Source organism: Centropristis striata, chromosome 11 (genome assembly GCF_030273125.1).
Source record: "Centropristis striata isolate RG_2023a ecotype Rhode Island chromosome 11, C.striata_1.0, whole genome shotgun sequence".
In the NCBI taxonomy this organism is placed as follows: Eukaryota; Metazoa; Chordata; class Actinopteri; order Perciformes; family Serranidae; genus Centropristis; species Centropristis striata.
Genome location: NC_081527.1, coordinates 34090383 through 34159699, shown reverse-complemented (window position 1 = coordinate 34159699; position 69317 = coordinate 34090383). Strand labels below are relative to the sequence as shown.

Sequence of the window (69317 nt, the reverse complement as noted above, 5' to 3'; positions counted from 1 at the left end):
CCGCACCCCCTCAAAAAAAACATACACAACATATACAACACACATATAGGCTATTTATGGCCGCAAAGGGGGCCCCGCACGTTTGCGTTACGGTAGTGTATACATACATACATGCATACATACATACATACTGAAGAACAGTATTCATTAGCTTCAGTTACTTTGAATGTAACTGTGGTAAAGAAGATACTCACTCCTGCAGGATTTTGCTGTCGGTGGTCTGAGGATAGCCAAAGTCCATCAGCTCGTCCATCAGTTCATATATGATGACAAAGTTATCTCTAATACTCTCCTCCTCCAGTTCTTTGAAGTACTCTGAAAAAACCTGGATAACACAAATACTGTTTTATTTACCAGAAAATAGCTTTGTTGGTGGTTTTATTGTCGTTGAACTGCTTTAGAAGACACTCATAAAGCATTTAATCTTACCTGGACAATTTTGTACAAGAAGGAAAAGACCAGAGAGACGCTGGCGTTTTTCTTGGATGTTGCAACCACTGATGGAATGTGAATTAAGGATTTTTGCAACTAGAGCACAAAAATATATATAATATCAAGTGTTGACAGGTTTCCTGGTTACAAATACCATGCAGTAAGCAATAAGGATACAGTAGAGGTTATTGTGTTTTATCCACATGAAACGAACTCCCCCATGTGCCAGGATTGGAGAGAGGGTCCCCTCCTCCTCTTTGTCCATCAAAAGGGTCATGAAGTGCTCGATCTCTGACATGTCCACATCTCCCCGGTAATTTCGGCACACCAGGACCTGAAAGGAACAGATAGGTATATTTGTCAAGCTTACAATAATTCATTTTGCTGAATGCTAGCAACATCTGCAGGACTGCTGCAGTAGTGCTTATGATTATTGTCACTTTATCATTTAAACCATGTCACTTTCCCCTATATAGTTTAACTTAACTGTTTACACCTCTGTATATTTTACCTTTTTTTTTTATGCATAAACATTTACTACATTCCTGTTTACATTCGATTACATTCAGTTTATTTATTTGCAATACTATCTACACAAATACAAATTACTTTTTACTCTATTTGTATATATTTAAGCCCATATTTAACTTGCACTTTTTGTTTTTCTTAGATTGAGACTTGCTTTTATTTGAGGAATTTTGTTATCATAGTTTTTTAATGAGAATTCGGCCTAAGATTTTCCATTGCTAACTTCTGGCCTTGTAATCTTTAAATGAATGGTAAGAATAAAATTGCCTGTAATGCTGAAAATCTAAGCACTGCCATGTATATAAAGTCATGAAATTGATTCATATTCATATGGATTCATTAATTTGCACCTTCTTAATTCTTTAATCATCCATCGTAAGATATATTTTGCCCTGATAAGTAAAAACAATATGGACGTTTGATGGAAAAATTTGACACTTATATTCTGGCTACAGGCAAACACCTTTACTAAGTCCACTATTCAATTTGGCATACAACAAGTAGCTATGTTGTTTAGGATACATGTCACTTAACATGTTTTATATTCCACTAAAACAGAGCTATATGTGGCAGCAACAAAAATATGTTTATCGATGCATCTTGGTTTATTAACCTTAAGCCAAATTTAGCAGAAGACGCTTACAGTTCATCACCCTGTTAAAATAATCGCCAAACTCATTATTTCCAAGTTTTGCAGGAAACACAAAAAACTTCACCAAAAGTGTAACATATGACATTAATTGATCATCTCACTCAAAAAGAATGTAACAAAGGATGGCTATGGACATAGTAATACCACTGTGTGTAAATTATGTAACTTAAGAGGGAGAAATAAATGACTTAAGCAATTTTTTTGAACATGCCTTTGTGACTTAAGCACTTTATTTTGAAGGTGTCTGCATAAGAGTCACACAAGCCTGTCAGAAACATGACATGACAAGTATGATGAGCATTAATGTTACTTCAAAGTGTCATTAATGTTCATGACACATCCCATGCCATGTTTATGACACGCTCATGTCACTTTTATGTAGACACCTTAGAGTAAAGTGTTACCAATATTAGTGAAACAATAAAACACTAATAAACTAAACTGATAACTAAACAATCTCCCTCTAGCTCTTCTTTGATGGGTTCTTATCTGATGCCTATGAATGTGACAAATTGTCAAAGAAGTGATGATCTTAAAGGGGTAAAGTCACATGATCTGATCAACTGAGGATATAAGAGATTTCACCATAGGTGGCCGGTGTCATGAGGAGACGATTTAGGCACAAAAAACAACAATTGAAACAAAAATGATTTAGGCGATTATTTTAACAGTGTGACGACATGTGTTGCAGGTTTGTCATCCAATGCATATGAGCAGGGAACGTTAAAGGTTGCATCGTGAAGGGAGTTTCGGTAACGTTTTGACATTGCATGCAGTTGCTAACAGCTGGTCACCTGTTTGTTTTCTCGTTACGTGGCCTAATTTTTTTCTCCAGCCAACCCATCATAATGACCTGATCTCATTCTTTAGGTGCACTTTACTGGACAAACGCTAAAGGCCCAAACATTGAAGCATCATATGCCAGAGCATTAGCTGCCTCGCTGCAGATTAAGCCACATCATAATCTGTCAACGAAGAATGTGTTAGCATGGCTACAAGCTAGGCTAACGTCAGGCTAGCATCGCAGCGGGCTTCTCTGTTATCTTACCTTTCCTTTTAAATCCAAGACATACACCGCACTCGCAGACATCTTGAACTAATTTATATGAGCTTAGTTCGGCTCCTTGTCAGCAGCTTATTGATTATGTTCAATAATAAGTTCTTCAAGGATAAAATCAAAGAACAGACTTTCATTCATAACAGTGAAAAGAGGAAAGCCACCCTTCCCCTTTGCGGCTCACCATCAATGTACATAACGAGCGCCCCCTGTGGGACGGGAGGATGTAGTGGCCAGAATGAGGTATGACAAATAAACTGATTTAATTCAAAGACTTCTTCTGGTAATTGTGTGATATTTTGATAATAGGCATAGTATCAGACAAGAAAAAAGAAAAAGTCTTGTTGACCTTGCATAAAAGTTAAAATGATTTCTGCCCTGTGTGGTAAATCCAAGTATTTTCTGCTCATAAACCTGAGTAACATGGTCATTGTTGAATGCAACATGGTATCTGTTGTCCTGCTTATTCAGACAAAAGCCCAGAAACAGTCTTCAAATGTTTTAGTCTCGTCCCAGACACAAAATTAGATTACTGAAGGAAGTATCAATGTCACATGGATGATATATTGCTGCTAACAGTATTATTTTCTCTTAAAATGTCCTCTTTCAGATATTTGTAATAAGTCATCTGTTGAGTTTTAGAACTCACTGTGCAGATCAGAAATAGATTGACATGTCTAAAGACAACTATAGATATGACGTATGTTTGCATTTTTCCATCCAAACACACAAAAGTCAAACAATGTATAAATTTTTCATGATTTCTGAGTTGTGTCACACTAACCTGCTTGTTTTCACCATTTAGCTCCCTCTACTGGATGAAAAATAAATCTGCACATGACAACTTTTATAGTTTACAGTTTTTAGGTAAAACTGCTCTTCTTGCCACCTGGTGATCACAATATGAATGCACCATTTTCGACTGCAACGTGAACTGTTTTTACAAAGATAGAAGCACACTCATATATTATTTGATGTTGTTGCACTGTGATTTTAATTGGATCCAAACAGCATAGCCCAGGTTACAAAACAGCCCCAGACAACAAAAACACCCTAGTCTTTCTCACAAATTTTCTGAAAATAATTCAGACACTCGTGTCAGAGGAGGAGATATTTGGTACATTGTTTGTGGAAGTGATTTATGGATAAAGACAGACCATATTATCTATGTTTCAATACCTCTCTGCTGACGTCTTTGTATCTTGGGTCTCTTTCCTGATGATATGAAACTAAAAATGCTCGGTCTTTGTGTCCAACAGGCAAAATATTTTATTGCTCTTTAATGGAAAGAATCTGAAGCTTCGACTATTAATCAATAACAGAATAGCGTCTCATGCAGCCTGCCCATGGAAAAACTGACGCATGCTGCTAAGACCATGAAAATAAGTTCTAAAAATTCCCCAAAATACTTAATGCACTAACTGGAAAATCAATATTCCCAACCATCTCTGTACTTTTTGATGTGAAAAAAGTACAGTATACTGCAAGAAATGAAATAAAATGTTTTGCTGTTGTTTTTCTTAATGTTTTGTGTGTGTGTGTGCATTTTATATGTTTTTTATTTTATGTTTGTGTTCTTATTTCTTGTGAAAAAATGTGATAACCAAGAAATCTTGTATTAAGTTATATTATATTATATTATATTAATTTAACTAGTTCTTATTTCTATTTTATTACTTAAACGGGGCAGATGCATGTATATGTATCGGGCTTTATATACTGTATGTGTGTAAATGTTTATATGTTTATGTACATCTGTTTAATGGTGTCTATGTGAGTATGTGTATGAATATGTATATGCATCTAGCCTACGCTGTTGTAGTCTATGTTGTTTTTTTTTTTTTTCGGTTCGAAAAGAAGAATTAATAAAATGAAAATGAAATTAATCTTTTCAAAGAGTACACAACAGCAAATTGACAAGCATGTCCATATACTTTTGGCCATCTGAAGTAGCTTGTTGGGTGGAGATTCTTTCATAATTTGCCTCTCATTATGCATTTTCTATTGCTATGGTTCAAATCTGTGTGTCATATTTGTATCAATGCACTGAGTTTGTGCAATCATGCAAGTCATAAGTGCTGATGTGATCGCCGTCCTAACTTTATACTGAGACATAATAAACTTCATCATCTTGCCAACTATAACTGTTGATGTGCAAATCTTAAATGGCAGCCAAGCAACAAACACTGACTTCATTAGAGGTGAAAAAGTCTCCTGAAACATAAGTAGAAGCATCACTGCTTCATATATCTAAAAATATACCACTTATTAATATGTCAGTGTATTAAATCACACAAAGCTACTGGAGTAATTATTGAGATAATACAGGCTTAACATTAAAATAACTTTGGTTTAAGGGCTTGCTCAAGTGCGACCCAAACAGCTGGTACTTTTCACCTTAGTGTGTGAGTGAGAGATGAGAGGGGATAACAAAGGGATACAACAGATCAAGTGTGTGAATGAACAGCTGGGTCATTTTGGTGGATACACAGCATGAAAACTCTGCACTGACATTGATTTAAATTAAATATGGAGGCAATTAAAGCAAGGACAGAAAAATATGACTACCATGCAAGTTTTTTTTCTCCACGAATACCACCACCGCCTCTTGGCGTGAAAAGCCTTTCAGCACTGGGCTTGAGAGAGACAACTGTTCCTCATCAGAATGACAGACCTCTGATCCCTTGGCTGGTAAGACGGAGTGTAGACATTGTCAGAAGTCATAGATACAACTGTACTGAGTTACAGAGCCAAATATAACAGATTTCCACTTCCCTCAGCCACTTCCAAACACTATGCAGTGTTAGTGTTTGGGGCTGTAGGTGGGGATCACTGGATGCAGTTGCGTAGTTCGTGGACATGTTTGCACAGGGAACAGGGCTGACGTGTTTACTTTTGTTGCAGAATAGGCTTGTCTAGGTACACTATGAGTCAGTGCATCACGCAGGTGTGACATAGTTTTACAGGTGTTGCCACAGCAAACTTTAGAGATATTAGTTGTTCATAATTGTCCCCTTAGACTGTAATAAATATGTTCTCAGTGTGTAAAATTGATCACACAGTAGCAGCATTTAACACACAACTGTAACATCGGTGTCCACATATCCGTTGCATGACATCAAGCACTTTAGGCTGCTAAAACCAAACTAGTTTGTATTCTTCATGGCAGCGTTCATACACACTCTAATCTGTTCCACCATTCCCATGGCTTTGTGATTTATACTTAGCAGGACTTTGACTCTACTCCCAAGGCGATCCTGTGGCTTTTGGGGGAGTTTTTACCATACAAGGAGAAGAGGAGTTTAGCTTGGTTTCCTGTGGGAGGGTTCCGATTTCTCTCACTCTGCATCTGATTCACTCTGGCTCTATTTCTCTCTCCCTTACCTCCTCTCTCTGTTCTTCCTCTCCTGGTTCGGCTCCAGACCTCCTTTCTGCTCACTGTACATCCTGAGGAGAATTTTATTAAAAGAAAACATCACAAAAACACTTCCAAAATCAACATTTCTTACATTCAATTGTCAGTATTGTATCTGAGCAATCTTTAATCATAACATTTGGTGCAGCCAGCATCCTGGCAGACCAGAAAAAGGCAAACAGTCACAATGTCATGATGTAAGTTTGTGTTAACTTCAGGGCTGTAAAGCTATCAAACTGCCCCCACACTTTCATAAACGTAGGCCAAAAAAAGCTGCACTTTCCCTCCCCTGACAGAAAGAATCATTATAGTAACAGTCCTGTAACTCTCAAAGAGTGGATCTATGCATAGGTGGATTTTTGGGGGCACAGGACAGGTTCCCTTCTCAATAATTACAACATGCACATTTGTCCCTCCACAATAAAAGCATGACAGAGGCAGATTGCTTTTCTTTAGAATGTGACTCATAGTTGCACATGATGCAGGATGTAACATGCAAAATTTGTTTTTTGTACAGCAGCTTATTACAACTCAAATTTACGGGTGGGAGAGGTGGTAGATGGGTCAAACAAACATAGGACACTCACCCATGGGACCAGTGTTCATACACTCCTATGGGTCATATTAGAGGGAAGAAACAAACAAACCATGTGGTCGTATGGGTTGGGGGCCTTTTGCATATCCACAATAAATTGATGCAGAAAATGTGTTTGGTGCTCATTGTTTTAAAACTTTTAAAACAAATTTTTATAATGCCTAACCAGGAGCTTTTTTAGCCCTAACCTAATAAAAGTAGATTTGAAGTGTAAACTGAATGAAACCACATCCTTTTTCAAGGCCTAAACTTGATGAAACTGAAAATGAAAGATAATTAATCAGAAAGCTGTCATTGAATGGGCTAATAACAAAGTATCGTACGTACTAGAAGGCAGAGTAGGCCCCTTATTGCCTATTCTTATAGGATGATAAGCGCTGATAAAAGTCCATTCAACAGTGTGATAAAGTTCAGATCAGGTGGACTTTAGTTACACACTGTGTAACACACCTTTCTTTACCTAAAGATGTGATGTGAGGCAGAACTGACCTTGACCTCACACCAAATGATCTGAGCCAATCTATCCTGTGAAAACCATTGTGGCAACATTTCATAAACTACAAAAAAAGGTTGTTTTTTATGCATTTTTATGCAAATGTATGCATTTTAAATGGTTTACTTAAAAAGTAGACAAACATTCTCGCCACATAAAATAAGACAGGTGGATTTCACTGGAAAACAACAATATATTACTCAAAACACGAGGTACCTACAGAAAACACTCTTTTATGTCCACAAGACCAAAGCACTGCGAGGACAATGTCTTTATAAGAAATAACATTTAAAAAAATATGGATACAAACTGCAACAGTAGCAATGCAACATGAAAAACAAGAAATGCATGCACCCGAGTTTGTCTTAAGATGTAACTTAAATGGTCACTGTGCTCCTCACTGTTCTCTGACTTTCCTTGTAATCTTTATTTTTAGCCGGGGCAGCTGGCACAGAAGAGTTGAAAACAAGCAGACAGGTCCCTTAGTGCTGATGTCATTAACACATACACACTCACATGCAACTCCAGCTCACAATAACAGTTTTAAATTTATCATAGTCTGCACCAAGATTAATCAGAAATTGCAAAAAATATCAACATCTCTTCTTCTTGTTTTACATTTGCATTTCTTGTAATATCATTATATCTGATATAACCTTTACTCTGCAAATAAAGGGTAAACACATGCAAGTCCCAAATATCTCATATAGGTGCATACAATGAATTTCCTGGAAACCATGTCAGTACCTCAAGTTGTAACCTCCATGTCAACAATGTTTTTTATGTTGTGCGCCTTAAAAATTACCCAAAAAACAGATCTAAATAAAGGTCTGTCAGACCAATAGTAATTAAGAGGACCTTAATTGCAGTAGACTTTTGGTTTATGTCTGTGTAACTCGACTGTAACGCTCCGGCTGCCTGGTGTAGATCACATGCAGACTGCTCTTTCTCCAAATTTTCTTTGGCTGGATCATTTTCCAACAGCCCTTTTTCATTCAGCGGTAGAATGAAAACTATGTCCTTTCTAACCAACTCTGGTATTAACATCAATTTGAACATTCCTAAGTAAGAACACAGGCATATAGATACACAGACCAAAGGGGGGGAAAATGAACCTCCAGTAACTCATATTACTAATGTGAACAATGTCCTTTTGATGTCTGAGTCCTGGATCATTCTCCTGCTGCTTATCTGCTATTTCTCTCCTGCACTGTTCAAAACAAAGAGGCCATGATCCAAATAAGGAGATAGGAGATCTACACCATGTTGTTGCTACAAAGAGCCTTCAAGAGAGGTGAAGTAAAGATTAGGGAGGGGGGCACAGTTGTAGAGTAGCCAACGTGGGGAGTGGCGGAAGGGGTAAACGGTGGGAAAGGGCTGTCACTAGAGACTGGGGCTGTCTCCGAACCTCCAGTCAAGTTTAAATCACATAGAGCTCCACCGACTCTCAGTTTGCATCCTCCTCTTCTCTCCTCTCCTCTCCTCTCCTCTCTGCTCACTCGCTCTGTCTCTCTCCTCCTCTCTGCATCTGCTGGTTGCTCTCCCCTTGTCAACCCAGTGAAAGCTCTGCTGAGGCGCCTTCCTCCGAACATCTGCAACAACTTTTCATCTCAAGAAACATTTTTCCTTTTTTGAAGCCTGCGGGAAACTGAGACGCAACTGTCACCATGGAGGCCATCAAGAAGAAGATGCAGATGCTGAAGTTGGACAAGGAGAACGCCATCGACAGGGCAGAACAGGCTGAGTCCGACCAGAAGGCAGCGGAGGATAAATGCAAGCTGGTGAGACAAGTCTGATGGGTTTAATGGGAACAATGGTGGAAGTGATGGACTGTACCATCCTACTCAATCTAGAGTTAGCTGGGCAATAATTCAATAATATTGTAGATTCATTTTCATGCATATAAGAAAAGATAAACTTTATAGATCCCACACAGGAAAACTGAAGAAAGGAGTGCAAGAACAGTACAGAACAATACAAAAGTATTACATTTCAAATTCATTAATCTAAGCAAACTTTAATGAAATAGTAACAAAAATAGTTAATAAAGTTTCAGGATACTTCTTTATGTGGTTTTGTGCATATTTTCCACATCATGGTGTATACCGATATCAAGAACTAATCTTAAAGGGGTAGTTAAAATTTTTTGAAGTAGGGTTGTATGAAGTACTTATCCATAGTCAGTGTGTATTATCTACAGTAGATGGTGGTTGGCACTTGCACAGTCTGGAGAAACAGGCAGCAATACTGGCATGAAAGCCAAGTAATGTACTGCTGTAGATGGGGGCAGCAGCAAAATGTATGTTAACCACCTATAAAAAGGCACCTTGAAAAATTAAATATCAGTTTAAGAAAATTTTCACTGTTTTACCTTGCCATCACAGAGTGCTGTTTATGTCAACGCAGGAGGAAGTGAAGCTCTTTTATGCTCCTGTCAAAGCCACCAGACTCCATTAACAAAAACAATCATTTTAACTCAAAGAGAACAGGAGTTGCTGGCCTCTGTGAGGTAAAATTACTGGCATTGAAGAGAACATCGATCACAACCTCAGTTGGAAATGTTGTAAATGTAGCGTAAACTGAAACTTATATTGATGTTTTAGGTGGCTAAAATACATTTAGCTGCTGCCCCCATTCACAGTAGTACATTGTTAAGCTTCTGTGTCAGTACTCCTGGCTGCTCCGCCAAACTTGGCACCCACCGACCGCCATACACTGAGTATGGATAAGTACCTCATATCACACCACTTAAATACATCTAAATTACCTCTTTAAAAATGTTGGAATATTGATTTCAACCACATCATACAGTCTTATCTAGAGTTATTGTGACATGTAGTTGCTCTCTCTTAAGATCAAGGTTTAAAATAGTTTCTGTTCATGAATATTGAAATCATGATTTTTAGTCTCTTTCATCTCACTGACAAACCAGATTTAAGTAAGAGGTTAAATTTGCCCTTCACAAATATGTATTGATGTTTCTTTTAATTCCAATGATAATCTGGTATGAAATAAATTAATTAATAAATTCCACAACACTTGTGCAGACTGCAGAGGGGCTCAACATGAAATGTCAAGTATTTCCCAAAGCACCAAATGCTGAATTACAGAGAGCAGCTGATACCGAGCCCTTGGGTCTTGTGTTCTGGTGGGCAGGAGAAGGTGGAGGCTGTCTATAGGGACGCACAAACAGAACAGCAGAGTGACGACTGCTCGACATATTATCCACAGTGAACCAGAGGGGATTACTTGAAGCTACCAGTACTTTTAAACAGAGTTTAAACAGCCCATCTATAGCAGCTATTGCTCTGACTTAAGCAGGAGAGTGCTGCATTGCCCAGCATCTTCATCTGAATTCATGTCTGGAACATATCAACAAAAAACCTCACGTCCATATTAGGTGCTGCAGCGCCTGAGCCTTAGACAGTTTGATATTTTCGAGGGCTTACTAAATGATAGCGTATTTGTACCACTTGATACAAGCAAAATAGAATCTTGAGATGTAATGTGATATTTGAGGCTTCTAAATGGAGGTAATTATTGCACGGTGGGAGGTGGTGTCGTCATCATGGGGCTAGAGAGGAACGCTAGAGAGCAGGGAGTTGGAGACAAAGCCAGGATCTACACTGAAGCAAGTGGAAAGAATCTTCTCTCTGGTTTCTGATGGCCTCATCGTGTCCTCAGAGGGCACAAGGAGTGACAGTTGTCACTGGCACTGAGCATATGGAGCCCCAGCATGTCTTCAGCATCAGGGAGCAGTCAGCATGAAATCCTAGGAGATTATGCAGAGCTCTTTAGTTTGTTTGGATGGCACTGATTCAAGCAGTGCTAAGAGATGCTTTCTTTGCTATTCTTGGCATGATGGGGCGAACATCAGAGTGCAGTCTGACTGATGGAGGAAAAAATAATTAATGCTGAATCTTCGTAGACATCACAGACAACCGTCTCCAGCAGCAATTAAAAGATCAGCTGGCCAAAATTACTAAAGAATTTTAAAAATTCAGCCGCAATGCGTCTTTTCAGAAGCAATGTCCCGGAATACTCTTGATAATACACAGACTTCACCAGGAAGGCTTTACATTGGAACTACTTACTATTGAAGAAAAAGCGCTGATGAAAACTTCTGACAGCAAGTTCTGTAGATTACAGAAACACTTTGGGCTAGAGGGAAATATTAAAACAACTGTCAGAAGGATTTTTCCTTCATGGTTCTCAGTGGATGAATCCTAATGACACTGGTGATCACCTAATGTTTCCTCCAGTGTTACCATGAGGTAAAATTAAATATCTTTTGGATGGATCCATGCCATGCCACTTGATCCAGACATTCATGCCCTTTGAGATTGAATTGTGAAAACTTTTGGTCGTCTGACTTTTCATCTAGCACCATCATCAGGTCAAAACTTTTAGTTTGTCCAATAGTTTGGTTTATGATTAAATACCTAAACACAGACATTTCCATCAGCCTCAGCAACCATGACATCTCCTATTGTACTATCATTGTGAAGCCTCGAGTTTGGCATTTTGGCCATCCCCATCTTGGAGCCAGAAATGACCATATTTGGATGACAGGGTGGAGTTAAGTCATCAAACCCTTGAAGTGGCTTTTTAAAGACATTTTAGGGGACCAAAATGTTCCAATTAACTGTCATAAATTGAAGGTTTTGAAATGGAAACACAGAAATGCACCATGATAGCCACTCCCTAAAGCATATTTAGCTTTATTGTCTATTTCACTCTAAATGGGACCATAATGTACAAAATGAACATCATGCTGTATTGAAGAAGACTGGAAATCATTGATTGAACATCTACCTCAGTGAAAATAGAAAATGTTCACTGAGGTAATAAATTAAATGAGAAGTAGAGTCATTTTCTCATAGAGTTCTTTTAAAATATGCCTTATTTTTGCAACAATTGGTGTTGCCCCTGCTGGCCATTAAAAACAATTAAGTTTTACAGCCACACAAAGCCAATGGCATGGCTGAATGCATCTTACTTAGATTGTTATCAGTCATGCCCCTTTTATCTGAGTGCTTATGGGTATTGACCAAGTCTACTTAAGTGGTTTTAATCTACTGTCTACTGTTCACGTTTGAGCTTTCCTTCTCCCAGAATTGTATCAAACTAACCCATGCAGCATTGCAGTCACTTGGTTCAGTTTTCCTGAATCCTTCCTGACTCTGTCACGTTTGCCTTCTCCCAGCTGGAGGACGAGCTGCTCGCTCTGCAGAAGAAGCTGAAGGGAACAGAGGATGAGCTGGACAAGTACTCGGAGGCCCTGAAGGATGCTCAGGAGAAACTGGAACTGTCGGAGAAGAAGGCCACAGATGTGAGTTAACCACAAGGACTCCATCTGAAACACATTATCCACATTACAGTGGAACACCACAACTTCTAACTTTCAGTTTAGGAACGTATTGATTACCACTCTTTCAGATGTACTAAATAATAAGACCAGTGATGCAGACAGCTTCAGATTTTGCAGACAGATGTTGTTTTCCACCAAATCATTGATTTAAGTTCCTCATTCACTCAGTCTAAGTGTCTCTTCTGTTGTTTACGCTTCCAGAAAAGGCCATGCCTAGACTCGCCTTCATAGTTCAGTATGAGGGTGTTTAGATTGATGAAAGATATGTTTTCAATGAATGAAGACAGTTAAAAAGCCCCTCATGTCAAAGGTTTACCAAGAAACTGGATTTCAAAACCCACTTTAGTATATTAAACACAGACTGGGACAGCCCAGTATATATATGTGGAAACAATCTACAATCTACACTAAACTCCTACTTTCAATCCGTCACCCAGGACTTACTCATCGACAAAAACGTAGCAGACAACCCTGACATTTATCCTGAAATGACTAACTCGTATCTTCTGACCCACATAGTGCAGAGAATCACTGAGTTATTAGTGTCTTTGTGAGGTCTGTATGGGAGCCAGGTCTCAAGCACAGAAAAAAACTTGGCCGGCCTGTAGCCGACCAGGAATCCCAGGAATGCAGCTTAGGCAAACAGAAAACCCCATACTGCAGTTTTCTAATGAAATCAATGCTCTGGCCTTTTTTGGGGGGGTTTTACACTCTACTCTGTCTGGACTTACAGTACATACCTTATCAACAACAATAGTGAATGACCGCTGACCTTTAAAGAACTTCAACCTCATTTATGATCTTTGTTTTCCAAAAACATCTCAGTTACCTGAAAAAGGTGATATCTGATTCAGTGTTATCTTTAATCTAAAGCAAAAAAAATCAGCAAAAAAAGACTGGACTTCGATTTTCTCATGACCAATTTTTTATTATTTTTTTCCCCAGAAATACTTTTTTAATGTTAATTGCATTATCTGGGAGTACATAATTATAATCCAATATCCATTAATCTGCTGGGTATTTTTTAGATGATTATTATCTCAGTTAATCATTTGGTCTATAAAAAGTAAAAAAAATAGTGAAAAATAATTTCCACAATCATACAAGTCATTTCCTAAAACCCAATCTGGCGTCTTTTGTCTTGCCAGCAGTCCAAAACCCCAAAATATTATATACTAATAATATAATACTATTACATAAAATAAATTTACAATTTAAAAAAGAGAGAAAAAAACAACAAATCTTCACAACTGAGAATCCAGAACTAGTGAACATTTGGAATTTTGTTGAAAAAATAGTTAAAACACAGTAGTTGATGAATATTTGAATAATCAATTTATATTTCGGTAAAACTAAAATTAAATTGAATGAGGAGTATCAAATGAAAGCTGCCTCTACAATGTATGTTTAAAGCAGGTGAGATAAGATCCGAAAGGTCAAAGATCAGATTACAGAAGCTTTCTGTCTCTGATGTCCAACTATGTCTACAGATCTGCTTTCTGTTGGTCTGTCCACTTTCACACTGCTTATGAGCAGTGGTGGAACGTAACAACGTTTACTCAAGTACTGTACTTAACTACAAATTCAAGGTATTTGTACTTTACTTGAGTATTTCCATGTTGTGCAGCTTAAATACTTCTACTCCACTAAATTTTCCTGACAGCTTTAGTTACATTTCTGATTACAGTTCTTCATCCCTTCCCAGTCAAAGCCATATATCTCCATGTGTTGATTTTGATTATTTTTTAATTGAGTAATGTCTTACTTTTTGATTGATAAAATTCTGCCACTTTTTAAGTTATGAGTTGGAAAATACTTCGTCCCAAAGCTAAACTGCTGTTTTTCTGACACCATGATAAGTTTACTTCCAATAGTTACCTGATTCTTATAGGACAGCAATGCTACAAACTTTTCATAACTTTTGATTTTTACAGAATATAATGTATTGATATAGATTAAACTACACAAAAATTTGCATTAACTTATGTACAATATGTACATTAATGTAGCAGCAATATTATTCAAAAATCATCATAATAGTAAAACACAGTGAAACAGAAAACATTTTACTGCACAATAAGTAGTTTTCCCTTTAAAACTTTAAGTACATATACCCAATAATACTTATATACTTTTACTAAAGTAAGGTTTTGAATGCAGAATTTGTAGGCGCCTCGTAAAAGTACATTCACAATGTGATAGGATCTTTTTCCACCACTGCTTATGAGGAATGCAAACAGTGCTGGTAAAAGTATTCAGAACCCCCACTTTAGTAAAAGTCCTGCATTCATAACTTACTTAAGTAAAAGTACAAAAGCATCAGCATCAAAATATACTTTAAGTATCAAAAGTTATGCAAACTGGGCCCACTAAGAGTGTTATATATATTCCAAATTTATTATTAAATGATTTGTATTGATGCATTTATGTAAGCAGCATTTTAATTTTCTCAAGGTAGGGCTCATTTTAACTACCTTATATACTGGTATGAGGTTTGATTAAAAAAAAAGAAAGAAGGCATAACCATTTTAAATTGATTGTGTTTTTCATGTTAAGTGTTGACCTGAAAATCAGAATCAGAATCAGCTTTATTGGCCAGGTATGTGTGCACATTCTAGGGATTTGACTCCAGTTTTACTCTCTCTTGTACAAAAATACAAATATTAAATATTAAAAATAGGGGGAAAATTAGAAAAAATATGTATACGGTCAGGACGGTGAAAAAAAAATGTAGTGGAGTAGAAGTATAAAGTTATATAAAATGGGAATACAAGTAGAGTACACATCAAAATTCTACAAAAGTACATTGCTTGAGTAAATACACTTAGTTACATACCATCACTGGAAGCTGATGATATACAGTACAGGCCAAAAGTTTGGACACACCTTCTCATTCAATGCGTTTTTCTTTATTTTCATGACTATTTACATTGTAGATTCTCACTGAAGGCATCAAAACTATGAATGAACACATATGGAATTATGTACTTAACAAAAAAAGTGTGAAATAACTGAAAACATGTCTTGTATTTTAGATTCCTCAAAGTAACCACCCTTTGCTTACTAGAATATAAGACATGTTTTCAGTTATTTCACACTTTTTTGTTAAGTACATAATTCCACGTGTTCATTAATAGTTTTGATGAATTTACAATGTCAATAGTCATGAAAATAAAGGAAAAACATTGAATGAGAAGGTGTGTCCAAACTTTTGGCCTGTACTGTATATAAATGTGATACAAGGACAGACAGAGGGGGGAAAAAATCCAGGCCTTGCTCTGACAAAGTGAGGAGGGGGAGAGGAGGATGAAGAGGAGGAGGAGGAGGAGGAGGAGGAGGCATAAGGGGGCGCTTGCAGGAATGTGTCGCCACCCGATGGCTGCGGGTCATGTCTGCAACCAAATCAATTTACATTCCAGGCCGATGCAGGTCAACAACCCCTGTTGAAGAGGATTATTACTGCCCCACCCCACCCTCTACCCTCCCTCCTCCCCCTTTTACAAGTAAATCTTTTGATTTTTACACATTTCACAACTAACTTCCCTTCTCTTTCCCCCACCTCACTCAACCAAATCCGATCATAAAACATGATTCACATTATGATTGTGTGAATCAGAGCTCAGATGAGGTAACTCTTCCTGTCCTGATCTGTCTGCCCTCCTCCTTCTAATCGGAGCAGAAAAATGCAGCCTAAGCAACACCTTACATTTGCCATATAAGTCCACAATAGAAAGACTCACACACTGACTTTACACACCTCTTTTGTGGAGGAAAAGAGCAGTGCCTTCCCCTCCTAAATCCTGTGATGTCATCCGAGAAGGCTTCTTCACAGGATTGGAGGATCTCGCCATAAATTTCCTGAAAACTCCCTGCCCTTTTTTCCCCCATCCCAGCCCTGCACGTCCCTGACTTCCTGCCCGAGAAAAAAAGTTTTCCTCGGAGCAACTTCCTCGCAAATCAATAACTTTTTAAAAAGGATAGTCGGTCTCCACCGCTACATTCTCTCGCGCTGCTTCTTTGCCTTTTTTGAGGAAACAAAGTAATCGAGAATATGGAGGTGGTGAAGAAGAAAATCCAAACCCTCCAGCAACAAGTTGATGAGGCAGAAGATCGTGCACTGGCGGTACAAAGGGAGTTGGACATTGAACGGGAACTACGCGAAAAAGTGAGATAATGAATAATTTATCCAACATTTTTACCTTAATCTGTACGGCCCACATACCTTTTGAGCATCTTTATTGCGGATTGTAAAGGTTTTACACACATACTGTCACTACAGGTAGCGATAGAGACAAGACAGAGAATTACAAGAATTTCAAACTTTTCCTGCGTATCCTGTTTGAAAAATGGCTACTTTTATGTTGTACTGTGTCCGCGTGGTTGTGTTAGAGCTTTATGGGAAATTGGGGCATCATTGTAGCGACATTCCTGCTCATACTTTTGTTCGGCTGTGTTATCTAACCTAAACCCGCCCTAGATCTTCTCATACAGCAAATGCAACGAGAACCTTCAGTGTTACATTAACCGTCCGCGTTGTTGTAACTATTAAGGTGTGGCAGCAGGCTTATAATGTTGTAAAAGCTTAGTTTTAATCCAAATGTATGTCAAACACACATGGAAACTGGTCCCAGTGATCTTTGCCCGGCCTTTGAGTTTTTTATCTGAATAACATTTGACACATATCTGAAATTAGAAGCTGTAACGTTTCCTCCTCCTTCTTTAAGCTTCTACACAGGAAGAAGAGAGCAGACGTGGTTATCTGTGATATCAGTCCCACAGGAAACAGGCCCAGAAGAAGTAATCTGTCATCCCCCAAACACTGTTTTAGTTTACGTTACTAAAGTCAGGCCAGCTGTGCTGCTGTAGATATGTCAGGGTTAAGTGTGCCGCTCTGTTACCCTGCATCAGCAGTTTTCAAATTATCTGGTCAAGCTGCAAAGTCCAGAACTCCTCATGGTTGTTGAGAGTGAAATTGATTACACAGAAGAAACTTGACTTCTTGCACAGGAGGGGAAAGGAAAACAGGAATATATGCATAACGACTAATAACCAGCTCATTATAACCTGGCCACATGAGTGTACAAAAGCTGATTACACATTTTTCTTTAACTAAAGCAATGAGACCTTGCACTCAAAACCAATGCAGCTAGTTTCCTGTGTGCAGCTTTGGCCCTCCTCAACAGTATCCTTCCTCTGGTGGCAGCAGCTTGTTTCCTGGCTGACCTCTGACCCGTGACCTCTCTCTTTCTCTCCCTGTGTGTGTGTGTGTGTTGCTGTAGGCGGAGGGCGATGTGGCATCCCTTAACCGCAGGATCCAGCTGGTGGAGGAGGAGCTGGACCGCGCTCAGGAGAGACTGGCCACGGCCCTGCAGAAACTGGAGGAGGCTGAGAAGGCTGCGGATGAGAGCGAAAGGTGAGGATGACGAAAGTCAGAATGTATTAAACGCAAATGGTAGAGACACAGTCAGATACAGGATTGGAGAATGGTCATCTAAGGCCTTGAGGGTCTTAAAGGTGCCTGTGTTTTGATTGGTTGGGAGCCGTAAAGAAGAGCCTCATTGGATGAGTAGGCCAGACACATTTTTAGTTACAGTACAGGCCAAAAGTTTGGACACACCTTCTCATTCAATGAGTTTCCTTTATTTTCATGACTATGACATTGTAAATTCATCAAAACTATTAATGAACACATGTGGAATTATGTACTTCACAAAAAAGTGTGAAATAACTGAAAACATGTCTTATATTCTAGTAAGCAAAGGGTGGTTACTTTGAGGAATCTAAAATACAAGACATGGTTTCAGTTATTTCACACTTTTTTTGTTAAGTACATAATTCCATATGTGTTCATTCATAGTTTTGATGCCTTCAGTGAGAATCTACAATGTAAATAGTCATGAAAATAAAGAAAAATGCATTGAATGAGATGGGTGTGTCCAAACTTTTGGCCTGTACTGTATATGAAGTTGAAATGTAATCTTAAATTTTCCTTCAGGACATCCCCCTCCTCTGCTCTCTCAGATCAAATAGATGCAATAAAATAAAGTATAATCCCCAGGATGAAAATTAGGTGTTAACTGCACAAGAAACAGTCCAGGTAATGATATGAAAATGATTTAATTGGAGCAAAGGAAATAAAGAAACTATTAATCATATAAAGATACAGGATAAGTACCTGATTGTATGAGATGGAAGAAGAAATTCCAAATACTTTAAGGTTATTTAATGAGGTATGTTATAAATGTTTCAATGTTGTTGTTTTCTTGGTTTTCCATCAAGACCTCTTTTGTCAGGGATACAGTAGGATGAGTGCCGGAAAAAGGTGCATAAACAGAGCTTGAGAATATGCATAATGTTGTTAATTGAAACCCTTAAAAATAAACCTAAATTCAGAAACCATCTGAAACAACTTGTGGTGTTGTTGATCTAAAGGCTGTCTGTCTTTCTGACCATCAGAGGCATGAAGGTGATTGAGAACCGAGCCATGAAAGACGAGGAGAAGATGGAGATCCAGGAGATGCAACTCAAAGAAGCCAAACACATCGCTGAGGAGGCCGACCGCAAATACGAGGAGGTACGGGCTCAGTGATTGTATTTCAGCTGACTCCGTGTTCAGACGTCATTTCTGTTTTGGTTCAGCTGTGATTTTAAATTTTTTATATCAGGTTGCCCGTAAACTGGTCATCCTTGAGGGCGAGCTGGAGAGAGCAGAAGAGAGGGCAGAGATTGCAGAAACGTAAGCAGAAAATCAAGAAGTTATATCATAATGTCAAACATTTCAGAAAATGTTAATGCATTTCCTCTATTCCTACAGTAAGTGTACTGACCTGGAAGAAGAGCTGAAGAACGTCACCAACAATCTTAAGTCGCTAGAGGCTCAGTCTGACAAGGTGAGTGTTTTAAATCTCTCCTGGAGGAGCAGTTTCATCTTTATCAGCTGCTGTTTGACCTTAAATCCACATCACATATTCACACTCAACAGAGTTTCCCAGTAAAACCACCGAGCTGTTGTCTGGAGCATCAGAGCATCCTACACATCCCTATTCTGTCCAGAATTAGTTTAAAATTACTGTAGAACTCTGGGGCTTACCTAGTCATTTCATGATCAATTAATCTAGCAGTTATTTTCTTCATTAATCATTTGGATTATAAAATGTCAGAAAATAGAAAAATAATGTCCATCCCAGTTGCTCAAAGTCAGAGGTTATGTCTGGTTATTCTACTTAATATAACATAAAAAATAAAACCCCCACAAAGTATCCATATTTGAGAGGCTGGAAACATTATTTCCTGCAGTTTTGTATGTAAAATACCATTAACTATCAAAACAGTTATTTTTCTTTAAATTGACCAATTGTTGATGCTCTGCCCCTTATTTTCCTAAAAAAATGAGATAAATATAATGTAACATGTGTATTAATATGGTTTACAACATGCATATTCTGCATGAAAAGGTGGAATAACTAAATTTCATTTATTGTTTGGGCAATTAAATTATTTTATTTTTTCTGTCCCTTTAGTACTCTGAGAAGGAAGACAAATACGAGGAGGAGATTAAAGTCCTGAACGACCGACTCAAGGAGGTAAGTTCATGTCTGCTCCTGCTGTGTTCTCTGGGGAGGAAGTTATGTCATGATGACTCATATTTTCATTGTCTTTTCAAAGGCGGAAACTCGTGCAGAATTCGCAGAGAGGACAGTGGCTAAACTGGAAAAGACCATAGACGACTTAGAAGGTACACTTCATTTTAATCCCGCTTTTCAATCCTTCAGTGATCTTCACTGTTTCTTTACTCAACCTTTGTTCAATTTTCTTAACTTTCATCTGATTTCTCTCTTTTTTTTCCTCCTGCTTCCCACCTGCTCTCGCTCTCTCTGCCCTCTGCCCTTCAGACGAACTGTACACTCAGAAGCTGAGATACAAGGCTATCAGCGAGGAGCTGGATCATGCCCTCAATGATATGAACACCTTGTAAACTTTGCATTTAGCTCTTGATGTTTCCACTTTTTCTTTGTCTCTCTTTCCCTGATTGGAAGCACTTTGTTTTATCTTTTCTCCCTTTGCTCTCACAGCCCCTCACTCCTTTTGCTAAAGCTCAATAAAGATATTTTTCTCTTTTACTCTGTCTTCTGTCATTTGAATTCAACCTTTTCTTACCACTCTGCAGCTGAATAGTTTTCTATATTTATTGGCCAATATAAAAACGGTCAAATTTGTAGGTTCACATATTGTACACACCTGTGTTTCGTTTACTATGTCTACTCTTGTATTTTACATCTGATGTTGCTTTTTATTGCAGAGAACCTATCAAAAGAAAAAGAGCAGAACGTAGGAATGCACAAAGTCCTGGACCAAACACTGCAGGAGCTCAATAGCTTGTAAAATGCCAAGAAGAACAACAACAAATAAAAACAAACAAAAAATTGTTTTGTAAAAGATATTTTCTACATTCCATCCATTCTCTGTAATTTCCCTCTTATTCCTGGCTGTTAAAACACATGTACCCCTTTTATATATTTATGGTTCTTTTCTTTCTTTTCCTTTTTAAAAAAAAAAAAAAAAGGTTTTGGGTCCAAATGATCAGTTTTGGTGCTGGAAATAGTTTTGCAGACTTTTGAGCACAAATAAAAACTGATGAAGTGAATTTTATGTGTTATGATGCATGTCTGCACAGTTTTGCATGTGTTTGTGTGTGTCCTTCAGGAATTTTCAACATCATCATAGACTGTAAAAGCAGGAAGCACACCCTTAAGTTTACATGTGGTAACATGCACAGTGTTTTCTGTGTGCTCTGCTAAGACTGTGAAATCATCAAACACAAAACTGGAGTCATGTCTTATATCTGCTATATATACCAAATGCTATGTATGTAACAGTATTGTTGTTAAGGGGGATGACAGATTACTTCTTCTGGGCCTGTTTTTTTTTCTTCTTTTTTCCCCCAGTAAAGATCTTCAGTAAAAGCTAAGAATACACAGTTTTTAATGTACAAGTACTGAAATGGCCTTATGGTGTAATTGTGTCATTGGATTTGTAATAACTCAACTAATCGTTATTCACATAGCACCTTTTATACAAATATGCGGTCAATATTATTCACACCATGAAATAGATACAATACGGACCAAAAAATGATAATTTAAACTAAACATTACTAAAATAAAATGTAAAAAAACCTTAAACAGGTTATACAATTCTCCAATAAAAAGGATACTGTGAGAGCTTTTTCTTTCTTTCTTTCTTTCTTTTTTATGGATCTTGACAGATTATTTTTTCCCATGACAAATGCATGGAAAACATGCTATAAGTGTATTACTTATTTAATTTAATTATTATAATTGTATATTAGTGTATTATGAACACCAGACCTGTTTCCCCTCCCATCGAAAAAAATAAGTAGGAAAAGGAGCAATCCACAGAGGTCAATATTTAAAAGAAAAAAATATCCTTGCTATTCTAATATAGTAATGTGTAGCATATTGCATAATAGTGTAGACAGCATTTCAAGCTTGTCATCCATCCTGTTTTTGAAGAAGAATACACATTTGGCAAGTTATTATATTAACTACTAACCATGACCTGGGTGAATGAGAATCTTCACTTTTTGAAGAAGAAAACACATTTTGCAAGTTATTATATTAACTACTAACCATGACCTGGGTGAATGAGAATCTTCACTTTTTGAAGAAGAAAACACATTTTGCAAGTTATTATATTAACTACTAACCATGACCTGGGTGAATGAGAATCTTCACAGACATACTAACTGCTGCATATATATGTATATGATATATTATAAAATGTAAATATATATATTTACATTTTTATAATTTTATAGTACTTGTACTAATTTTGTATATATATATATATATCTCGTCACCCTGTTAAAATTATATATATATATAACCTGTCCAGGGTGTACCCCGCCTCTCGCCCAATGACAGCTGGGATAGGCTCCAGCCCCCCACGACCCGATTGCGGATAAGGTATATATATATATATATATATATATATATAATATATATATATATATATATTGTCACCCTGTTAAAATAATCTCCTAACTAATTTTTTCAAGTTTTGCAGGAAACACAAAAAACTTCACCAAAAAGTGTAACATATGACATTTATTTATGATTTCACCCAAAAAGGATGTAACAAAGGATGGCTATTGGCATAGTAATACCACTGTGTGTAAATTATGTAACTTAAGAGAAATAAATGACTTAGGCAATTTTTTGAACATGCCTTTGTGACTTAAGCAAGATATGGTCACACTTTTTTTTGAAGGTGTCTACATAAGAGTGACACAAGCCTGTCAGAAACATGACATGACAAGTATGATGAGCATTAATGCTACTTCAAAGTGTCATTAATGTTCACGACACATCCCATGTCATGTTTATGACACGCTCATGTCACTCCTTAGAGTAAAGTGCCAATAATTACCAATATTAGTGTCAACTATAAAACACTGACAAACTAAACTGATAACTAAACAATCTCCCTCTAGCTTTTCTTTGCTCGGTTCTTATCTGATGCCTATGAATGTGGCAAATTGTCAAAGAAGTGATGATCATATATATATGTATATATATATATATATATATTGTTCAGTAGACCAAGGTTATTATAGTTAACGAAAACTAACGAAATAACGAAAACTAGAATTGAAAAAACATTTTCGTTAACTGAAATAAAAATAAAAACTAGAGTTTTTAAAAAAAACGATAACTAACTGAAACTGTATTGCGTGGTTACAAAACTAACTAAAACTAACTAAAATTAAAGTGAAAATGTCCTTAGTTTTCGTTTTTGTCAACTTTGTTCATTCATAATTCAGTGTTTCTATTTGAACATGCAACACATGGTGAATATGTTTACTGAGACTGGGATGTCGACACTAGAACCAAAATTCAAAACAGTTAATAACCTTATTGGGGCTGAGATGGATAAACCAAAGGAAATAAAGGCAAAATGTATTATGACCACTTTGAATCTGGCACCCAACACATAGCTCATTACAAAAAAACTAAAACTAACACTAAAACTAATAAAAACTAAACTAAAACTAAGCATTTTCAAAAAATAAAAACTAAACTAAAACTAGAAAACTCACTCTAAAAACTAACTAAAACTAACTGAATTTGAAAACAAAAATTCACAACGAAATTAAAACTAAAACTAATGAAAAATCCAAAACTATTATAACCTTGCAGTAGACTAGGCCACTTGAGTAAGTAGGTGAAGAGAGTAAAGGCCCACAGGTCGCCGTTAGATGGGTTTATACATTATATCTTTATATGGGCCTACAGTCTATCTGGTTCCGGGCCAGCAGGGGGCGTCATCATCTCTGTCATTTCTGTACCGTCACATCGCTGCTTCGCCGGGCGGGATTTCCGCAATAATATCAAGTATGGCGAAGACATACGACTATTTGTTTAAATTACTGTTGATCGGCGACTCCGGTGTGGGGAAGACCTGTGTCCTCTTCAGGTTTTCAGAAGACGCCTTCAACTCAACGTTTATCTCAACTATAGGTTTGTTTTCTGCTGGTCTAAACTGTGTGTTTCTGTCTGTTTACAGTACGCCAATGGTCTGTCTCCGTCTACTTGCTGGAATGCTAGCTATGCTACGCTAGGAAGTAGTTTCTCTTTGTCATTAATAAAGACTGTTAGTATTTTTTTAATGTCCTAAATATACATAACGGGTCAACGATGGGTGGCGGGGGCAGCAGTGTTACCCGTGGGGTATGTAGGAGGTAAATGTATGAGTATTAACGCTAGTGTTATCTTTTAAATGTATGCCGGGTGGCTCCCCTATTTGCGGTTAGCGAAGTGGCTCTAGCGTTAGCCGTTAGGTGTCGACTACATCCTGGTAAGACACCGGAAAACCTGCTATGCAGCGCGCTGTAGCTGATTAATATAAGCAAAAAATGCGCGGTTTTTCTTTTATGCACATATTTGCTACCATATGCCGTTACAAGAAGCCGAGTGGCCGTTTATTCTCAGTCCACAAGTGTAATTTTTTCAATCATGTCGACCAGTGTTTGACAGGTAGCTACACTAAGCTAGCAAGCTAACGTTATGATTGACATTCATGATCCTTCTTTATCCCTCCAGGCATTGATTTCAAGATTAGGACAATAGAGCTTGACGGCAAGAAGATAAAGCTGCAGATATGGTAAGCTTATTAATAATTGAATTCCTTTCTTGCAGGATGTGTGACACGCTGGCAGGGTGTTTGTCAATATTTGGGAAATAAAGTGAGGATGATAAACACATTGTACCTCACATGTGGTTGCCTACAGGTCATAAACACTCATAAATTGTGAATTATCTGCCGTTAAAGTTATATATTTGTTGTAATATGTAATGCACACGTTGTCTGTGGTAATTTAGGCTGAAATGATTTAACTATGTGATCTGTAACATGTCTTTAGTTACAACATCACTGGTTTTATTGCCTAAATATTCATCAACCTAATGTCCACGTAGACCTGTAATGTACCAAAGATTTATACATGATATATTTATACATCATACATTTACACCCTGCTACACTAACATGTTGGTAAAAGTCCACATACCTCCTTAATACACAGCAGGCGTACTTAACTGCAGTGAGATAGTGATGAAATCTTAAAGGTGTTTCATATTTATTCATAAACTTTCTTGTAAGTGACAATTCTGGTGTTTTTCAGGGATACAGCTGGTCAGGAGCGCTTCCGAACAATCACAACAGCCTATTACAGAGGAGCAATGGTGAGTGTCTTCACATGTTGTCAGGAAATTGGAACATAAATCCATTTTTTTTCCCTCGGAGGCCACAGCTCCTGAGCTCTGTTAATCTGAACACATTTGATTTCCTTTTCTTTTCAGGGCATCATGCTTGTCTACGACATCACCAATGAGAAGTCTTTTGAAAATATCAAGAACTGGATAAGGAACATAGAGGAGGTTAGTTGCTTAAATAGATCCTCTTTTACATGATTGCTACTTGAATTATCAAAATGAAATTAAATGTAGAGTGGTGTTTTTATGAAGTTAATTAAGTTTTCTTCTCTTGATCCAGCATGCATCATCTGATGTTGAAAAGATGGTCCTTGGCAACAAGTGTGACATCAACGACAAGCGACAAGTGTCCAAAGACAGGGGGGAGAAGGTGAGAAGTTTGAAGTTAAAATAACACATTGACAGGTTATATTTATAGTATATAATAACACTGGTACGCTAATGTAATAAAAGAAAATATCAGGAGACTGGGTCAACTATAATGTTGTGTATTTTGTTTCCATTTTCCCTCAGCTCGCATTAGAGTATGGAATAAAGTTCATGGAGACCAGTGCAAAGTCCAACATCAATGTGGAAAATGTAAGTAGCCATTCATCCTTGAGTTATAATATGTTTAATGAGGGGTTAAATTGTTTTCAAATTGAAACTGATAAACTGCGACACATTGTCCATGGATATTGTCAGAGGCTGTTTTTTTAATGTGTTTTTTTTTTTTTTTTTGTTCACAGGCATTTCTGACACTCGCCAGAGACATCAAATCAAAAATGGACACAAAATTGGTGAGAGATCTGTGATAATACAACTTAGTTTTAAACAATGTGAGAAATTGTCAAATGTAATAATGATCTTTTCCAGCAGAACTTACATCATTTAAGTTTGTTATATATGTTTTTCAAGTTCCACATTTTTCACTATCCATTACAGTGTGCCTGTGGTTATGATATAATATATGAGTGTTTCTGTAAAGAACCATTTGAGAGTAGCCGCTGAGCAAACAATGACCGGTTTATTTTGCAGGAGGGCAACACGCCGCAGGGGAGCAGTCATGGAGTGAAGATCTCAGAGCCTCAGAAAAAGACCAGCTTCTTCCGCTGCAGCCTCCTCTGAGGACTGAGGCCTTCCATACTGGCTGCCAGCTGGCTGGACATAAATGGACTGTGCTTGCTCTTAGCACTTCCTTCCCCTTCCTTTCTTTCTACCCATCCATGGCCTGTCCTCCCAGTCCGCACAAACCATTATATTCCCAGTAAGCGGAGGACTTTCCCTCCTCTCTTCCTCTTCTGAAAGCTTCCAGTGGTGCATCTCTTCCATTTTAAGGATCTATTGTCTTCATGGGTCGGAGTGCTTGATTGGTCGAAGACTCAACCAGGAGCATTGAGCGCATGTTGCTTATCACACAAATGACAGGCTCTTACTTCTGATGTTAGTCTCTTTGTACCACACACTCATATTCCACGCAGCCAGTAGCACAACAGAGGATGAGAAATTGTTAAATGTCAAGGTTTTGGGATTTCAGACACAAATGTGATATTTAGATCTATTTTTATTAGTGCCCTCTAACTTTTTAAGTGATAAATATCAACTAGAGACTGACAGGCTTGAACTCTCGTGAAACAGAGTTGCTTTTCTTTTCATTTCACCACTTGAGAATCATATCGCGCATCAGGCAGTCAAGGATCAGAGAGGAATCTGATTTAAACCTTTTCCATTTGAGTCCTGCTCTTTGCTTTCAGTCCTTGACAATCATTTGATGTGACATAAAATGTGTCTTGCATCTCGCCCTGATCATAAAGCACTGCCTCCAACTGCTTTTACCTTTCTGCAATAGCTTTCAGCGGCTGGAAGCCAGCTTGGCAACACAAAACCTAAAAATATAATCCAGAGCTCAGTAGACAAAATTCTGTTGTCAAATTATCGGCAGAGCATGGTGAGGTGCTTCTGTGTAGGCTTTCTCTGGTGTCGTAACCAGCAGGAAGTGAAAATGTGCTTACACTGCAATGTTACCCATATGTAAGAACAATATTTAGGAAAATATCAGGATGCGCACGCTGTATATTCTAAATAATCCTGTAAAAAGGAGTGTAATAAGACCCCATTCACAATTATTATAGATTATTCTGCCACTTATTTTCTTGATTAATCTATAATTCTTTCGTCTATGAAACGTCAGAAAATGGTAAAATATGCCATTTAAAGTTCCCTTAAGCCTAAAGTGAGGTCTTCAAATCTAAAAAAAACTTCTTTACTACCACATAAGACAAAGAAAAGCATTAAATCCTCACATTTGAGAAGCTGGATCTAGCGAATGTTTGGTATTTTTTTCTTTAAAATTGACTAAAAAAAGCTGGCAATTTCTGTCCTGACTGATTGTTGCCTTTAATTAGTTTTGGAAGGTGTCGTAGCAGCTCTGATTCACAGTCAAGCTAAATGACGTCTCCGGTTATTTGATCAGCAATTAAACTCAGTCTTGAAGTTTCGCACTGTAAGCCCCTTCTCCCCCTGCTATCCATGCAGCTCTCCTTGCACTTTACCAGTAATTCGTGTTTTGTGTGTAGTCTGTGCCAAGTGATAGTTTTGCAATACAACTATACAGTTACGTCGTTAAAAACGTTTCGAGTCTCGGTAATATAATGGGCATAAATCCTAAAAAAAACTTTTTTTACTTCACCTACTTATAAATGACTTGATCTCCTTTGCTATTTCACTGCTAGTGATCCACTGTCCAGGTATTCACTGCAAAATATTACCCTAATGTACTTATATATATTTATAAAAAGGAAAAAGAATTAGCCAGGCTGTTTCTATGCTACTGCCCTGCCAAATTATACTTTAAAAGTGATTTTCTTTTTTGGCTTATTACATAAACGCTGGCTTGAAAGATGGTTAGTATTATTGTTCACTTTCTTGTGTTTGTGTTTTATTGTGGACAGCTAGGTGGCACTAGAGGCACAGTATGCACTATAGGAGACCACCTGAACTCAAATTATAATCAGTATTTTATTAAGAGCGTGAGCCACAGTGAACTTGTGCGATCCAAACATGTACCCGCTATTTAACATTGATGTTGAGTCTCATTTTTTCCCCCCGTTGTTCCTCATGTTTCCTTCCTACATTTGTTACATTTGTCTGAAAATCAAACTCCTATATGCACAATATCAAGGGAGGATCTGCTTTTGCTTGCCTGCACCTTTTTCTTATTTTTCTTTTTTTAAATATCAAATAATTTGGGACCTCATGACTACCATGGCCATTTGTCTTAACCGCTAATACTCAGTTCTGTCATCGGTGAGCTATGCATTGTGAATCTTGGACCTGTGCATATTTATGTAAAGTAATTTTCAGACATAATTGTAGACCTGTACAGTTGAATGTATGGGCTTTTTTTTGTTTGTTTCGTTTTGTGTCATTCACTGAGCCAAAAACAGGACTCTGTTTGCAGAAATGGCATTGCGAGTGGGATTGAGCATGATGGAGGATGAAACAGAAAGTGTCTGGATGTTGACATGTGGAGATAGTGCTGTTGTCTCATTGAAGTGATACTGTAGCTTTAAGTCATGAACAGAAACGGGGAGCAGACTTTTGTGGGACTCAAACTGTGTCAATTTCAGCTGAAATGATACTCCCTCTTTCTGATTTTGTTTTTAAATCATATCTTTTAATAACATACTGTACATCCCTTTTTACAGCCATATTTTCATTCCACCGATTGTGAAGTACACAGGGAGAATAATACAATACATTTTGAAGAAAAAAAGTGAAAAAATATTGTAAATATCACATTGAAAAAAAGAGATCTACTTAAATTGTACTGTACTTTCTAAACCCATATGAAAATGTATCTACAATTTGTAGATATGTGTACTTTTGATTTAATAAAATAAGATTATAAAACTTTATTTATTTGCTATTCACTGTCTTTATTGGCTGCCTGTCAGAGGAAACTACACTGTTAGTTGACCCCGTGCTCCCACAATGCTTGACTGCTTTCATGACAAATAGCTCTCCTTTTATTGGCCCGCTGTGGCCCACTGGAACATTCTGCCATGTGTTTCTTTTATAGTCTGGTGTAACTGAACCCCTTTATATACAAAAAAGCAAATCTACTGTTGATGGTCATAACTAATGAGCCTTGTCTTGAAGGATCGGCTGATGCCTCGACCTGACTATAGACCTGCAGTTACATCATCACTGGTGATATTTCTGCTGCTGAGATCATCAAAGAAAAACAGTAGTGGACTCTATATTAGAACAAATCCAATCTGTTTATAAAAAAGTAGGGATGCACTATATCGGGGGGGGGGGGGGGGGGGCAACCTTTACTAACTAAAGAGCCACTGTTGGCCAAAAAAAAAAGAAAATCTCGGAATGGAGTCGCAAACCTTATATTGATCTGAGTATTTCTCAATAAGTTACTGTCAGTGTGAGAGGGTGATTAAACCTTTACGTGTTTAACAGGCCACACTCCAATACAACAACCCCAGGCAACAAGGGACTTGATACTGTGACCTGTTTCATATTTCTAAATATAAATGTAGACTAAGAAAGAAATATTTTATTTATTTAATTAGTTAGAACAGTGACATTTCAACCCCACTTGACGCATGCTGATCATATCCAATTTCTTGAGAATTTAAGAGATGTCATTGCACAAAATTGTGAAATCTCAAAGTTCCAAGTGTAACTGTGCCTTTTTAATTAAATAAATAAATAAGTAATAATAAATAAATAAAATATCCTATATCCTTTCTCTATACAAACAGTATATGAGGTTGGGGGCCCGTGGTAGGACGAATATTTGGATTCACATATAATGTTTCTATCATGAACCCTTTGGGACGGGGAAGCTTTTAAAAAAACAAAAAAACACATCAATGTTAGTTCAAAAAGAAAAAAAAGAAGAAAGATGAGTCGAGAGCAAAGTTGAGGCGTTTATGGAAATACGATCCTGGCAGAGTGCCCCTGAGCCCTTTATAAAGACTGCCTCACCTCGCCTGAACAGACACAAGGAGAGAACAACGAGATACATCTGGAGCTTAACAGGTGAGTAAACTGTAATCCTAATGTAAAAAGAGACACTGTACTGTTTTAAGTTGGTGTTTCCTCATTATTGCGGTCATTGATAAGATTTAATGAGATTTATATCATTTGTAGCAGTTTTTGTTTATTTACGTCACTTTAAAAGTAAAAGCATCCATTCAAATCAAATGAAAATTGACTTAAACGTGTCAGATTTAGCCAAACGGCAACTTTTACTCAACCTTTACTAACTAAAGAGCCACTGTTGGCCAAAAAAAAAAGAAAATCTCGGAATGGAGTCGCAAACCTTATATTGATCCTAAAATGAAAATTAAACAGCCTAATAAGTCTAAATTAGCCTACCAACATTATTAATAGTCATATTGAGCATTTATTAATATAATTTTGAAAACTAGTCGATCCGGGGGAACTCAAAATTGGCAAAACTTAAAGTTTAAGGCGCCGGGCCTGAGACTTACATAAGCTATGAAGCACATTTTAGTTGACTTAAATGTCAAAACTTTTTTTTAATATGCTGTAAAAAGGCTATACAATTTTACAATTGAGTAATACAAATGGTTTTTGGTCTACACCATTGATAAATGAACATTTTAATGTAAAAATATGTATATAATTTCTTTTGTCTCAGCCACGGGGAGCCCCTGCAGGCGGCCTAAAGAGCTACATGAGGCTCTGGAGCCACGGGTTGGCCACCCCTGCACTATATGATAACCAGACTTGTTCTCATGGCTGATAATTTCACATTTTTGTATTTTAAATAGAAGTTAAAATCCTGTAGCTTATGCACAGGTTGTGAGGGTCAGAAAGGCTAAGATTTAGTGATTTAATATGGCAGCATGACTGACACAAGTTTTTTTTAGTAGTGCCTTAACAACTTAATAAACATACTTAGGCCAAATTCTGTGCAAAAGCCAAAGAATTCAAATGAAAAACTTTGTCATAATTAAATGGTAAATGTCAGATTTCCACCAAAGGTGCATAGCACCCCCTACTGTATTGGAGTATGTAGGTGCTGCAGCAATCTATCTTCCCATTATCAGTGGATACTTCATTCACTATAATTGAATCACTATAATAATGCATAATGTAAATTTTCCATTATCAGCCTGATGTATACTGTGCGTTCCTACTGTATAGCTTCTGTTAAAAACCTGACAATTCACAGTTACTCATAGTACTCACTCTGGAGTTTGATTATCTCTAATGAAGAGCAGTAAAAAATGAAACACAAAAATTGAAATTGGAGCTAGATAGTTGGCTTTTGGTTGAGATGTTCAGGATTCCCCATCTTCCAGATATTCTGCAGTATTAGTAAGTCCATCATTAGGTAATATTTAAATTTAGAAATGCAAATGATTGCTTCTTCTTTTATATCCTTATGTGGAAGGTGCTGTGAACACAATTTAGAAGTCAGAGTTAAAAACAAAGGTATGAATAGGAGCAGAATGTGAATGCACATTAAATTACAATCATTCATGCATACCAAAATACTTAAAAATGTGTTCTTATGTCCTGTACGTAGCTGGTTTCACTCTTTATTATATCTTTTGGTCAATGTTTACCTGAGGAAGTCTGGAGCTCGAACAATCATGTGCTGGAAGTCCTCCAGAGACAGACGTCCGTCGTTGTCCAGGTCCGCCTCATCGATCACCTTCTCACACACCATCCTCACCTCGTCCTCCGTCAGCTCGTTGCGGGTCAGTTTGTTCAGCGTCTTCTCCAGGTCTGACTTGCAGATGAAGTCGTCGTTGTTGAAATCTTGCAGAAAACAGAGATGATTGGTTCATTAATTGATTTGTCAAACCCAACATGGTCTCACAGGAATCCGTGAAATAGCCACGGATTTCGCTTAACTCAAAATCCGTGGAATAGCCACGGAATCACTCAAATTTCCGTGAAACTGACACGGATTTCGCTACAATGCAAGTTAATGACAGTCATATCCCGTGGCTATTCCAACATACAAAGTGATTATGTACATTCACTGAGTGAATATTTAGAAAATAAAACATATATTTCACGCTAGAAATGTGATCAAAATCCATTTTTATGCAGAAACTAAGTCAAAATATAGATTTTTTCACAAAAAATGAGAGAACTGTCCGCCATGTTATTTGTTCTGACCGCCGGGACCTTAAAAGTCACGTGACTTGGAACAAACCAATAGGAACAAATATCCATGGAATATCCACGGGATATGACTGTCATTAACTTGCATTGTAGCGAAATCTGTGTCAGTTTCACGGAAATTTGAGTGATTCCGTGGCTATTCCACGGATTTTGAGTTAAGCGAATCCGTGGCTATTTCACGGATTCCTGTGAGACCAGGTTCGTCAAACCACTATTTTGATAATCCCCTGTATATTCTATAATACATTACTAAACTAAATACATTTGGTTTCTGGACCAATGTGGTTGGGTAAAACAAGTTATTTCACTATATCGACCTGGGCTTTTTAGAAATTGTGGATGTCTTTCACTATTTTCTGACATCTTGTGATAATAAACTGTTAGTTGCAGCTAGAAATATCCTTAATATACCCTGAATTCCAATTTTTTAAGCATATTTTGCAGCTGATTTTTTTTCCAATTAAGTTTATTGAAATTATCATCCCCCCCCCTTCTCTTAATTTTAATGCCCAGGTGGAAACTGCAATGTAAGGGTCATGTTAAACAAATATCTTAATGTATACTGATTAAAAATATGAGTTGAGTCTTATATATCCAACCAGCACACCCAGTCCTTCATCAGAGAGGTAATTTCAGGTATCGGAGCTCATGTGGCCTCATCAGTCTTCCTTTTACAGTATGTCACCTTCCTTGTTTTTTTCCCTCTATTATTCTGAATAATGAATGAAAAGTTTCCTTGATCCATGACCAGGGGGATGTGTGCGTAACCTCTTCACCTGTCATCGTTTGTTAATTAGGGGGGACACCAGCGCTGAGGACAAACTGGGCTTTGACAAGCTCTTTGCCTCTATAATGGGCTGCTCAATCATTTATAACATTCCATGCACCATCCATCCTGCTTACAGCTCCAAAGACCTTCACCATGATCCCTTTTCATATGCTTATACCCGGGGACGAGTTATAATACAATGGGCCCCTCGGCACAGGCATGCAAGAGGCCCCCCACACTGTCTACACAGGGAGAGGAGCTACTGTTAGTCATTTTGCAACCAGTTGTGCTCATTTTGTGTCACTTTGTCATTATTTGAAATCTATTTTTTTTGTTATTTTGCTTCTACATTTAGTATATTAGTATATAAGTCTTTGTATTGTTTTGCATCTATTCTTTTTGTCAGTTTACATACCTTTTTAGTTGTTTTTTCTTTTTGTTGTCATTTTGGGTAATTTGTCAGTATGTGTATGTTTTGGTCAATTTTAGCATCATCATTTTAGCATCTCTTTATGGCCGTTTTACATCACTGTAGTTATTTTGTGTATTTGGTAGTTGTTTTGTTTATGTTTGTCACATTGTCTACATAGGGAGACATCTACTGTTAGTTATTTTGTGTCTCTTTAAACTAATTTTGCATCTAGATTTACTAACTGTCATTTTTTTGATTGTTTGAAATCAATTTTAGTTGTTTTGCATCACTCATTGTTTTGCTTCTACATTTAATCTTAATTTCAGATAATTCATCTTAATTTCAGATAATTCAATTTTAATCAAGTGTTTACAATGTTTTGAATTTATATTTTAGTCGACGTTTGCTTGACCTTGTAAGAATTTTTCATCTGTTTTTAGTCACACAGTTTTACATGTAGTTTTGTCTCTTTGTAGTCAGTATGTTTATGTTTGGGCCTTTTTATCAGTCAATTTTCAGTCATTTAGTGTCTCTTTATGGGCATTTTGCAACTCTGTATTCATTTTGTATCATTGGTAGATGGTTTGTGGTCATTTGGTGTCTCTTTGTGATCTTTTTTTTTTTTCAGCAACATTTTATGAATCAAGACCCCTGAACCTGTGCCTGGTAGGCTCATTCACTAATAAATCCATGCTTGCACCATTTTAAACTTACAATTGATTTAATTAAGTTATTGCACAAAGGTGGGGCCTATTTTTTGTACTTTTTTACACTTTGAGCCGAATCATATCTTTGTGGCCTGGAGACCCCGTGCTGTCTTTCATATGTGTTTGTGGTAAAATACAATGGGAAAACATAAGTTCTCTATCTGTGATGGATGGTGGCAGTACTTTTAACAGCACTTGCCTGCCCAAATTCAAAACAAGTTTATTTGGATTTCTGTGTTTGCAGCATGAAAGTAAAACCATAATATCACTGTAGGATAATAAAATGTGTATTTCTATGTGCAGTACTAGGATTGATGAAATATTTTAAACCAATCTCAACTAAACACAACAAAATTGGAACAACTTGATATTATTATTTTTTTCTAAATTCCTTCAATATTTTACCATAAATTTTGAAAGCGTAGTAGGCCTTGAGGTCGCGCGGCGCCATCTCACTCAGGACTGAAAACATGTCCAAGAAGTCGTCCAGTGTCATGTTTCCCTCTCCGTCCTCAGAGAAAACCTCAGCGATCCTCTGACGAAATGGGTTGTCCTGTGCAGAGGGGACACCAGGACAATTTTAACAGACTGATAAAACTCATGAACAATTCAGTGCAGTTAATCAGACATAATTCTGAATTGGAGCTTGTTGAACTAAATGGCTTTCTTGTGCATCATGATGTTTTCTTTCAGTTTATATCTCATATTCTTGTCTATTTTTTTCTTATGAGAACTGAGCTCTATAATTTGGTTAATAATAATAATGACTATGATGGCAAAGTATAATCGAACTCTCCCTTTCTCAGGACATGTCAGTGGCCGGCGTGTTAACACACCTGTTTACCCTGCTGTCATTGTGTAAAGAGGCATATAATTGACCCATTTCCAACAAGTGTGCCCTGAGGGACTCACCAGCATTCTTCAAGTTTAAAGGAGTCGGGTAACGTATAATGTTTCAAAGAATTCTGTCGATTAGTTGGCCATTAATTATGGATTGGGAACACAGGGAGAGAGCGGGTCTGCAGGGTGTGCGTGGACCAGTGGGTCTACCTTCAGCTCTGGCATGCTGCCAATCAGCTCATATGGTAACTTCACATCTGGCTGGCTGGTGTAGTCGAGGGGAACGAGCTGCGGTGCCAAATCCCGATAGCGGTCAAACAGTCTAGGGAAGGTTTGAAAAATTAACTTTCAATATTAAATTACAATATATCTTCTTTAATATGTTGTTGTATTTTATGGAGCAATTCAGGAAAGTTAACCCTATAAAGCCTGAACCATTAAATAATTGCTAGAATTTGTTTGTGTTTATTGAACATGCTGACAGATCATTTAAAAAAAAAAATCCAAAAACAATAGGGATATATGATTCTAATTTGTATCATATTTGATACATCAGTTCTTTTTGTGCAATTTGTTGCTCACAGTTTGTTTTTCTTGAACTAACATATAAAACCCAACATTTTTAACCTTTTAAGGCTTTACTTTCTTTTAACATTTTCCTCAAACATGCAAAATATTTTTTTCCATATAACACAACATCGTACATCTGCTGATATGAAGTTTTCACGCAGCAATGACTGATCCACCAGTGGAACCTGCATATAATTTTTGCTATATCTTGTATTTTTGTGCAATTTGTTGCTCAGTTGTTTTTTTTCAACACATGTATACATCAGGTTTTTCAGGAAAAAAATATCACACTGATGATGTATAGGTCTCAAAAACTTGTGTATCAAATATGATACACTTGGCTTTATAGGGTTAAGCTGGAAAACTTTTGCTATTCATCTCTAAACTCTCTATTTTGGTCAACACCAAAAACACTGAAAAAGTTACAGTACAGTCAAGTTCTGAAAGTAAGTTTATAAACACCATGATCTCACTGGTACAGTAGTCTGACCCACAGTAGGACAGACCTCCTGATACTGTAGTTTAGAGTTACACTGTAGTATTGTGCAGAATATTCAGCTGTGTCATGTGCATCACACCAGCCATGACTCAACAATAAGATTCTGATGTCAGTGAAATAATTTACTCACCTGAGAATTTCTTTTCTCGTGAAATATGTACAGTCCTGCAAAAACAATCAGATCATGTCATGACGTTATTGCAAAGAGTAGTATGATGCAGCTGTTGTACTCATATATATAGTGTTAGTATTAGTAGCAATTACGCTATAATACTATAAAATACTCCAACAAAAGCCATGCATTTCAAGTTTTCTTAGGTAAAAGTGCAGAAGTCTCTGCAACAAAATGTGCAGATTAATATCACTCATTATGCAGAATGGCCCATGTCAGTGTGATGTTTATTATGACGTATCTGCATCATAAATTCTAAAATAATCATATGTATGTCATAATTTTTTAAAATCCAAAACGTAGTAGTAGAACTAGTAACTATAGTCGAGAAATAAAAAAAAATAAAAAAATGTATCTGTGAAACAAAGTTGAGAAGAGGTATAAAGAAGTGGAACTATTTAGATAAAGTATAAGTTTCTCAAAAAAAGAGGTAACTATGTTGAGTAAATGTCCTTAGTTAACTTCTACAGATCAAACAGATAGACAGATAGCATAAGTCATAGTATATTTCAAACTTTTAACACTTTTAACACAAACATTCTGTCACTAACTTTGGAGTTGACGCTAAAATGTCAGATCATGTCATTTAAAGGCTGTAGAGTGAAGTCTGACGTCTGTATTACCTTGTTTACAGGGCTTGTTTTGATAAGATAAGCACCATTGAAAGTGAGTGAGAAAACAGGATTGACACCAACCTGATAAGCATCTAGCTGCTGTGCTGTGAAGATGGTCTGTTTATTCCCCATGTCTGAGCGCACAAACACCAAGCCTCAGGTCCATCGCTGCTCCACCATCAACTGCTTTTTTAGGGTGTGTGGATATGTCAGATATGAAATACTGGGACAAAAGGAAGCCAGAGCCAAAGAGGAGATCAGGTGTCGGGCTGCCACAGGGCCCTTTGGTCCCATTATAATGGCAGCATTTCATCGTTTTCTCCATTGTGAATAGCAGCCCCTTTGACAATGAATAAGGGCTGTCGTCCAGCATCATGCCAAGTGGTATCAACCCCCTTTAGTGCCACTCTATGGCCAACGCCTCGGTCACAGCTCAGGTTTCGCTCTTTGGAGACAGGGTTTTGTAGTGGGCAAATAGACTTTTTGATGGGAGACAAGTTTTGTTTCAGCTGAGAACTCCATTATTGCATATTTATCCAGTTATTGAATACATTTTCCCTTTAAGTTTTAGATGAGGTATTGTATATCTGATCATGACTTAATAATGCATTCATTTTGCACAAGAATTATGACTTGAGGCACCTGAGACAAACTTTGTACTGCCCTTATAATTCAGAATAGCAGATAAACACCAGTCTACATGACTAATAAAGGTTTTTTTTATCTTCAATAAGGGAGAATTAGGTAGAAAAACCAGTGACACAAAGAAAGGCTTATGCAAATTGAAAATTATTCCAGCAAGGTTTTTTTTATTGTGGATTTTGCACAAAGGATGCTGTTTAATCCAGTCTTTGTGGTGATTTAGACTTATAGCAAACACTGTGACCAGCTCACTGTCTCATATAAGGCCAGTTTATCAAAACCTTACATGAACCTTAAATTCAGGAATTATTTTTCACTGGTTAATACATCCATCCATTCTCTGCTGCCTCTCCAGGTTAACGTCATTCGTGAATATCTGCTATAAACTGCTAAATATTGGATATGATAATACAAAATTCCCAGACATAGTGTTCATCTATGCCAGGGGTCGGCAACCTTTACTAATAACAGAGCCACTGTTGGCCAAAAAGAGAGAAAAAAATGTCGTAATGGAGCCTTACAATGAAGATAAAACAGCCTACTGAGTCTAAACTAGGACTGCAAGCAGTACTGGACGAATAAAAATATTTTGTCTCTTTCTGTATTTACCAAATTACTCTACCTGAGTACTGTATAAAATCACAGACGTGTTAATAGAGATTTCAACAGTCTTTGTCTGTATAATGCTATTTTTTCCAGCATTCTTTGTGTATCGATTGCACTGCATTTAGCATTTTCTCACATGCTGACACATGCTTTATATTTTTCTGAGGGATCGGCCTGGGCTTTGCTCTGCGACTCAGTAACACGACAGCCAGAGAAATAATATACTTCACCTTCCCTGGAGAGCTGTTGATTTGGATGCTGCATATGCCGCTGTTTCCTCTGATCACATCCACTCTGATCACAGGTTCGATCCCCACATCTTACAGTCAAATGGCCAGCAGTGTGTCCTGCACAAGCAAATCACCATCCAAATTACCCACGTTCTCTGTCAAACCTACTGATTAAAAATTGCTTAGTACAGTGATGTTATCTGCAAGCAGATGTTCAGTTTAAAAGCATTTATCTACCTTTTTTGGATTTGCTGAAGCCAACAATATTAGAAAAATATAATGCAGTCCAAAACAGCAACACCACCACTAACTTCTGCCTCAAACTTTATACTATAAACACATAGGTGAGATGAATTGCTGAGCTATGGCATTGAATTGCATTAAATTGTACAAGCTGTTGGTAAATTACCACTTCTTGGCTTTAGTTCCACTGTACAATATGTTCATGGAATCCAATAAATTGTACTTATTTTACTTATTTTATTAGGTGCTGGTGTTTGTAGCATTACTCTTTTCACATTCCACATGTCTTATTGGGTTTTTTTTTAATATGCTGTCATTTTTTACCAATCTCTGGTGCAAGAATTTCTTTCCGCATTCTTATCTTATGCTGAAGTACAGTGTGTAAAAGTGTTTCCTATGTGAAAATGTTTCCCAATGACAATATGCCTCTCTATATCCTGCACATATAATCATGTCAAACTTGCATTCTTTTTTTATCTATACTTTCTTCTAAATATGTTTAGCCATTCACCTAAGATGTGGAGTAACATTCTTGCATGGCACTTTCTTTTCATTTCAGGCATGTCATCTGTCAACAGGAAGATTTCTGGGGAAATGGGGCTCCTGGCTCTTTGCTATTACCTGATGACAACCGTCATGGCATTGCTCACTGGCATCATCCTAGTTGTTGTTGTCCTGCCATGGAAACCACCCGGGAACGCTACAGCGCCCTCTGGTGGTAACGTGGAGGCTGTGCAGACTGTGGATGCCTTTCTGGATCTGATCAGGTGTGCATCAAAAAAAAGATCAATCAAATAAATCAGTTAATAAATCACTTTACTTTGTTTCCTTGCTTTGCAGAAACACGTTTCCCTCAAATCTGGTGGATGCTTGTTTCAGAAAGGTCAGATATACAGCCGCCATTGTTTTCTTTATTGTCTTTTCATAATTGTACTTGTCAATAATTATGGTTTTTCTTATATTTTTTGCAGTATAAAACATTTTATTCCAAAATCCACAGTGTCAATCTGACTCAAACAAGTAAGTTCAGTCTTTTCTTTTTCTCTTCTTGGTTATTGTGAACAAAAAAATTCTATTTATTTCAATCTTTACAATCATGACTTGTAACAGCATTTCTGCTAACTCTGTAGATGACACAGTGCCAATGCCAGGCACCTTAGAAGGGGTGAATATTTGGGGTTTATTGGTCTTCTGCTTTGCCTTTGGCCTCATCCCGGGCAGTATGGAGGATGAGGCAAAACCTCTGAGGGACTTTTTGGCTGCCTGAATAAAGCCGCCATGCATCTGATCCACATAGTCATCTGGTAAGTCAACAAAACCCCAAAAACTATCATTTTTGGAGTAGAATTCATGGTGGAGCTGCTGGATTAGACTGTATTACTTTATGATTGTGTACCTTATGAAATGGCAGGCAGGTATATATAATGTACAGCCTGTAAATACATTATTTGCATATTTTTGATGTCTCACAATTCAGGATATTTTCTGCATATGTAAAGTGAATCATCATTAATCCTTAAATGTATGTAATTCCAGTCTCACTGCCACAGTTACAGCTATTGGGGCTTCAGGCGTCCCACAGGGAGGCAGCGTATCTATGGCGATAGTGTTGGCATCAGCTGGACTCATTTATCATCACTGTTGACTGATTCTGTGAGACTGTCTCTGTTTTTTTTGTACTGTCAATGTTGTGGTTGCTTCTGAAAAACATTAGACTTCCTGAACTTGTGTGTGTGGTTGTGCTCAGGTCAAATTTAGATGTTTGTACTTCCTGTTGACAGAGATCGCTTGAGGACGACCGCCAACGTGCTTGGTGACTGTGTTGGTGTGGGCGTGGTGCAGCATCTTTCCAGACATGAGCTGCAGTCCTGAATGCTTAGTGGAAGAAAACAAAGTGACACATTCTAACTGAGAGCTAATATGCAGCGCATCATGCTAAATTATCTGCCAACATGGGTTAGACTGTCGAGTCTGTGTAAAGACACACAGATTAAAAAAAAAAGAAGTCCTTGTAATTTCAAATTATTTTGCTGCCTTTCTTATCAGAGTTACACAACATCATTTCAGGAGTGTTAAAAAAATATATACAAGAGGCAGGAGCAGTTCTAGATCGTTTCAAATAGGGGGACCATGTCTGGTGAATTTTGTAGATTTTAAAATTTAGAATATTATGATCTGAGTATATGAACTCCCAATTATGTCTTTTGTCTTGATAGCATTTGTTGCTGTGGTTATGTCTTGTTAGTCTCTTGCTGCTGCATGCAGTTTGAGAAGGATCTCAATTCTTTATTATGCCATTTTTCGATTAGAAAAAAGACAAAAAATTTCAGTTGCTCTCTAAAGCTGTGAATCATTTCGTGAGAAATTGCCAAAAAATGTACAGATAACAATGCCAATGAATTAAATATACGTTAAGTTGAGCTTTTTGTTGCGATTATGCACCTTTTGCAGCCACAGTTACATGCTGTCGTCTTTCCTAATTAAATATGTCTCTTTTAAAGGATAACATAACTGCAATAAAGATGGATCTCTAAGCTTGGGGATTGATTTTGTTTGAAATGTGCTGATGACATTTCTTCCAAATCAAGTTGTTGTAGCTAAAACACTGCAAGCATTCTTCAGTTCTTGGAGTATTCATAAATACTGCAATGATTGGTTTTCTTTACTTTGACCAAACGTTGACAATTTCAATGGCTAAATTATTTTTTTCTTCTGTCATAATTAATAACATCTTCCTGAAATAATGTCACACTTAACAGTGAAAAGTATTGTGCAAATAAACTCATGCCGTTATCTTTTGTTTACACCATTTATTCTGACTGTGTAACAATTTACAACATAAAATATATACATTCATATCTTTCATAGGAAATCACTTCCATCACTGCCATATATTATAATTTATGGGTATTTACATATATTACAATGCCACATGTGACTCAGCACATTACTCATTAGTTGCAATTACATTTTAAAGGGCAGCTGGCTATCTATGCACCAAAACCCAAATTTACATTGTATTTTTAAAAATGAAAATCTGTGCAGACCGACACCAGTGACAAGTTGATGTCAGTGGCAGCCACAGCTTCCAGCCACCATGTCATTATACTGTTTCAGCACCACATTCTCATCATCGTCGAAGTACAGCAGGTTGATGGAGAAGAGCTTGTCGGGCACGCAGCACGGCGTCTCGATGCCTTTGATCAGCTTCAGAGCGTTGATGATGGACTGCACGGTGGCGTGGTTGGTGGGCCTCATGTTCTGACCCAGAGGGAAGGAGCAGGAGCCTTTGCAGTGGTAAGCGTTGTAGCCCCGGGGAGACACGATCCAGCCCGACCAGCCGATCTCCTCGAAGTCGACGTAGAGGGGCAGGCGCTGGCAGGGCATAGACACGCCTTCCTCCTCGCTATAGTCCAGGGAGCGGGCGCTGCGGGAGGGAGGACCTGACATGGGGGCCTGTGGCAGGCTGGAAGTGGGTGTGGTATCGTTTGGATCTGGTGAAGAAAAGGACAGCGCTTTTTTAGAAAAAATTGTATATTCTATTAAATTGGGGTACAGCAGGACATCTAATTCAAATTCAAGCACATCTAATTCAAATTCAAGCACATTCAAAGCATTTTTTCAGGGAAAATAATTCCTGAATTTAAGGTTCATGTAAGGTTTTGATAAACTGGCCTTATATGAGACAGTGAGCTGGTCACAGTGTTTGCTATAAGTCTAAATCACCACAAAGACTGGATTATACAGCATCCTTTGTGCAAAGTCCACAATAAAAATAATAATAAAATAAAATAATAATTTTCAATTTGCATAAGTCTTTCTTTGTGTCACTGGTTTTCACTGGTTTTTCTACCTAATGTCAAGCTTTTACAGCTAAATTTAGCTGCAGTAAATGATATACAAATGTACAGTACATGCAGTATATACAGTATGCTGATAAATTATTGTTTTCATTGTATTAAATTAGATGTAATTGTGCTATAAATTATGTTTGTCATGACAGATTAAAAGAAAACACCACGAAGTTTAATGTTTCAAAATTAGTCACTTGTTTGTAAGTAGACTAAATTTCAGGCAAAACTTGTATTTTAACACATTAAAATACAAGTTTTTTTCAATCATTTCCAGCACCAATAGGAAGTTAAATTAGCAAAATATGTTATGTTCCTTATTTCCACATTGCTTTTATTCTGAAAAAGGGTTTGGTTGTCAGCAGCCAGTTGATAAAGGTATGGTTTTGGACACCAGATTTTGCTTAAGAAACTACACTTTGTAAAGTATAAAATATACAGAGAGTTGTTGATGGCAAGAGACAAATTCTTAAGAATGGGGGGTTGCTTCTCAGAAGCCCCATAATTCTTATCTACACTCCTGTTTATCAGTAGTTAGCCAACAAAAATACCTGAACTGTGCATTTTACCTATTGTTGGGTATAACCTGATCAATCAAATTACATTAAAGTTGACCTTAATCTTACCTATGCTTTCAAGAGTAGCAGAGCGGCGGCCATCGTCGGTGAAGAGGACCAACATGGGCTGTTTGCTCTGGTGGTGGTTGCGTCCTGATGCAAAGCGGATCAGTTTCGGATCCACTTGGCTTCCTCCCAGGGTCCGAACCACCACATGGAGCCCAAGATTGCTGCCTTCATCTACCATCCAGGAGCGGACCTTAATGAGTAAGTTCACATTAGTTAATTAAAACACATAAAACAGGCAGTTATGTTTCAGAATGCAGAAACTGGAGGAATGCAGGTCTAAACAGATGTTGATACTTACTGCTTGTGTGATGGTGAACACTTCCCAACCAGTAGAGTGAACTGGGATGAGTCGAGAAGACAGCAGCTTCCTCGCCAGTGTGTTGTTGTTCTTGCTGGTGTCAAGCAGCTGGTAAACACTAACCTGGATGAAACAGAAGACATGTGGTTACAGTAATGTCCCAGAGACATGCATCAGGGTGGATTCACTGGTTTTCACTGAATTAATGCCTTGTTTAGTGGTGCATACCTGGCAGAAGTGGTGTCTGTTGAATGTCAGTGCAGCCTGAGGCCGCAGCTTGAAAAGATGGAGCTCTGCAGTGAGAATCTTCTCAGTGCTGGCAACCGTGGACAGATTGAACCTGAACTCCACCTGCTCACTGCGCACTGCAATGGAAATTATATCATTAGGAACCAGAACAAACAAAACGTGGCCACACTTACTTTGTCAACAGAATCCAGTTGCAAACGCATGTATGCATGCACAAATCTTACATTTGTCAAAGAAGCTGCGCACAGTATTCCCCTCTAGAAGATACGGGTCCTTGGTCACACCGTCCACATCTGCAACCGTGTTGTACAGATCGAGCATGTACTGAGGTGGCTGCTTGTGTCTGTGGATAGCAGGGGGATCCTCCATCCCAAAAACTTCCAAAAGTCTCTTAATAGCAGCTGAGCGTACTTCCTCTGACTCGTTCTCGGCGGTGAAATGATTCTCCAGGTAGCTGAGTGAAGGCCGTGCAGCGGCAGTGCACAGCAGAGCGGCAAAGCTGATCACAAACAGCAACATGTCTGAAGTTTGAGTAGATTCCCTGGTGTCCGTCGGTGTCCTCGAGCCTCACAACCGGCCAGCAACTTGGAGTTGGAGTGACTGCGTTGTCCTGGAAGCTCCACTTTTTATATCAAATGCTTCCGATCACTCTCCAGTCCCCCCAATGCCTTGGTAAACAGCAGTAAAGATGCTATTTGGTCGCAAATGTAAATCACCAATCAGCGAATGTAAAGGGAGACTAATGGCGGCGTTAACAAGGTGTGAACTCGATTGTAGATTTCATTCATGCCCATTGTCCCCACGTCTGGCAATAACGCCTCAAATAAACTAATTCCAGCCTTTGAAAAAGCTTTGTACTTACTGACCAGTGGTCGTGTTATTGTGGGATGTATTTGATCTCTGATTTATCATATTATAGTAGAAAAATGTCAAGAATATGAAGAGAATGAACTTTTACCTGATCTGGTGAGATAGGGGCACACACCATGGGAGGTTAACTGCGCCTAAATGAATCCATTAATTTAGAATAATGGGCACTGTGTCTTAGGTGGAAACCAATTACTTCGGCAAAGAGACGGGTGTCGCTGGTTACACGTCGCGAGATTTACATAACTGCTTATCCAGTTACAGCTGGATAATCACCAAATTTGCAGTTTTGTGTTTTAAAAGAGAAGCCTGATATCCTGCAATGGCAGTGCTAAAAATATTTCTCTATATAATCTACAAAACTTTCGGACTATTTAGACACAATATACTAGGTAAAGTGTACTGGTAATGGTTTGCAACATACACTGGAAATGTTGAGATTCAGTACAGTCCTAACCTTCATCACGTTATATACAGGAATATATGAATCAGATAAATATATTATCATCTCTGGGCATGAAAACAAATCGAAACTATTCTTTTTACTTATTTTTCTATAACTCTCCAAAGTAAACTCCATTTCTTTCCAGGGATGTCTCACTGTGGTTAACCCATTTGGTTACTTTGATCTTTACGCACAATTACGCAAGAGCAAAAGATGCATTTGCACTGTAATAAACATTTAAGAGATCAATGTTTTTTTCTGACATGACACCTGTTAAGCAAGTCATAAAACCCCTTCTCTTAGGATGACAGAAAATAAACCCCACAAAAGAGTTGTTTCACACGTTCATATCAAAATAAGGAGCTATTAACTACCTGCACGTGTGTTTTTTCAAAGGGGCACTTGCAGAATTGGCTGGCTTTTGATGTGCTCCTTTCCTCAAGGCTCATTTTAGCTCTTTGAAACTCAGGCTCTGGCAAGTATTTATGATTATTTCAGATTTCATTGATACATAGTTCAGTTGAGCTTTTTGTTGGGTAAGGGTTAGTTTACGATTACATGTTGTCGTCTTTCTTCATGAAATACGTCTCTTTTAAAGGATAACATAATAGCAAGGAAGTTAGATCTCTGAGTCTGAGGACTGATTTAATTCAATTCAATTCAGCTTTATTTATAGAGCGCATTTCATGCACAAGGTAGACTCAATGTGCTTCACAATGTATACACATAATTACAGTTAAAAAAACAACAACAAAAAACACAGAAAAACAAACAAAAATCAATTACAAATCAATTGAAGAGTGCAGGTAGACAAGCTATTCCATATTCACCACATATACACTTACTTACTCACACATGTGCACCCACTCCCACAACCACACATGCACACAATTCAACCAAATGCTGTAGAGAAAAGATAGGTTTTTAATCTGTTTTTAAAAATGGCTACTGATGTGGCAAGTTTAACTGTGTCAGGCAGGGTGTTCCACTTTAACGGGGCATAAATACTAAAAGCTGCTTCTCCTTCTTTGGATCTGGTGTGAGGGATGAGTAAGTTGCCATTTAGTTTGAAATGTGCTGATGACATTTCTTCCAGATCAAGTTGTTGTAGGTAAAAACTGCGAGCATTCTTCAATTGTTGTGTAAATACTGCAAGGATTGGTTTTCTTTACTTTGAACAAATGTTGACAATTTTGATTGCTAAATAATTTTGTTCTTCTGTCATACTTAATAACACTTAACAAGAATTTAGACCTTTCTGAAATAACTGACATTGACCAGTGAAAAGTATTTTGCAAATTTACACATGCAATAATCTTTTGTTTACACCATTCATTCTGACTGTATAACAATTTACCACAGAAAACATAAAATATATACATTCATTTCTTTCACAGGAAATCACTTCCATCACTGCCATATATTATAATTTATGGGTGTTCACAAATATATTTCAATGTTACATGTGACTCAGCATTACATGTTCATATCAAAATAAGGAGCTATCAACTACCTGCATGTGTGTGTTTTCAAAGGGGCACTTGCAAAATTGGCTGGCTTTTGATGTGCTCCTTTACACTGATTCTTCTTCAAGGTTTCATTTCAACTCTTTGAAACTTCAGTCTCTGACAATTATTTATGATTATTTCAGATTTCATTGATTCATAGATGCCTTTAAGTCTAAAAGACAATCTGCCAGGCCAATACTTTCTCTTCTTGCTATTAAATTAGCTTGTTTTCTGAACTTAAAAGTTTATGCACTACAAACTAACTACACTTATATAATGCTTTTAAAAAGGGGCTATACTGTTTTTCCTTTACTAGAATGTCTTAAGTGCCATATGAAATTTATATTTTTAGTTATGGGCCTTTCCAACATGTTTTATGTTTATTTGTAGTTTGGTAAAAGTGTGTTGCACAGTGGTTCAATGACAGGTCATCACAGATTTTTTGTATTAAATTTATTTACAAAATTATCATTTTTACATATATTACATATAATACAATAATACTTTAGGCTAGCAAATTCTTAAACACATTTTATTTGGCTGGGGTCATCAGTGGGCTGTGAATGTAAACTTTTAGAGAGTTGGGACTGGAAGTTGTTTCCCAGTAGGGGGCGCAGTGTTCAGTTTTGGCAGAGGCAGGAAGTGATGGAGAGGACAGTGCGTATCTGCCCATGCTGGTTCAGGAAGCTGTGGCTCTCGTAGCCCTGAGAAACACAGGAGCTGGACTGTCTCTCAGCCCATAAGTGGCAGATTGCTGGATCCGATGGACTCCTGCAGAAGAAGAGGAAGAATTACATTATTAATGCATTACTTCACACACAAGCAGGACCCATAAACATGCAGTTGGTAGGGATGTTAGAGCAGTGGCGGTTCTACACAGGGGCCTACAGGAATTAATATTTAAATGATCAATTCATAACAATGAACAACGGAAAATTTCTTACCTATTTTTTGTTCAATAGTATCTCATTGTGCACAAAAGGAACCCAAAATGTGTCCATTGTATAATAGTTTAATTGTGCAATAAAAGCTTGTGTATATAAAAGAAGATAATTCTCACTGGACTGCACTTTCAAAATAAAAATTAAGTAATTGTGCACAAAAATGAGAAATGTCATTGTCGTACAAAAATAATTATTGTTGGTAAGTCTCATTGTTTCAATCAGGGTATTTGTATCTTCCAAATATACTTAAATGAGATTTTTTGAATAAGCTAAAATAAAGGTTTTGAATGCCTAAATATCTTCTCCACCGTTTTTTAATGTGCCCCTCTGATTAAACACTGGCCCCTGCTTGGCCCCCACAGTAAAACTGGTCTAGAACCGCCACTGTGTTAGAGTGGAATATAAAATGGAAAGAACATTAAAATGACTGATGTGCAATACATCTAACAACCATTAAATATACTGCATCTTGCCTACATGTTTTGCAGAAAAAAATAAAATCTCTAATACCTAAATTATCTACATGTAGCCAGTGCTGGAAAGTATTCAAATCCTTCACTTAGGTACTAATTCTACACTGTGAAAATACTCCAATGCAAGTTAAAAGTATTGCATTCAGTAAAAGTATTATCAGCAACAGCAACATGCTTAAAGTATTAAAACTAAAAGTAGTACTTGTGCAGTAACATGTCCCCTGTCAGTGTTTATTATTATATTTGATGTTTGCCGATTAATATGACTGCTGCATTAATGTGTATGTTGCATTTTACTATGGTTGTGCTAATTTTTAACCCCTTAATATAGTGTTGGTATTTATTTCTACATCAATTTATCATATTCTACAACATCATCATATATTGGTAGTGTTGTTGTCCTTTGAGAGCCACATATTTCTAATAGGTCAACTTTTCATGAGAAAACAGTCTTTTTTGAGATTTGTGATGATGCACTTTCCAGCTGATTCAAGAAAGGTTTTAGTTTATTTATTTTAAGAATTTTGTCAGCACAAAAAGAAACTCTCAATCCCTCAGTTTATCACAAATATTCAAAGTCACCACATTTATAGATGGATGATTTTCTTTGGTGAACAGTGACAGTTGACTCTTGTCTGCAAGATCCTTTTAGGCTTCTATCATGTTATACCTGTTTGTCCAGTGACAGTGACAGACATCTGATTCAGAATCTGATGGTATAAATGTATTACAGCTGCAATACACAAAATAAATCCTATCCATTAGCTTCCATAGACCCGCTGTTGGGGCAGTGACAACAATCTTGTGCTGTGCATGAAAGAAATGATACAAAGACGCAAAAGTCTTACAGTTTTATCGAATGGTGCGATCATAAAACATATTGAGTCTTGGTTTCGAGTTTTTCACTCAGTGTAAACACAATATAGCTTTTATAAACTGCTAGAACTTGTTCGTATTTGTTTGTGTACCAGGTTTTCTCCCTCAGCCATTCAATCAAAGTCCATATGACACTATGAAGGAACTACATGATAAATTAGGAATGTGAACCTCTTATTCTTTTTTTATACTTAAGTTGAACTGATATTACACTGTTATAAGCCTGGCACAATCTCAAAGTAGACCATATACCTTCTGCTTTATTCTGAGACTGTGGCAGACTTCTAACAGAGGGACATTTGGTGTAAACGTGAACAACATGCTGAGTGCAGAAAGTGTCAGAGCTCACAGGCAATTGTTATAAGAGGGGCAGAGGAGGTGTGTGTGTGTGTGTGTGTGTGTGTGTGTGTAGCAGCTGTGTTCATGCTTACCTGAGAAGGCATCGGTTTCCTGTAGTGCAGCCTCCCAAACATCTGCCCACATCTATTTCCTGTGGAAAATTAGCAACACAGAGAGAGGGCAATCAGCTCACAGCTGGTCACAAATATTGACCCAGTTGAGTTTGTGGCCCAGCTGCTGTTTATCATGTTAACTGCTTTGGCTCGACACCTGCGGGGGCCATTTGTGTTTGCACTGCGCTCACACCTTTGGAGCTGAGACACAGCCGAGCACCAACTGTGTCCAGGAATTTGAGCTGAAACTTAAATCTAATAAGTTATTAATTGTGTAAAGTCTGGTGTTAAAATTACAAATAGTTATTTGGATGTCTGTGGCGTTGAGAATGGTGTGCACAAAACTTTGTAGTAATTGCTTCAAAGTGTGGCTTTTGTAAATAGTATTGGGAGTTTAATGAGTCTAAATCCTCATTTCCTGCCAACAAAGCAGTTTAAATAAGGTGTTTTTTTGTGAAAGTTGATCTGGGACTCAAATCTGCCAGTCTATCATGTGTATTGTTGCAGCTTGTGCATAAATATGCATGCAACACATCCTGCAGCCCAGCCACCGGCCAGTGGATTAGCTTGATTAAGTGCTGTCTTCCACACGTGTCTGATGAATAAAGATACTTCATTACTGTCTGCCACCCAACCAGACCCCCGTTTCCTCTCAACTTGACTACAAAAGAGAGTGTGAAACTGGCATCACAAATGAGCCTTCTAGTGTTAAGTATGCCATGCTAATCAGGGAAGAGGTAAGCTTATTTTAAAAGGCTGCATTCAGATATAAAGTTACAAAGTTAGGATTTACACACATTTATGTTGTAGATGATTTATGAGAACAAAAAATGAAAAGATTAAGTGATAGTTTAGATTGACACCTACTTTGAGCCTCTCCTCTTTGACTCCATCTTCATGGTGGACTATTTCATAGTAATACTCCACGTATGGGACCCTGTAGCAGCTCTCCTTCAGCTCACAGGTCGCCACTGTCTGGATGAGGTCCACTTTGTTTGGGGTTTCCACCAGAGCTGAGTCAAACTTAGTGGGGAGACAGGAGAAGCCCTCTGTGAAGGATGGAAAAAATTAATAGGAGTTAGAATTATATTGCAGCTTAATTATAGTCTGTGATCCAAATGAAACAGATAGCTCCACCAGCAACATTTAAAACACTGGATTGGCTGACAAATGTCAACTGAGTCCTTTAAAACACTAGAAAACAATGTAATCAGTTGTATTTTTGCTGTTAAAAATTGTGTATACCAGTAATATGTGGAAAAAAGGCATTTTAAAATGTAGATCATCACAAATTATCACAAGTTCTTGTATTATGCCTGTGCATTAAGCTAAAAATCTTGAAATGGGGTACAGCCTTCAGTGAAAATCAATATAACTAAAGTCATGCTGTAATGTTTAACTTAAGCCACACACATAATGATGTGTAGTAATACATTAACAATATGACACTGTACCTATCACCTATCACAACTAGTTTTAATGGTGGATGTGATTAAAATAAAAAGGTTAAATTAATCTTTTTAGGGTAAAGAAATCTTGAGTGACAGCAATGGAGAAAAAAGTTACTTTTCTCCTTTTCTTGGTGGGGCTTCAAATTAAGATCATTTTAATTATCAATGAATTTCTTTCAATCATGTGATCTATAAAATGTAGAATAGAAAAAAATAAATAAATAAAAATAAAGTGTCCATCCCAGTTTGTCAAAGTCCATGATAGAGTAGTTTAATGTCTTGTTTTGTCAGTCCAAACCCTCTAATGCCAGTATATTCAATTTTATATGATAAAAACGGAGAAAAAAGTAATATTTGTTATCTGTAAACAGCTTTTTCTGCCGTTTTTGCATGGAAGCTCATCTAGATGATTAATAAATGACCAATAATCGGTTAGTCACTCACTTTAAAGGCTAATTGACCAATTGAACTACATATTTTGCATTTGCTTTTTGTTCAGTCTTTATATTAGTGGTGGGAAAATTTCCAAAATTTTATTTGGGACACACACACACACACACACACACACACACACACACCTGGGGAACCCTTGGACCTGGAGCATCCTCCCACGTCGATGACCGTCTCATACGGTGTCTCGGAGTAGTAGGTCCTCAGTGCGGGGACTCGGATGCACTGGGTCAGCCTGACCTCACAGTGGCACTCCTCGATGACCTCCACCTCCCGGGGTCCCTCCAACAGCAGCACCCGGTCCACACGCATCCCGGTCGGCTCACACACGTGGTTCATCCCGCAGGAGGGCAGCTGGTTCGGCGGCGGCTCCGGGCGCTCTGCAGCTGCAGCTCCGCGAGGTGTCATCTATAGTAAGAGTGAGAGAAATTCATTGTTTGGCTCAGACATGTCGAAACATGTTGCTGTGTGCTTTAATGCAAGTGGTGCAAATTATTTGCAATTTTTATTTTATTTTTACATGTGTAGTTTAAGAATCACATTTTGCTTTGTTTCAGGGTTAGGCTGGCCACCAAAACTCATCTTACAAAAACATTAAAAAAACAACAACTTTATAATAATTTCTTATACAATAGGCCTACGTGCCTTACTTCAACTTCATAATTAATTTAAGGCTTATATTGAAGTTTTTCTTCTACTTTGACAGACAATAACAAAGTTACAGCGCGCCCTGGTGGCCGTGTGGGGAAACATCACTTACTTTCTTGCTCCTGAGAAATTCCAGCATTGAGGAATGTTGTGAGTATTCCTTCTGTCCTGCTTCATGTGATGGCCTGGATGCTCCCCCACAGTGCGACCTGCACATTCCCACATCCACACTGACAGGACTCCCGGAGATGTCTGTTTAGAAAGGCCAATAGAGACGCACACGTTATCGATTTGATATATTAACAGCAAGGGATTTATTAACACAAAGATTACTGTTTCAAAAAGTTTTTTATTCATTTTGGTTGCTTTTGAATTTCTAAATCTGTTTGACAAGTTGTACTTTGGCATCTCTTAGAGTGTTACATCTATGCATTTAATAGCAAATTAAAAGATGCATTTCCTGATGGAAGAACATGTGGTGGTGCCTTACCCTGTCCGATGTAGACGAAGTGGCTCTGTCTTTTGCAGCAGAGTCTCTGTGTGAACAGGTTTCTGTGATCTCTGTGTTTGCTCATGACTCCGGCCACTAGAACACACAAACATCAGAGAGTTAGCAATGTTGTCATTTTACGTGATGTGGAGAAAGTATAACTTTTCTTAAGGCTGATTTAAAACATTATATTGTTCAAGATGAGGATATGAGGATCCATGGTATCACGGTATTTTCAGCACAAATGTAATGTGTCACACAATAGTAAGTGAATGCATTTTCTTCAAGGTCATTTGTCAATGAACCCATTTAGGCCCAAAGACTGCATTTAGTATGAAAAAGACCAATGCCAGAAAATATCTAAAGTCTTTAAATCTCATATGAACATACATTAGAGAAAATATCTAACAGTACAACAATTTTTCTATCACAATTTAAAATCATACTTTTATAAGTCCAAGTCAAAGAAAAGAAAAAAGAGGAACACAATTAGCATTTCCATATAGATTAGATTAACACTGTATGTGTTTGCATATATTTATATTCAACAACAAGTTCATACCAGATATTTTATTGTTCTCCTTGTAATTTCTGAGATGCAGCCATTTTCTTGTCATACTAAAGTTAGTCTTTGGGTTGACTGCTGTTTTCCTCAAATATAATTACAAAACATTCAACAATCCCATGTACCCACTGACTTAATGTAGTATGATAAGAAAAACTCTCTTCCCACATGTGTGCTGAGGCAAGCCATGAAAACACTTCAGAAATTTAAAAATTCAGTTGCAGACACAAATGGGCTCATTAGCAGTTAATTACTTAGCCCCAGACCGGTATATGGATAATTAGAACAATACAGCTCCAAGATTTTTAAAAATATAATCTGCATGACTATCATGCAGGGAAAAAAGTCAATATGTAGCTAAATAGAAGGTGAACTGACCCCACTTTGCTGTGCAGCATCACAACCTCCTCTACACCCTCATTATCCAGTCATATCTTAAAAGATACGCAAGTATATATGAGCAGAGTGATGTCAGTCCAGTTAATAAATAGCTGCTTCTAAACACATCACTGCAGCAGCAGAGTAGAATAGAGCAAACAGTACTTACAGGTCAGGTGGAGGGCACACAGGAGGAGAAGAAATGGCCGGGGTACATCCATGGCTTTAGTCCAAATCTGCTCCTCAGCTGCCAGATACTGAGTGTCCCTCTGCTCACTGACGCCTCTGATATTTATACGGGATCAAGCTTCAGCCCAAATGTCACCTGAAAACAAGCTCTCAAAGTGGTGTGGGGTCAAAAAAGCGAGAGCTAATCAAATTTCCATGCTGAATGCTTTGTGGGATGGAGTTCTTACAAGCAGGGGCCACTTCAAAGGAAGTCTCTACAGCTTTTCTGTTTCTGCCGCAGAGGGACCCAGTGGCTCGAGTGTGTCGACCGGCCCGAGCTCGGCCTAATGAAGTGCTTAAGTAGCCTTGAGCCATTAAAGCGTCGCTCATTCAAAGGCATTAATCATCTTTTATCTCAGGGGGAAGGTGTTTAGCACCTCTGACTTAAAACAAAACCTGGCCCAAACACATAAACAGGATCAGCGTGGGGGCCTGAGCCTCCCCTTCAGAAAACTCCAGCACCTTTGTGTTTATTCAACATGACGCCAAATGGCCAGACCTCTCAGAGCAGAATCTCAGCTTCTTCTGCTCTTCAGAAGAAAGACACACAAATTAGGATAACATGTTTTCAGACAGTTCTACCTCAGTTTATGTATAATATATATAAACTTTATTACAGGCTCTAGACCCAATAGCAAGACATACAACATAGAAAAAACAACAGATACATAAACACATTCAGACATACTCTTATTCATGAGAGTTTTAAAAGGCACCCATACCAATGTTTCCACAGATATGATTGATATCTGACCGAGCTGCACCTGGGACTTGTGAGCATCATTATAATACAGTTTTAATAATAGTTTTGAGGTTAAATTGAAACTTAACTAAGGACAGAATATACAGGGAAAAATGCTCATAATACACCTAAATAAAAATCTAAAAAGCACCCTTAATACCCTGTTTTGTTTAAAAAAAGGCTCATTTTAATCGCAGGAAAAAAACATTTATCTGTATCATACGTTTGCCATTTTCCTGATTCTCCATTCATATCTTAATTTAGGTGTTACTCTTTCTTTGAAGTGTTGATATGATCCCCTCATTTTCCCCGGATCAACGGATCATCGTTGAGATAGCCATCAGCACTCAGACACCTTGATTAAGGTGTCGCCTTCAGCAGTTTCAATTGCTGATTCCTTTCATTAAGTTACAACAAATCTTTTTGAAATGATTCATAATCCTGATAAAACCCAACTTTTGTGGTAGTAATTACTTGATTTAATTATGTAGATCATATGATATGTTGTGAAAAAAGCATAAAATTCTATTAAGATGACTACAATTGTTATTTCAAACTTAAAGGGAGACTATATATTATCTTTAGTGTCTGTACCATATATAAAATTTATATGTGAGAAGATTTCATTTATATTTTTTTAGATTTTCCTGAAACTTGAAACTGTTAGTGATACATTACTAAGGAATAAAATAAATACATATAGGATAATATGACTTATCCTGCTGTTTATTTGTTTATTTAGAGGATAATGCACTGATAACAGATTATCTTATGTTTTTATAAAATAATTCAGTGGATTCCATTAGGTTTCCTTTTTTCTTTATTAAGTGTTTATTAACAAATCTATACATTAATTAATTGTTGACATAATAATGTGCAATTTCCCCAAAACGTTCTTTAAGATCTTTTAAATAAAAGAGTATGTGGAGTTTAAATGCTTTTCATTTCCATCTGTTCTCATCTTTTCTTCTTCTTTATCAGTAGTAAAATACATTTTACAATCTGTTACTCATTGAGTTTCTTTTCTTGTAAATACAGCTATTTTTTATTTAAGAATTATTCTTTTTCAAATATCAGTAAAAACATTTTGTGGGAAATTACACATACACACATATCATATCAACATAACCAATATATTTTCTTTTAAATAAACAGGTAAGAAAGGAGAGAATATAATATATTATCATAATAAAATAATCTCTTCTCCTGCTGTTTATTTAGAGAGTCTTGTACTAGTAAATAAATCATTTTTTGGGTCCTGGGAGTTCTGACAAAACCCCGTTACAAACACACCTGTCTGAATGCTCTCCTCTCTCCTGTAAGCCTTTCCTCACTGCGGTTCCAAGAATTAATTTCAACATTACACGTGCTGAGATGATCACGAGGTGGTGATTGGATTATACTAAATCGCTCGGGACATAAAGATGCATGTTATACAAGATGGTTTTTAGATGAGCCTGTGTCCAGTCTGGGCAGCAGAGGTTGACGGGGCATCAGTTTGTCTGTGCAGACAGTCTGGTCTGCTCTCTGTCTGGTGTCATGGTCAGTGTCTGGGTCACTGTGTAACTGTGAGGCCACACTCACACACTCTCTGATTTCACTTCCTTTAGCTGTTGGTGGAGGGCTGTGAGGGTAAAGTCCCTTAATTGTTTAAATTAAATTGAAAATGAGCAGAATTTGAAGGATTATCTGTCACCAGGTGAGCCTTTACCATCACAGCACCACAGATGAAGTAGAAGAAATCCTTTGATAATGAAATTTGAATTATAATATTAAAAGTAATTTTCCTTGCAATAAATGTTCTGACCTACAACACTTTATCATGTCGCAGGTATGACCTTCCCTCCCTTCGTCCCTTGACCCCTAACAGCAGTGATGGTCATATGCATAACTATGTGGAGATAATCCCATCACCTCACCGACCTGTTGGAGCACCTGCATCAGGCCTGGGGCTTAAAGAAGCTATTGTCTGTCTGTCTGTGTGGGAGGAGGCCGACACTCTGGGATTACAGAGCATCATGAAGTAGTTCTGGATTTTACAGCACGAGACAATACAGCAGCAGAGAGAGACAGCAGCACCACCTGGACAGGCACTTTGGATATCTAAGACACACCGATCAGGCTTTTTTTCCTGATGCATGTATTCAGTTTTCAATTTATGTCACACTGCTCACTTTTTTCCTTTAGATTTTGTTTTGTGGAATTTTTATTTCTCTGTAATTTACCACTTTTTTTGTTTGCTAAAGTCTTCAGGAAGTCAGATTGCAAAAGAAAACACTTCCGGTGCATTGGATAGAAATCATGTATCTGAAAAGCAGAAATAATGTCATCAATACAGAGAGGAGTAAGAAGAACATAAAAGGGAAAACATGTGAGTACAAACGCACAACTTCATCTTTAATTGCTTAATTATTTAGCTAGATTTTTTTATATATTGAAAGCATATAAGAAGGAGTAAATATAATTTCAGCCATGTTAACAACTGGATTCTTTCCTCCTTTCTCCTCAGGGGCTCACTTGAAGACGACCCCATGTCAGGGGGAGATCTTTACTTCAACGTCCCCAAAGTTGGGGAAAAAGGTGGACACAGGGGTGGACTCAAAGGAGAACACGACACAGGCGAAAGAGGCGATGCAGCTCACTCCGTACGGGAAGGCCTTTTATGACCTGACCCACTCAGAGAAGGTGATGGATGATCTGACGTTTGGACGGCGGGTGGGGCTTTACGAGCTGAGAGGAGAGATCGGCTCCGGAAACTTCTCCCAGGTTAGATTGGGGATACATGACCTGACCAAAGGTGAGAGTGACAGAGTGTTTTTTGTTGTTGTTTGTTACCCCCATTTATCAGATTTAGTGAATATGAAGCTGTAGATTGATTGACAGGATTTAGTCATCTTTTTGGGGTCACAACGACAAAGTTTAACATTGTTGTATTTTCGGTTCATACGTCAGAAGCGAGAAATATGTCATCCTTGTTAAGTAACATGATTTTATGAGTTTCGCTGGCCTCTATTTGCCTCCATAAAAAGTGCATGTGTTCCAGAGTTATTGCAATAAATCTGTCAAATTAATGATAAATTTGTCATAAGAGGCCACGCCTTTTATATCTCTTCCAGTTAAAACATTTAAAGCCTCACAGAACACTGCCAATAAAACTGGGTCATGTTGGCTTGCCTAAACTGAATATAACTGTTTCAGACACACCTGTTATCTATCATTGCCAAGTTTAATACTTTATAATTAAGTGTTTATGTTATATTATAACGGAATGTGCATTTATATTACATCATCTTTCCATTTAACTCTGTGCTATAAAAATTAAATTAATGTGAAACAACCAACAAGTCTTCCGACCAATACGACCACATTGGTCTTCATATCTTTATGTACAGTCTATGTGTGAAATAGTTGCAGTTCAGTTGGGTTTAAGAAAGGGTCATGGGTTGGTTTATGAAGCATATTTATTATATGTTTTATGTATGAATTAGTTTGACCCATTCATCCACTGAAAACTCCTCCCTATGCGGACTTTGTCGCTCTTTATACTACACGGTTGACCATAAGTCGTAATATTTTTGTTTTCTGACACAATCCTCTGCTAATTGTGGTTTCATTTTCATTGTGATGTGTTTGGAAGAGATTGATTAATAAAGTTTTGATAAATGACATTGTCACAATCATTTCATTTTAAGAGGTAAAAAAATGATTTATTCCAACTTTATGGCCGATCATTCATTATCTATATATCATATATCTCTATAATCTATGTAATATGTAATCTATACTGAATTAATATAAAGAAAAACAATAATTCATAACATAAGGAAGATTGAATAGTGGGAAAGGTAAAGTGAAAGTGCATGTATTCCTTAAGGCCTCACCGCTCATGTCTGTCATCGTCTGATAGAAAGAGTTGCAGTAAAAGTCCTGGATAAGGTGCGTCTGGGCAAGCCATCGCAATCGCTTTTCACCTCAGAGATCTCTTGTATGGAGAAGCTGACTCACCCCAACATCGTTCGCCTGTATGAGGTGTTGGAGACGTTCAAGAGGCTCTACCTGGTGATGGAGTATGCCAGCGGAGGGGAGCTGTTCTCCCGGATCAGCACCAGGGGGCGCCTTTCAGACCTGGAGAGCAAGCTGGTGTTCTCTCAGGTCCTTTCTGCAGTCAAACATATGGTAAGTCAACAGTAAACCTGTGTGTTGGGGAGGACCAAAACTGCCAAAATCAGAAATAAATGACTTAATTAATTAAGTAAATTAGTAAATTAGTTAAATAAATTAATATTTATGTTTTAATTTAATGTGTTTATTTACCTTTGTATTAATCAACTTACTTTCACTCCATTTATTTATTTATTTATATTAATAAAACATTTATTTATTGACTTTTTGCTTTTGTTTTTCACCTTTCCATTTATTATTAAATGTATTTTTTATTTTTTTTGCTGTGCGTTTTTCCCTAGATTTATTTTCCTATTTTAACTTATTATTACATTTCTTGATGCATTTCTTTTTCAATATGCAACAAGGTGTCTGTCAATCGAAAGTGGGTCATGGGGTAAACTCTTCAAAACTTTAAATAAAAAAATTAATCAATACATAAGCGCATTAAAAATAAATTAATAATAAATGCAAGAAAAAATAAATACATTGTAAATGAACCAAATAAATAAAAGTAAAATCGGAAATTAGATAACTTAAAATAACGTAAAATTATGAAGAATCCATTTAAAACATAAATTTATGATGTCTTTGACCAAATTATAATTGTCTTTATTTATTATTAATACTATTTTTGAGCATTTAATGGCATTTTAATTTATTTATCAAGTAATTTTTTGATATTGGCAGCAGGTCCTCCATAAGAGAAGAGATTCCCAGTGCAAAATAACAAAACAAAAGAATTATTTTTAAAGGCAAGGACATCATTTTAGATACATTTGTAGAAGATACCTAATAATACCACTAAAACCAAATAGCTGTTGAATAATGAATCCATTCAATGACAACACTCTGAGTAACTTTCTAATATCTCAAACTTTTCTCTCTTCTCTTTTCCCAGCATGACAATAATATCGTCCACAGGGACCTGAAGGCTGAGAACGTCTTCTACACCAACACCTTCTGCATCAAAGTCGGAGACTTTGGCTTCAGCACGTCCTGCTGCCCCAGCGACGTCCTCCACACGTTCTGTGGCTCTCCACCTTATGCAGCCCCCGAGCTGTTCAAAGAGAACGGTTACATCGGTCAGTTTGCAGACATGTGGGCGCTGGGTATCTTACTTTACTTCATGGTGACGGCCACTATGCCTTTCAAAGCTAATAACACAGCCAAGCTGAGGCGCTGTATCCTGCAGGGCTCCTATGTCATTCCTCCCTACGTACCCAGACCATGCCAGGAGATCATTAAGGGCCTCCTGAAGGCGGTTCCTGTAGATCGCCTCACCATGAGACAGGTTATGGCCAGCGACTGGTTGAGAGGTATTGAGTACCCCGAGGCCTACTTTGTTTTTAGCCCCACACCCTACCACCTGGTGGAACCTTCACACATCCTCAGCTCAGATGAACTGAGTGTGAAGGCCGCTCTGGAAGATCTCGGCATCACCAAGGTCCATCTCCTCAACAGCAGCCTCGACCTGAAGAGCCCCATTACTGGAGCTTACCGCATTTTGCTACACCGCATACAAAAGAGGAGGTCTGTGGAGGCGGTGGGCTTCAGCCAGACTTTCACCAAAGAGTCCAAGAACAGACTTACATGGAGAGCGGGCTCAGATAGCCTGCTAAACAAACACCACTCTGTGGTGTGCATCATCATGTAGTTTAGTTTCTTAAAATTACAGTTTAGCATTTTGGGAAATGTGCTTATTTGCCTTATTATCTCTACCAGGCATAAGCACAAAGAGGACCATGTGTGTTGTCGTTTGTGTAAATTTGCATTTGTCTATCTGCAGCTACTACCGGACACATTAGAATTATATTTTTTGTGCACATTTCTGACTGTATACTCAAGGACCTCTTGGTGATTCAGATTTTCTTAAAAGCCTATTTAAAATCAACTAGCAAGAAGCATTCCCAGTAATCAGCTGACAACTAGCCCAGTCTGTTGCAGGCTACATTTTGGGCTTTGTTCTAGCACAAAAACTGAGATCCATTAGAAAAGTTTGGTCTCATTTTTAACCGGAGCATCTGCAGATTAAATATATTCCGATCTATTAAAGTTAAGGTAAGATATGAGATGAATAAATCCCTATTTATGCAGCTATCCTTAATGTACGGGAGCCAGGAAGGGCAATGAAGTGAAACTGATTATTTTTTGTTGAATAGGAGACAGAGACACATCTGTTGGAGATCTGCATTTTACTGATTGCACTTTTCTAGCTGGCCTTTAGTACTGGTAGGTGTGTTTGTGAGGTTTGGAGGGAACCAGGCAAGCTCTTTCCCCCTTCTTCCAGTCTTTATGCTCAGCTAAGCTAACTGCCTTCTAACACACAGACACTGAGTTTGATCTTTTCCTCTGACTCTTGGAAAGATGGCATATAAGCATATATTTCAAAGTGTTGACCTATTCCTTTAATAACTTATCTTTTGTTTTAGAACAGCTAAATGGGCAGACACTGTCTAGCTCTCATGCAATGAAAGTACATAGATGACAAATGAGATCCTTCCACATCACACTCACACAGATCACTGAGAATGAAAGTGTGGACTCTGTGACCACACTTGGCACTCTTTTGCCCACTAAGATAACATCCATAGTTTTTACAGTTTGAGCTGCATTTAAAACAAGCGAGCATGAAGGAAATGTCACACGTGGACTGACAATGAGGGTAAGATTCCTCTTCCAGTAAGGCAACAGGAATGTGAAAACATTGAGACAACATGAAGTTATGTAGTTAAATGTCAGAAAAGATGAGTAATAGCACTGGATAATAGGTATCTGCTCATTTTTAGATACAGTTTAGAGTTGGTTTGCAAAATCTGTACATACTATAGTATATCTGTGATAAATTACATTTTATTACATTTTTTAGTAAAATTTCCATACATTTTGAGCAGCAAACATAAAAAAAAAAAAAAACAAATCACTGTAACAAACAAGTACAATAAAAAAAGTGTGCTTTCAGTGGAGTTTTAATTGTCTTTCTTTCCTTCTTAGCTGTTTATTTAAAAGTAAATATATTAATAGTATATAATAACTTCCCCAAAATATCCTTATGGATCTTCCTTACAAAGAAGAATGTGATTTTTATATCTGAAAACAATTACATTAGCTCCTTTTTGTTGACTTTTCTACTCTTGTATCTCATTATTATTTATTATATGTAAAGTAACAGCTACAATAAGTGTACATATTTATTCTGTATATTTTATCAAGAGATTCCTGAAGCTTTTATATGTAAACTGAATTTAACTCAACCTTTAATGACCTGTAGGAATTACCAACATTGTACTTGGAAATACATTTTGCACAAGGTCTTAATTTGGGAAAATTTAATTTTAACCTAAGGTTTTGAAATGTGCTTAAAGTTTATGATACTCCTTGAAAAATATTGATTTTCAACATAATCAGGTGAATCATCTATACAATCACTCATGCAGACAAAACATCTTGTAACATCTGGAATTTCACAATCCTGCTGCCATACTTGTTTGTTTTTCCCCAACTGCATTTATATTAAATGTTTAGGAGTGATGAAAAAGTGTTGATAGTTTGGATATATTTGGTTTAGGTACCTTGAAAGTGCTTGAAAAAGTTTTTAATCTTTGATTAGCTTAAAGAAATGTCTGTGTCATAATGCAATCATTTCGTTTTTATGATCCTGCACATAAAAATCACACCTCAAGGTTGTTAGAAAGTTGTTGTCATAGCAGTTTTGTGCTTAGATTAAACAATGTAAAATATTAAGGCAATAAATATAATGTAATTTTCAAATAACTTCATGGTGTGGAATGCTTTGCAACTGCTTGCATCTTTCTTTTTCTGTTTCATCTTTCTGCATTCTTGATTTATAATTCAAACATATGCATCAGTCGTTCTCTCCAGACTTGCACAGACCTTTGTTAACATGAAATCCAAAGTTTCTGAAGTCATGAAAGTGGCAGAGATACAACATTTGCAAACAAGTCTGTGCTTTGACTTCATATTTTCTGTTTTTTTCTCTCCCACTCTCTGCTTTCTGTACTCAATCATGCCATTTCCTGTAATTCATCACATTTGTATCACTGTAAAGTGATTTCTCCACATATTATTTCCCCATCTCATATTTTCCTTTCATGGTTTTTCCCCTTGATGAAAAAAAAGGCTAAAATTTCTGCTCACGATGCCAGCCAGCCACTTCTTCTGCCCCAGCATGCAAAAGCAAAGAGTGCAGCACATTTGTCAGTGTTGTGATATAAACAAGAAGAAACGAAACTCTCAGCACCAAAATCCTTTTCATACTGCAGCCCAATTCTTTGACCTCTTCAGGTGGTGTGTTTATTAGTCATAGTGCAATTTGGATGTCCATCAATATTGTATATTCTATTAATGTCTTGGTAATTATTATGTGTGTGTGTCAGGTTATCTATCACCGCTGCCTTTGGGCAACGTTGGCATCCTATTCAAACAAACCTTCACCCGCGTGCAGGGAGGATTTTCTTATTTTAATGTTGATTGACCTACTTAAAAACATTCTAATCACTCTCACCTCTCAGTCACGTACAGATTAGCTGTGTTCGCACCTTTCCTTTAATCAACAAACATCAGAAAATTAATGCAGTGCAGTGCACATGCCTGTACTGTCTGACAATGCTGCACACATAGTTTGCAAGACAAAGCCGCTGTGGAAGAGAAGATGTGTGGAAGTCATAAATCTCTGCAGACAGTGCAGTCAAACACACTGCATTAGTCATAGTGAGATTTTATCAGCTGCATGTCCCAGCACTTCTTGTGAAAGCCCATGGAGATGAGAGAGTAACACACGTAGATCAATGAGTAAATCCAGCACCATGGCAGATCAGATACTGCTGGTTGTAAATCTAAACATCACATTTTACACAAACTCTCATTGAAGCGTTATGTGTGCCTGCTTTCTTCCTGCAGAGATTTTTGCAATCAGAATATTTAAATCTTGTTATTTAAGCAGCTTAGTTTGTTAATTGGTGGATGTGATTAGCTGTGCAAATCAGCTGCAGTCGAAGTCTAATTGGCTGTGAAATGTAAAGTTTCAAGACTAAAAGATAAACAGGAATATGTGGAGAAAAGAATGCAAAATTATATGCATCTTAAAGGCAAACTGGGGTAAATTATTACAGCTTCTAACACATGACATGGGAGCAGCATCTAACATCCACACTAACTGTTTTATGATGCCATTAATATGCAATTTGAATCATTACAGTAAATGATGAATGTCACTTTAACACTTATTTTACCTAAAATATCTGACAGCATATTAGAATGAGTTCAGAACTGTGTTGGTCTCTTTTTCACATGTTTGATTTGAGATAAGTTACATATCTACTTATGTATCTATGACATAGAACTGTGTCATATTTAAATTGTGCTTAAACCTTTTTAAAGTAAAAATACTGCCAGCATAAAGTAATTTTAAGGATGATAACATCAGGTGATGAAGGAGAATTATACTTCATGGCAGCCTCATAAACGAACCTTGAAATGAATCGATGTGCAGTCATTTTATGAAGCTCAGCCTTCAGATAACCATTTAGACTGTTACTGCTGTATTCCTTGTGTTGATATAATATCCTTGAACTTTGCCTACACCATATGATTTTAATATTATTATCCTCATATACTCCTAACTAAACTTAATCCTTATGTGCAAAATGATGTTTAAATGATATAAAAAGCAGTGGGCCAAGATGAAAACACTGTAAATAATTTATGGGAACAAAATCATAAACAGCACTCAGTGGGAAGTGATAGCAAGTTTATTGTTATAATGCATATAATAAAACCTATACACAAAATATACACGAAAAGACAGACTTTTTTAACTATGACGAAGAAATTAAGACAAAAGTTCCTCCTTTTCTATGACGCACACACTCAGAAAAGCATTTACAATTGTGTATATAAACAAGTATTTGCTGCACATTTGGACACATTATGCAAGAAATACACAAAAAAACATTATAATTTACACTCCATCACCATGAATCAAACAGCTTATTGAATGCATCATGTCTTAAAAGGCAAGAAAACGGTCAGACGTGTTCTCATTGAAGCAGCAGTGGAAGGCGTTTATTTATATGTGTGTGGCGGTCAGTCGGCATCAGCAGTCCAACGCTGAACGACAAAGTGTTGCTACCCAAGCTTTGACCTTTATGATAGTGCAAAGTGAAAGCAAAAGTAATGCTATAAAATTGTCTTGGCCAGCATCCTCATCTGCCTTCCAGTCAGATGCCATAAAAACCTCCATAAAACCGTGTGTTGCTTAATGATAAGAGTTGGCAGATGGAGGAGAGACGCCTGGAGGCCGCTGTAGCAGGCGCTCGCCTTCAGCCTTTGTGTTGCCGTCGCTGCTGTGACAAGCAAAGACATCCATCAGTTCACACATATTTTAAAAAGTAGTTACTTTCATGCAATTATATGCCTTTTATTTTTATAACGGGCATGAGGATTTAAATATATGACTTCAAAAGATGGATAGAAACCTTCAGAAACCACCCACCTTCCCCTTCTTTCCCTTTCCGTCAATCTTCTTCATCAGTTCCGCCACCCATTTTTCTCTGGGGTCTGTGCAAAACTCACGCCCCCTCCTCATGGTGAAGCTGGAGGACAATGGATGCAAACGGATGTTTATTTTGAGTAGCAATGACAAAGAAAACTGTCTTTGATATTCTGCTTTTTAAGTGGATGTACTTATTGTCATTACATGTGTACATACATTACAGCAGGGATGTTGCAGCCTCCATCCGGCACCTGCCACCTGTACTCCGCTGCATGTCTCTGAACGTTTCGACCCAGTTTTTTCACATATTTCAAACAGCAGTCGTCATAGCTGGCTGAAGAAAAAATCAAGCACAGTAAAGTCAGATATCCAGCAATGTATGATATGATTTATAAAACATTATTTGTGCAGCACAGCCATATAAAATCAATCAAAAGGTAATTGACACAATGCTAAAGGTCCTGAACAAGGCAATAACAGTGAGGCCACATCTGCCCACGCAGATACCGAGGCAATAAAGCCGCCTCATTGACCCTTGCTTTATCTTTGCTGTGCATTACATGTGACGCAGCTGCCAGATACCAGCTGCTCTTTTACTGTGACTTACTTTGTGCCAGTGCGAGGCAGAAACAGGATAGGATCAGCAGGAAGAACACCGTGTTGAACCGCATGATGCACTCTGTAGTTGCAGCCCTGGAAAAGGAGCCAGATAGATGCAAAGAATTACAATGTTTACCTGCAATCAGCGTTATCACTCCCACACCTTCTCTATACACGTTTGAAACCTTGAACCTTGAACAAATATTTCGTATCGGCTCTCTTTGTGTTCATGTGTACTGCATATGTATCTAACAACTTTCACCTTTTTATTCTAAAACTCTCAGTTGTTTAACACAAATCCTATTCTCTACACATAACAAGACAAGACATTTGAGCAACTTTTCAATACAGCAATCATAGTTTTAAAACAATGTCATTGCTTTTTGATTTGCTGATGAAAAAACTAAATCACATCTGTCACTGAATCTGTGCTCAGTGTGAGTTAAGGCATATTATTTAAGTTCCTAACATGAAACATGCTAAAAGATTGCAAATAAAAAAGTTGCCCTTTGGCTAAATCTGACACGTTTAAGTTAATTTTCATTTGATTTGAATGGATGCTTTTACTTTTAAAGTGACGTAAATAAACAAAAACTGCTACAAATGATATAAATCTCATTAAATCTTATCAATGACCGCAATAATGAGCAAACACCAACTTAAAACAGTACAGTGTCTCTTTTTACAGTAGGATTACAGTTCACTCACCTGTTAAGCTCCAGATGTATCTCGTTGTTCTCTTCTTGTGTCTGTTCAGGCGAGGTGAGGCAGTCTTTATAAAGGGCTCAGGGGCACTCTGCCAGGATCGTATTTCCATAAACGCCTAACCTTTGCTCTCGACTCATCTTTCTTCTTTTTTTTCTTTTTGAACTAACATTGATGTGTTTTTTGTTTTTTTAAAAGCTTCCCCGTCCCAAAGAGTTCATGATAGAAACATGAAGAATTATATGTGAATCCAAATATTTGTCCTACCACGGGCCCCCAACCTTATATACTGGTTGTATAGAGAGAGAAAAAGATACTTTATTTATTTATTATTACTTATTTATTTAATTAATTAAAAAGGCACAGTTACACTTGGAAATTTGAGATTTCACAATTTTGTGCAATGACATCTCTTAAATTCTCAAGAAATTAGATATGATCAGCATGCGTCAAGTGGGGTTGAAATGTCACTGTTTCTAACTAATTAAATAAATAAAATATTTCTTTCTTAGTCTACCTTTATATTTAGAAATATGAAACAGGTCAAGTCCCTTGTTGCCTGGGGTTGTTGTAATTGGAGTGTGGCCTGTTAAACACGTAAAGGTTTAATCACCCCCCTCAAACTGACAGTAACTTATTGAGAAATACTCAGCCTTCCACAATGGCTGATGAATGAAGGTATTTATTACCAGTGATCTTACATAAGGTGTTCCCAAATCTTTTCCAAAAAGTTCCTCAGAATAAATCCTTGCACTTAAGAGTGCCACTTAACACAAATGATGGGGGAACAGACTTAGACAATTGCATTTTTGTACAAAGAGGCAATTGTTGAAGCTTGTCCAGTGCAAATCCTTGGTCTTATATCGCTTTTAGTGTGTTAAATAAACAGCAGGTCAAATAGTTGCATCTTCTTTCTCATATTGTAAGTTTCTAGGGGCACCAAATATATCCATCAGTGTAACAATAATTACAATACAGAGTATACATTACATGGTAACATGCATTTTTGCCATACCAAAGTTTGCACATGTATTTCAATTCATACTTACACTGAAATGCACAACAATACAGTACAAACATCACCTAAATGTGTAACACATTATAACATATACAGTACCAGTCAAGGTTTGGACACACCTTTTCAATCAATGGGTTTTCTTTATTTCTATTATATTTTCTAAGTCATTAAGAAGGCAAGAAATTCCACAAATTTACTTCTGCACCTGTTAACTGAAAAACATCCAGGTGAGCAGCTCATGAATCTGACTGAGAAATACCAGAAGTGGTCAAAGCTGTCATCAAAACAAGAGGTGGCTATACACAAAATATAAAACATATTCTGGTTTGTTTACCACTCTTTTGTTAGCTACATTATTCCATATGTGTTCTTTCATACTTTTAATTCCTCCAGTATTAATCTACAATGTTGAAAATAATAAAACTAAAGAAAAAACATTTCATGAGAAAGTGTGTCCAACTGGTACTGTAGGTGCAACTTATTTGTTTACTATATAAAAACTGGGAAAATAGCATAATTTATATCTGCCAGTTAAAAAAGTTCAGAGAGAGAAACTGGTCTACAAAATAACACAACAGGAATCAACCCAGGCCAAGAAGCAAAACATCTAGGAGTGATTTTTTATTTTGATATATTATCATTTTTATAATTTATTTGACTCTTTTTTTTTAATCAACAGCTTACTATCAACCATTAAAATGTACTTAATTTTATTTTATTATCCTAACTTTTGTCAGTCAGTTGTGAAGCACTGAAGTTCATTTTATTTGTTGTAAAGGTGCTTTATAAATTAGTGTGTAATTGTGGCTGATAATATTAAATATTATAACATTATTTCCTTAGTGGCTGTTTAAATACAAAACGAAATCTGATGTTAAAACATAAAACATTTAAATTGCAGATAAAAAACAAGCATTTTATTCAAGGCTTATTGAGGGCCCTCCTTATGTTGAGTCCTTTGGTAAATAGTTCCACTAGTCCCTCCAAAATCATGCCCTCTGCACTGAATTAACTCTCATTTAATTTTGGAGACATCTTCAATTATTTTCATATAGAAAACTATAGTTTTTAAATCCTTTTTATACATATATAATAAGGTTTACCACATAAATAATCATAATTTGCACTCTGCACATTCCTCACTTAATTTGCACTAAGTTGTATATAGTATATTGTATATTGTATATTGTTAAATGTCTTTTTCTTGGTATTTTTTATCCCTATCTTAAAATTTGTGTGAAATTTGTGTGGTCGGCTGTAACAAAGAAATTTCCCCGCTGTGGGATTAATAAAGTCAATCTAATCTAATTTTGAAATCTAATTTAATATTGCATGACCGCTATGCGACATCCCACAGTAATTCTCTTTAACTGTTTTTATTTGTTTTTTTCATATAGTTATTTTCTTCTCAGACACAAATCAACAATATTACATTGTATATGTAATATGTATATACTGTATATTGTTTTTATGTTGAGATAAATTATGTTCACTGTCTCTTGTCAACTTTTTAAGAGTGAAACATAAAAACTGCATATTATTTAGAGATGTACGGTACGGTACTGGCTGTAGGGTATAAAGTGTGAGAATGTTGCTGTTGCTCATTTACCTTTAATTGTGTATGGAAGTCCCCGGCAGATGGAACATGGTAAGTTTTATCAGGCTGTAAAAGTTTTTATCTCAGGATCAATAAAGCTCTACTGAACTGACGACTGAATACCTGAAAGATTATTTGACCCTTGAAGCTGACGGGAAAACGGAAGTATCGAGTCATGAGTCACTGGAATTTAAAGTCATTAATGCATGTATCCTGGAAAATTAAAGACTATATGTGTCAATGTTATTAGCCTGACTCCATTATTTCCTGACAATGGATTATTGCCTAGAGTAAAGTGTGAAAAACAAAGCTTTTAGAAACTTTAGGTTGCTGCATACCTAAAATAATTGTGTTGTTGCAGAAATAAACCGTC

General features: G+C 37.2%; 8 protein-coding genes across 13 annotated transcripts in view; 3 read left to right on the top strand and 5 right to left on the bottom strand.

The window, feature by feature from the left end:
- Positions 1-2854, bottom strand: part of ap1m1 (adaptor related protein complex 1 subunit mu 1) — a 17586-nt gene extending 14732 nt beyond the window's left edge. The window contains exons 1-4 of one of the 2 annotated variants that reach the window (XM_059345024.1): positions 2661-2854; positions 610-766; positions 430-497; positions 195-325 (exon numbers count right to left, since the gene is read on the bottom strand). In XM_059345024.1, coding sequence (XP_059201007.1) covers positions 195-325; positions 430-497; positions 610-766; positions 2661-2702 — 398 coding nt within the window. In that variant the 5' untranslated portion in view covers positions 2703-2854. The remainder of the gene's footprint in view (positions 1-194; positions 326-429; positions 498-609; positions 767-2660) is intronic. The other variant, XM_059345023.1, reaches the window with a different exon arrangement.
- A 5819-nt stretch (positions 2855-8673) lies between these two features.
- On the top strand, positions 8674-21405 carry LOC131980350 (tropomyosin alpha-1 chain-like). Of its 4 annotated transcripts, none has more exons than XM_059344576.1 (9): positions 8674-8953; positions 12379-12504; positions 17823-17956; positions 19000-19117; positions 19209-19279; positions 19358-19433; positions 20064-20126; positions 20209-20278; positions 20436-20729. In XM_059344576.1, the coding sequence occupies exons 1-9, from the start codon at positions 8840-8842 to the stop codon at positions 20516-20518; spliced, it is 855 nt and encodes a 284-aa protein (XP_059200559.1). In that variant the 5' UTR covers positions 8674-8839; the 3' UTR covers positions 20519-20729. The 4 variants fall into 4 exon arrangements, with proteins under 4 accessions (XP_059200559.1, XP_059200560.1, XP_059200558.1 ...); XM_059344577.1 differs by lacking the exon at positions 20436-20729 and adding an exon at positions 20843-21405 and having other exon boundaries at positions 8691-8953; XM_059344575.1 differs by lacking the exons at positions 8674-8953; positions 12379-12504 and adding an exon at positions 16356-16708 and having other exon boundaries at positions 20436-20714.
- A 2496-nt stretch (positions 21406-23901) lies between these two features.
- On the top strand, positions 23902-29231 carry LOC131980315 (ras-related protein Rab-8A-like). The gene is made up of 8 exons (XM_059344525.1): positions 23902-24083; positions 24666-24726; positions 25247-25307; positions 25425-25502; positions 25618-25707; positions 25851-25916; positions 26066-26116; positions 26355-29231. The coding sequence occupies exons 1-8, from the start codon at positions 23960-23962 to the stop codon at positions 26442-26444; spliced, it is 621 nt and encodes a 206-aa protein (XP_059200508.1). The 5' UTR covers positions 23902-23959; the 3' UTR covers positions 26445-29231.
- A 2232-nt stretch (positions 29232-31463) lies between these two features.
- On the bottom strand, positions 31464-37219 carry cib3 (calcium and integrin binding family member 3). Of its 2 annotated transcripts, XM_059345085.1 has the most exons (6): positions 37169-37219; positions 36432-36466; positions 35443-35554; positions 34798-34945; positions 31937-32132; positions 31464-31764 (listed from the first exon to the last, which is right to left on the bottom strand). In XM_059345085.1, the coding sequence occupies exons 1-6, from the start codon at positions 37217-37219 to the stop codon at positions 31743-31745; spliced, it is 564 nt and encodes a 187-aa protein (XP_059201068.1). In that variant the 3' UTR covers positions 31464-31742. The 2 variants fall into 2 exon arrangements, with proteins under 2 accessions (XP_059201068.1, XP_059201069.1); XM_059345086.1 differs by lacking the exons at positions 35443-35554; positions 36432-36466.
- Positions 37220-41598: 4379 nt separating this feature from the next.
- On the bottom strand, positions 41599-44640 carry admp (anti-dorsalizing morphogenic protein). The gene is made up of 5 exons (XM_059345141.1): positions 44057-44640; positions 43812-43948; positions 43584-43706; positions 43286-43475; positions 41599-42302 (listed from the first exon to the last, which is right to left on the bottom strand). The coding sequence occupies exons 1-5, from the start codon at positions 44349-44351 to the stop codon at positions 41878-41880; spliced, it is 1170 nt and encodes a 389-aa protein (XP_059201124.1). The 5' UTR covers positions 44352-44640; the 3' UTR covers positions 41599-41877.
- Positions 44641-47153: 2513 nt separating this feature from the next.
- pnhd (pinhead) lies at positions 47154-52521 on the bottom strand. The gene is made up of 6 exons (XM_059345304.1): positions 52437-52521; positions 52050-52198; positions 51427-51706; positions 50265-50446; positions 49377-49435; positions 47154-47423 (listed from the first exon to the last, which is right to left on the bottom strand). The coding sequence occupies exons 1-6, from the start codon at positions 52519-52521 to the stop codon at positions 47273-47275; spliced, it is 906 nt and encodes a 301-aa protein (XP_059201287.1). The 3' UTR covers positions 47154-47272.
- Positions 52522-56413: 3892 nt separating this feature from the next.
- LOC131980814 (serine/threonine-protein kinase NIM1-like) lies at positions 56414-60547 on the top strand. Its single transcript, XM_059345118.1, has 4 exons — positions 56414-56720; positions 56859-57146; positions 58257-58525; positions 59412-60547. Exons 1-4 carry the CDS (start codon positions 56651-56653, stop codon positions 60165-60167), a joined length of 1383 nt encoding a protein of 460 aa, XP_059201101.1. The 5' UTR covers positions 56414-56650; the 3' UTR covers positions 60168-60547.
- A 4462-nt stretch (positions 60548-65009) lies between these two features.
- ccl25a (chemokine (C-C motif) ligand 25a) lies at positions 65010-65695 on the bottom strand. Its single transcript, XM_059345303.1, has 3 exons — positions 65632-65695; positions 65241-65358; positions 65010-65124 (listed from the first exon to the last, which is right to left on the bottom strand). The coding sequence occupies exons 1-3, from the start codon at positions 65693-65695 to the stop codon at positions 65010-65012; spliced, it is 297 nt and encodes a 98-aa protein (XP_059201286.1).
- Between the last annotated feature and the right edge of the window lie 3622 nt (positions 65696-69317).

Bases quoted from the DNA above. Each gene is read 5' to 3' on its own strand.
- admp (XM_059345141.1), bottom strand. From the start codon at position 44,351: ATGTTGCTGTTTGTGATCAGCTTTGCCGCTCTGCTGTGCACTGCCGCT. The intron at 43,949-44,056 runs GTAAGATTTGTG...TTTCCATTGCAG, and splicing joins GCGCAGCTTCTTTGACAAAT to TGCGCAGTGAGCAGGTGGAG. The intron at 43,476-43,583 runs GTAAGTATCAAC...TTACTCATTAAG, and splicing joins TGTTCACCATCACACAAGCA to GTCCGCTCCTGGATGGTAGA.
- LOC131980350 (XM_059344577.1), top strand. From the start codon at position 8,840: ATGGAGGCCATCAAGAAGAAGATGCAGATGCTGAAGTTGGACAAGGAG. The intron at 17,957-18,999 runs GTGAGGATGACG...TCTGACCATCAG, and splicing joins GCTGCGGATGAGAGCGAAAG to AGGCATGAAGGTGATTGAGA. The intron at 20,279-20,842 runs GTACACTTCATT...TTTTTATTGCAG, and splicing joins GACCATAGACGACTTAGAAG to AGAACCTATCAAAAGAAAAA.
- pnhd (XM_059345304.1), bottom strand. From the start codon at position 52,521: ATGAGCAAACACAGAGATCACAGAAACCTGTTCACACAGAGACTCTGC. The intron at 50,447-51,426 runs GTGTGTGTGTGT...CATCCTTCACAG, and splicing joins CAGGTCCAAGGGTTCCCCAG to AGGGCTTCTCCTGTCTCCCC. The intron at 49,436-50,264 runs GTAGGTGTCAAT...AATTTTCCACAG, and splicing joins TCAAAGAGGAGAGGCTCAAA to GAAATAGATGTGGGCAGATG.
- ccl25a (XM_059345303.1), bottom strand. From the start codon at position 65,695: ATGCGGTTCAACACGGTGTTCTTCCTGCTGATCCTATCCTGTTTCTGC. The intron at 65,359-65,631 runs GTAAGTCACAGT...TTTTTTCTTCAG, and splicing joins CTGCCTCGCACTGGCACAAA to CCAGCTATGACGACTGCTGT. The intron at 65,125-65,240 runs GTATGTACACAT...ATTGTCCTCCAG, and splicing joins TGCAACATCCCTGCTGTAAT to CTTCACCATGAGGAGGGGGC.
- LOC131980315 (XM_059344525.1), top strand. From the start codon at position 23,960: ATGGCGAAGACATACGACTATTTGTTTAAATTACTGTTGATCGGCGAC. The intron at 25,503-25,617 runs GTTAGTTGCTTA...CTCTTGATCCAG, and splicing joins GGATAAGGAACATAGAGGAG to CATGCATCATCTGATGTTGA. The intron at 25,708-25,850 runs GTGAGAAGTTTG...ATTTTCCCTCAG, and splicing joins CCAAAGACAGGGGGGAGAAG to CTCGCATTAGAGTATGGAAT.
- LOC131980814 (XM_059345118.1), top strand. From the start codon at position 56,651: ATGTATCTGAAAAGCAGAAATAATGTCATCAATACAGAGAGGAGTAAG. The intron at 56,721-56,858 runs GTGAGTACAAAC...CTTTCTCCTCAG, and splicing joins GAACATAAAAGGGAAAACAT to GGGCTCACTTGAAGACGACC. The intron at 58,526-59,411 runs GTAAGTCAACAG...CTCTTTTCCCAG, and splicing joins TTTCTGCAGTCAAACATATG to CATGACAATAATATCGTCCA.
- cib3 (XM_059345085.1), bottom strand. From the start codon at position 37,219: ATGGGGAATAAACAGACCATCTTCACAGCACAGCAGCTAGATGCTTAT. The intron at 36,467-37,168 runs GTTGGTGTCAAT...TTGTTTTTGCAG, and splicing joins AGCAGCTAGATGCTTATCAG to GACTGTACATATTTCACGAG. The intron at 34,946-35,442 runs GTAGACCCACTG...CCCTCTGCACAG, and splicing joins GCAGCATGCCAGAGCTGAAG to GACAACCCATTTCGTCAGAG.